General features: G+C 46.7%; 1 non-coding gene and 2 pseudogenes across 1 annotated transcript; all 3 read left to right on the forward strand.

The window, feature by feature from the left end:
- Positions 1 to 6132: 6132 nt before the first annotated feature.
- LOC138782702 (kinesin-like protein KIF3A) lies at positions 6133 to 44987 on the forward strand (annotated as a pseudogene).
- LOC138780607 (U2 spliceosomal RNA) lies at positions 19514 to 19707 on the forward strand. The gene has a single exon (XR_011361343.1). It is a non-coding gene; the product is annotated as a U2 spliceosomal RNA (small nuclear RNA).
- A 23699-nt stretch (positions 44988 to 68686) lies between the features above and the next one.
- The window catches only part of LOC138782718 (kinesin-like protein KIF3A), a 65803-nt pseudogene continuing 62400 nt past the window's right edge, over positions 68687 to 72089 (forward strand).

Below are 72089 nucleotides of genomic sequence, written 5' to 3' on the forward strand. Positions count from 1 at the left end.
CTAACTGTCCATGCTAAAGGCTCAATAAAGAACGCAAACAATAATAAGGAGAGGGGACACCCCTGTCTGGTCCCTATTCTCAAAGTAAAGGAGTTCGACAATAGGCCGTTTACACTAATTCTAGCTGTAGGATGGTTGTAAAGTGTTCTAATCCAGCCAATAAAGTAGTCCCCCAGGGCAAACCTTTCTAGTGTAGGGAAGAGGAAGGTCCACTCGACCCTGTCAAAGGCCTTATTTGCGTCCAATGACAGAATTGAGCGAAGCCCCTTCCCCCCATCTCTTATCTGGATATTATAGAAAGTCCGGTCAAAATTATTCGCTGTTGTTCTCCCCGGGATAAAACCATTCTGGTTATGGCTTACAATAGAAGTAATACATACAGCTAACCTCCTGGCCAAACATTTACAGGTTTTATTCAGGACAGTCAGCAAAAATGGGAGAAGGATCTGCCCATGCCTTCTATATACTTCATAGGATAAACCATCCGGGTCTGGAGACGAGTTACCAGTGATAGACTGCAACGTTTCTTGGAGTTCCCCTAAAGAGATCGGTCTATTCAAGTTTTCCCTTTGTTCTAACGTTAAGTAAGGGAGCTCCAAACCCTCCAAGAACTCCCGGGCCTCCCGATCTTCCACTACTCTCGGGGACTCATACATTTCTCTAAAGAATTCCAAAAATCCTTCCTGAATCTTTTTTGGCTCCGACGTATACCCCCCTTTAGACGTGGTACCCCTTGATTCTTTATGACTTGAGATAAGAATTTATTACACCTCCCCCCCTCCATATAGGATTGCCCACCTGCAAAGAAAATCTTATGCTGAGCCTTCTCTCTGACTAAGTTCTCCAAGTCTTTTTGTGCTTTATTTAACTCCGATAGATTATACGCAGAGTCGTTCTCAGAGTAAACACGTGTACATTCCTGAATTCTCTCAGTTAATTCTGTTTCCTGATTTCGAAAGTTTCTCTTCGCGTGGGCAATCCTACTGGACCTAATTCCCCTATAAAATGCTTTCAAGGTATCCCAGACAATATCCACTGAGGCAGTCCCTATATTGGACTGCAAAAAAAACTCCATTTTTTTTCGTCAATCTGACGGAGATCACCTAAAACAGAATACCAATACACATTTATTCTGGGGGACATTGGTCTGAGCACAAAGGGGCAAAGTTGAACTTCCAGTTTGTATAACAAAAAATGACAAATGCTGGACCATGATTCCAAATATACCAAAAGTAGCTCTTTATTAATTACATAGCAAAGATAAGAACAGTTCAAATTTTAAAAAAACAGTTCAAATTTAAAAAAACAGGAAGCAAGTACATACATTGGAGGGATGGTGGGCAAACAACAAATTAATAACATGTACAAAAATGCATTAGTAGCTATATGTATATATATGGTTATGTGGTGGGAAAAACAGATGGAAAACAGAAAAGGGAACTGAGAAGAGGAGACGGGGCCACAAAGAATAACACAATACTTGTAAATAGGTAAGAAAGTCCACATATGGGCCCCAATTGGTAACTTCACATGACCAGTTAGAACACCTCACCACATGGGCTCAAAATAGAGATATTGCCCAGTACCACCACTCACCCAAGGCTGCGTTTGGCCAACAAGCTTTGTCAAGGGTAGTATAATTTCCAGTAATATTGGTGCAGGATCAGAAACTGTACGCGGTAGATGTTTAATTCTCCTCACTAAGCTCAAACCCTCCTCATTAGTAAAAACCATATCGATACGGGATGCAGTATTGTGTGTACTGTTAAAACAGGAAAAAAAACTGCCGCTGTGGGTATTTGCACCTCTAGACATCCTGCCACCCGAGTTCAGTAACAAACCTTAAGAAGGGGGTATCTAATCTTGACTCAGTCACCCTCCCTCCTCTCCTATCTTTGTTATTCGCCATAACCATATTAAAGTCCCCACCTACATACAAGTACCGATACGTTTTATTCTTTAGAAACTCTAACAGTGTTAGTAGTATATCCAACTTAAAAGGTGGGGGGGAATATAAAGAAATGTCAACACAACACGTACTTTCTCCCAGTCTGCCTCAAGGAAGACATACCTCCCTCTGTCATCTATCTTCTTTTTAACCACCTTTAAATCCACGTCCTTGTGGACCAACACCGATACCCCACTAGAGAAGGCAGAGAACACCAAGTGATATTCCATAGCGACCCACCGTTTCGTAAGCAGTCTCACTGTATCATTTAGGAGGTGTGTCTCCTGAAGGCAGACTATGGCGGGGAGACAGGAAGTTATACGGTCAAAAATTGCTACCCTTTTTTCCTTTTCCTTAATCCCTCGTATATTTCAATAAAATATCCTACTCATGACCTAACAAAAAAAAAAAAAAAACTGCCTTCAGAGCGGCATGTCCATAGTTCCCATAGGTGATAATATAAACTCATAGCAGCATAGGGCGGCATGTCCATAGTTCCCATAAGTAATAAAATAAACTCATAGCAGCATAGAGCGGCATGTCCATAGTTCCCATAGGTGATAATATAAACTCGTAGCAGCATAGAGCGGCATGTTCATAGCTCCCATAGGTGATGATATAAACTCATAGCAGCATAGAGCAGCTTGTCCATAGCTCCCAAAGGCGATAATATAAACTCATAGCAGCATAGAGCGGCATGTCCATAGTTCCCATAGGTGATAATATAAACTCGTAGCAGCATAGAGCGGCATGTCCATAGCTCTCATAGGTGATAATATAAACTCATGGTAGCATAGAGCGGCATGTCCATAGCTCTCATAGGTGGTAATATAAGCTAATGTCTCTTGGGCCCTGGTGCAAGAGGTCAATTTGGGCCCCCCCTTACCACATACTGACTAATAACACCACATACTGACTAACACCACCGCTTCTATTGACTAATACCACCACATACTGACTAACACCACCGCTGCTACTGAATAAAATCCTCTGTACATAGACCAATATCACTTCATACAGTCATATAGAGATGGATGCACTGTACACAGGCTCTATACACCATATACATTACAGTACAGTTATATCAGGTGACTCACAGGAGACGTCTTCTCTGATCGGAGTTCTTCCCTTTTCATCTTCTCCATCTGCCCAAGACCATTATGAGAACTTCTCTGAGCCACGAATCCACAGAGTCTGCCAGACAAACATATTAGGCTCCTTACACTGACACCATCCTCATCTCTCTACAAACTGCACATCTGTATTGGCCCCTGTACACCCTCATTTAGTAGGTAGCCCTGACACTATGTGATCACCCTTATAGTACATATCCCTCTATTGTATACACCCCCCGTGTAGTCCACCTTATAGATGGCCCCCAATGTTTCCCCCTTATAGATGGCCCCCTGTGTTGTCCCTATTATAGATGCCCCCCATGTTATCCCCATATAGATGGCCCCCCATTTTATCCCCCTTACAGATGCCCCCCATGTTGTCCCCTCCTCCTGCCCCTCCATCATCATACTACTACCCCTTTCATCCTCCTGCCCCTCCATCATCATACTACAACCACCTCCATCATAATACTACTACCCCTTCATCCTGCTGCCCTTTCATCATCATACCACTACACCCCTCATCTTCCTCTTGTTCCTTCATCATCATAACACTACACCCCTCATCATCCTCTTGTTCCTTCATCATACCACTACACCCCTCATCATCCTCTTGTTCCTTCATCATCATAACACTACACCCCTCATCCTCCTCTTGTTCCTTCATCATCATACCACTACACCCTTCATCATCCTATTTTTCCTTCATAATCCTGTTGTTCCTTCATCATATCATTACACCCCTCATCATCCTCTTGTTCCATCATCATACCACTACACCCCCTATCATCCTCTTGTTCCATCATCATACCACTACACCACTCATCATCCTCTTGTTCTTTCATCATCATACCCCTACACCCCCATCATCCTCTTGTTCCATCATCATACCACTACACCCCTCATCCTCCTCTTGTTCCTTCATCATCATACCACTACATCCCCATCCTCCTCTTGTTCCTTCATCATACCACTACACCCCCATCATCCTCTTGTTCCTTCATCATCATACCACTACACCCCTCATCATCCTCTTGTTCCTTTATCATCATAACACTACACCCCTCATTCTCCTTGTTCCTTCATCATCATACCACTACACCCCCATCATCCTATTGTTCCATCATCATCATACCACTACACCCCTCATCATCCTCTTGTTCCATCATCATACCACTACACCCCCATCATCCTCTTGTTCCATCATCATACCACTACACCCCTCATCATCCTCTTGTTCCTTTATCATACCACTACACCCCCATCATCCTCTTGTTCCATCATCATACCACTATATCTTCATCCTCCTCTTGTTCCATCATCATCATACCACTACATCCCCATCATCCTCTTGTTCAATCATCATCATACTACTACACCCCCCATCATCTTCTTGTTCCATCATCATACCACTACATCCTCATCCGTCTCTTGTTTCTTCATCATAACACTACACCCCCCATCATCCTCTCGTTCCATCATCATACTACTACATCCTCTTCCGTCTCTTGTTTCTTCATCATAACACTACACCACCCATCATCCTCTTGTTCCATTATCATACCACTACACCCCCCATCATCCTCTTGTTTCTTCATCATACCACTACACCCCTCTTCATCCCCTTTAAAACAAAAAAATCTATACTTACCTGAATGATTTCTCCAGCCCCCCAGTCACACGGCTGGCGGGCTTCCTGCGTCGGGGCGGGGTTTCCCGCGGAGGGGGCGGAGCTTCGCGGGACATGGTTTTTTTTCACCACGATGCTCCCTGCGCCGACATTAGTTCCCCCCGGTGCACACAGAGCTCCTGGGGGGCCGCAAGACAGCCGGCCCGTCCCAGCCTGCCTCTTGTGATCACAAGCAAAACATTGCTTGCAGGAACAAGAGGGAGTGGGAGGCGGGCAGTGCAGTGGCAAGGGGGGGCCTCGCGGGCCCCCCCCCCCTTGGTAGCGGCCCGCGAGGCCCCCCCTTGCCACTGCACTGCCCGCCTCCCACTCCCTCTTGTTCCTGCAAGCAATGTTTTGCTTGTGATCACAAGAGGCAGGCTGGGACGGGCCGGCTGTCTTGCGGCCCCCCAGGAGCTCTGTGTGCACCGGGGGGAACTAATGTCGGCGGTCGCTACGCGGTCGCTACGCCACTGCTCATAGCAGCATAGAGCGTCATGTCCATAGCTCTCATAGGTGATAATATAAACTCATTGCAGCATAGAGCGGCATGTCCCCAGCACCCAGGGGTGATAATATAAGCTTATAGCAATATAGAGCGGCATGTCCCCAGCACCCAGGGGTGATAATATAAGCTTATAGCAATATAGAGAGGCATGTCCTTAGCTCCCATGTGTAATACTATAAACTCAGCAACATAGAGCGGCATGTCCTTAGCTCCCATGTGTAATACTATAAACTCAGCAACATAGAGCGGCATGTCCTTAGCTCCCATGTGTAATACTATAAACTCAGCAACATAGAGCGGGAAGTCCATCACTCCCAAAAATAATAACATATACAAGTAACAGCATAGAGCCCTGTCCATAGCTCCCGTGGGTGTTGGTATGTATATATATATATATATATATATATATATATATATATATCGGCCCAGAATAGCCTCTCTATAACTCCCATAGATAATCATGTGTATTGAGAGCAGCAGAGGAAGCATGTTTATAGTTCCCATACCTAATGGCATACACAGAGGGTAGCAAAAAAAAATGAATGTCCATAGTTGCTAGAGTATACTAAAAGGAGCACAGAACGACATGTCCATAACCCCCTACATGATGGTGAGCACGGGCTTTAGGAGAAAAATGCCAAGATATGTCCTCTCCCCCCATCTCTCACATGGGGGGTGGGAAACACAGAGTTAACTAAAATACCAGTCTCCCATGTCCTGCGCCCGTATCCCAGAGAGAAGACTGCGCCCGTACACCTCTTCGCCAGGCCGCTCCTGCAGCTTGGGAGACACTCTCCTCTCCGGCCATACTGCAGCTCTCCTCTCCCACCGCTCCATGCCTGCCCGATACCTCACCACAGCCGCATCTCACAGGAGGCGTCCGCTCCACGCCGCCATGACCAGAAGCTCTGTGGCAACCAAGGAAGCCACCTACAGCCGTCCCGCCGCCACCACAACGGGCATCCAGGGTGAGCGGAGCCCCCGACTCCTGGAGCTCAACATTCCCGGGCGCCGCGCTCCACCATGCCGACATCATCCATTCCACCACTGGGGAGGTTCTCCACATCACCAGATCCCGAGCTCCCACAGCCAGAAAGTAGAGCTGGAATTCTGGAAAGGCGAGACCTGCCTCTCCCCACAGTTGCGTCCATGTTATATATTTGATTGTAGCTTTTTTTCTGCCCCTGATCAAAAAATTCAGAAGGGAAGTTAGTTTTTAAAAAAGCTTTCAGGGATAAATATTGGAAGAAAAAAAAAAGAGGAGCGACTTGGGTCCCTTTAGTAGCGACCTGGGTCCCTTTAAGAGTGACCTGGGTCCCTTTAAGAGCAATCTGGGTCCCTTTAAGAGAGACTTGAGTCCTTTTAAAAGCGACTTGGGTCCTTTTAAGAGGGACTTGGGTACCTTTAAGAGCAACTTGGATCACTTTAAGAGCGGAATGGGTCCCTTGAAGAGCGACCTGGGTCTCTTTAAGAGCGACCTGGGTCCCTTTAAGAGCGACATGGGTCCCGTCCCTTTAAGAGCGACTTGGGTCCCGACCCTTTAAGAGCTACTTGGGTCCCGTTCCTTTAAGAGCGACCTGGGTCCCGTTCCTTTAAGAGCGACTTGGGTCCCTTTAAAATTGACTTGGGTCCTTTTAAGAGCGACTTGGGTCCCTTTCAGAGCTACTTGGGTCCCTTTAAGAGCGACATGGGTCCCGTCCCTTCACGAGCGACTTGGGTCCCTTTAAGAGCGACTTGGGTACTTATAATGGTAAAGATCATTGCTCGGTTACCATGACAATCTTACTCATGTCAGTGAGACAAAATCGTTAAGGACTTTCCATATATTACATCTTCTATTGGCCAATAGTGGACATGTGACTGTGTGGATGTTGTGAGACATTGCCTGAAGAGACCTTAGAGTTCCTATTGGCTGCTATATCTCAGCTATTTGCATATGTGCTGTGATTGGCTGTTAGCGTTTAGAGTGTGGCCATTATTTCCAATGGGCCATTATTTTCTATGGGTAATTAGGGGTCTTTAAACGTAAATTTCTTAAAAACAACAAATCCGATCGGCCACACCACCGAGGGCTTCGAAACGCAGTTTGAAAGGAGTCTGTGCGCAAAGCGGTTCAGGCTGTATTACACGCAGAAGAATGGCTGGTAGAATAAACGGAAGAAGAAGAATACGGATTACAATATAGTGCTTTTCAAGCACTATAATAATGAGTATAGGCAAATGCTACAACAATATATAGTCCTTCTATCATATTTCAAAGGTGATCTATTTAAACCATTTATACATAGAAAAGAAATCCAGATCGTAACCATTCTATACCATCAACAAATACCTTTATTAAACTTCATATAATAAAATATATAAAATCACTAGGAAACAATACTCCAGCAATGTATCGTGTAACTCGCGTTATGGACATACAAATTTAGCTTGTATATCAAAGATGTAAATATTGACAACTTCTGCATAGAGCATTTTATAGTCATGCATATCATAAATTTGAAGACATTATATATATAAATATATATATATATATATATATATATATATATACACATATACCACTGTAGAAAAAGCCATAGCATAAAGAAGTCTAAAGACCTGTGTCGCTGCTCTATATATACTAATACCTACTTATCCTCATATAATATGATGTATCAGATCATATACTGTAAGACATGCTCTTCTTGCACCTTACCCATAATGTAAATGCAAGTGAAATCACATGGAAATCACATGGATAACTTGCCGCGAATTCTGCTGCTCGTAACCGTGCGCTCCCACTCGCATCTCTGCCCGTGCCATAGACTCCACTCTATGACCATGGAGTCTATGGCACAGGCGGAGATGCGAGTGGGGGCGAGTGGCGAAATCTACGACAGGTGATCTGCCCAGATTCCAGAGTGTGCACATGCCCTTAGGGTTGGATTCTGAATGGTTCCAGAGAATGTACACCAACGATCGGCACTCCAGCAGGGTCGTGGTGCCAAGGGAACACTGAATCCACAAAGAAAATAACACAATCCCGGCACTCACTTGATTGCAATGAAGAAAGGGTGTTTATTCACACAAGTGGTTTGCTGCACGCATTCTGACCATAAGGTCTTTTTCTGGTTCCAGAGAATGGGGTCCCGCCTCTTCCCGCTGAAGCGATGGGTCGCCATGCACTCCCAGACACTTTATTAATTTTTTATAAAGCTGCAGAGATAACTGAACACTGTACTCAGCTGGCAGTTTCATAGAGAATGAATGGAGCACATGCTGATTCACAACCACTCCATTCAGCAGGAAGAGTTGGGTCCCCATTCTAGCACTCATGGTAGGCTCAGAGGTCTAAACCCTCCCAATCAGACACTAAGGGCCCTATTCCACCGGACGATTATCATTTGCATAATCGTTAACAATTAACGATCTCAAACGACCGCTATTGCGAAAGACCTGAAAACGTTCACTTATTTCCATGGAACGATAATCGTTAGTTATGATCGTATTTGCGATCGTTTTTTTCTTCGCTTTTTCTTTGCTATTGCGTTCGTATCTACTGCGAACGACCGAACGTCTTATTCAATGCAAACGATTTGCGGATGTCTTGCGAACGAGCAACAATAAAAATAAGCCCAGGTCTTATAAAGCGATCAACGATTTCTCGTTCGATCGTTAATCGTTAACTGCATTTCAACCAAACGATTATCGTTTAGATTTGAACGATTTAACGATAATTTGAACGATAATCGTCAGGTGGAATAGGGCCCTTATTCCATGGATAATAAGTTTTTGGGTTTTTTTTACTTTCAAATGGGAAATGAGATGATTCCCCTCAGTGGTACAGGGATACATGATTTGTTTTCACATTATCAGAGGGAAGTCGCAATCTGGCGTCTGCCTTTTCACTGGGAGATTCCTACTGTGAGGGGGGAGCTGATTTTGTCAGAATTTATTCTTCTAAACTAGGGTATAGCCGCTTGTAAGCCACCCAGCCATCCGCCGACTGTCACAGCACATCATGGAGACAGACCACACTGGGAAAGTATTTAATTATATTGTAGTCTTCTATGAAGTCATGTGGTTTCTCAGGACGTGCTCTTTAAATTTCTGTTTGCTTTGACAGCTGGAAATCTATTGTACATGTAAAAGAGACAGAAACCAAGTGGATCCCATTAACGTCAATCAGGTATGCATCCACTTTAATCTATTTAGAAACCTAAGCCTTGACACCAATGTGCACAGATCCTTAATTTCCGCTATGTAAATAGTAATCGGTAAGTTCATATAATGTACTAGTGTTGGAAATAACCAAAACCTTTGGTTGAACTTTCGATTAGTCATGTCTGCAGGAAATTAATAGCTGTCCTTTTACTTTTTCTGCCGTCGTTTTTTATCTGCATTTTGACAACTCATTTTTCTTAATATTTCTACGTATAACTGCAGAGCTCATCTGGGTGAGGAATTGTTCATGGGGAAATGTGAATATTCATCATCAAGCATGTGCAGCATGCTTATTCTGTTGTAGAAATGCCAAAGATTTTTACCATGTATTTTACTTCAATATATCTATCTGTCAGGTTGGGCAACGTCTGTTTCTGCCACGTGTTGCCTCATCAGAGTAGAAAAATGCAGTGTGGATAGGAAATCATTACTGATCTATGTACCGGCAATGGGAGCCTATCTGACTGCTTAAGATGATCCAGTTGTGTTTGTTCCTATCGCTGTATGTCTAAAGTGCTGCATTGTATCTCCCTTCCCCTCTCCCTTTAACTTGTGATCCATGTCATCACAAGCAGTTCACTGCTTAGTGTAACCTCTTCCTGTGAAGGTGGCCATTAAGGGGTTATTACTTTGGGTAAAAACATTGTAATCCTAAAAATGGCTTCGGCCTTGTAACTGCTTCTAGAAGAAGTAGAGGAATGCTGGCAGCACGCCCATGAGAAAAGCACCATGAACCTACATCATAGTCATAATAGAAAGCTAGGAAGAGACACTTATCTATAAACAATTTATGGTAAACATCAAGTTGTGCCAGCCTGACTGCGCAGTACAGGAAGCCACTGACCATCTATAGACTGACCTATGAGAGTGTGACATGTATGTGTCTTGTGACTTGAAACCCCACCTGCATTAAAAGCTTATATATATTTCTTGTGAAACCAAAAAAAGCGTGAGTGTGCAGGAGGTTATACCGTCTTTTTGCCTGGTGTCATGTTTTCGTCGCTAGCGCTCAGCTTACTTAATTTGGACAGGGGTAGTCACTTGGGAACAAGGGAGTTGAAAAGCAAATCTCACCTTGACATTCCTTGCTGTGCTGCTGCAGTTTCTTTCATTGCCGCTCACGTAATACCATTTAGAGCTTGTGCATCAGTAACCCCTTCTGCTTCTACTTGCCAACTAAATTGCTATGCTGTATAAATGATCAGCCCAGTTTAGTGCCAGCTTGTTCAGTGCACTTTCAAAAGCATTATGCCGTGGCAAAACAGAAGTATGGGCTGTGCTGTGACTAACCAGAGAAGTAAGGGAAAGGAAGCCCTGAGTGTGTACTACTGGCAGGCAAACAGCCCAGCTTTGGTCCTGCCCTGAAAATGGAGAGAAATGTAAATAGCTGTGCACCATGGAAGGGGCTCAGTAATCTCAAAAGTGGTGAGAAGGTAATTTTAGTGCTCTCACTGAAGGGTTAATCCTGCGCAAGCAGGTCGCTAGTTACACTTTAAAGGAGAAGTCCAGGGAGAGGGGAGGACATTTCAGGCAGGACGTGGGGTTAACATAGTAAAGAAGGTATATTTATTTACTTGTGCCCGTGCAGCACAGCATCGCGTTCCTGGCCCCCGCTGACATTCCTCATATCTTCCTTCCTGTTACATCCCGACCCGGCTGACTGATGCCCGACTCAGCCAGTCAGTGACTGAGGCAAGACGACACTGATGCAGTCACTGTTTGGCTAAATCCCACCCGGTTAGGATGTTTTAGCTAATTCGCATCATACCCCGAAGCAGAAAAATGACATCCAGCGGGGTTACGGGAGCCTGGTAATGCGCCACAACGCTGGCATGAGGTCTGGTAAGGATACGTTATTTATTATGCTCCCCACCACCCCCTGCCGGAAATATTTACCCCTAACCTCGAACTTCTTTTTTAAGGAATAAGGTTTGAAAGATGAAATAAGATTACTATATCGCCAAAAATGCTTTCCTACATAAAAGTCATTGTCACATTTGAACTTTTTAATCCTTGCTAAGGTAGAATATTATATACCTTTTTTTATTCAGTGGGTACATTTCAATACAAAATTGGGTTTCTAAGCATATTTTGATACACACAATGGTGTTTTGTCCTTTGATTAGTAGCAAAGTTTGCTCATAAATCTGTGTGTCATGTCAACAAAAAATGCAGTGTGGATAGGAAATCATACACATAGGCAATCAAACACATAGGCAAGAAGAAGGTATCGCCAGATAAGATGGCAGAGATGCAGGCACGGATTGATGAAGAAAAGGAAGGCGCTTGAGGCAAAACTTGACATGGAGGAAGAAGAACGGAATAAAGCTAGAGCAGAGTTGGAGAAAAGGTAGAAGGATCTGCTTAAGGCCAAATAAGTCCTCTAGATAATGTAGTGCTGTCCTGTCACCAGTCTGTTTGTCAACACAGATTTTCCAGAATTTTTTTATGTGTATTTGTTTTTTTCCCTTTAATATTTTATTTTGATATCACAAAATATAAAAACTACATATACACTCATATAGTTATTGTACCAACTAGGGATGGTCCGAACCGGCCAAGGTTCGGGTTCCTATAAACCTGAACTCTCGGCATTGATTTCCGCTGTCTGCTCGCTCCGTGGAGAGGGTGTATACAGTGGGAGGACCGCCTGGAAAACTGGGATACAGCCATAGCCATAGGCTGTATCCCGGTTTTCCAGGCGGTCCTCCCGCTGTATCCACCCGCTGCACGGAGCAGCCAGACAGCGGGAATCTGATGGCCGAGAATTCGGGTTCATACGAACCCGAACCTCGGCAGGTTCGGACCATCCTTAGTACCAACAAATACACATGGCATAATTTCTAATTTATCATATTACCATTCCCTACCCCCCAAAGAAAGAGAAGAGGGGGAAAAAACTTAAATTAAATTTGTTTTTATAGAAGTATTCCAAGTTAAGGAGGTACTCTTAGCAACCCATAACAATCCCAGTTCTTTTCATGTACAGTATAGGCCCTTTGAAAGGTATAATCAGGAACTCGATATTTTATTGTGAGCAGCTTTTTTTTCTGCATTTGCTTTAGTTTGAAGGAATCTCTCCAGCTACTTGGGATATTGGGAAAGTTATTTTAACAGGATCTCTCCTTTTAAAGGGATTTTCCAGACTAATATGATTAATGGCCTGTCCTTGGGCTATGCAGTAAATCAATGACCAGCGGGGTGCTGACACCCTGCACCCCTGCTTGTTAGCTGTTTGGCCCCTGCACTACGCAGTTAACAGGGCTACAAGCAGTTGGCTGTATGTACTGCATAGTGGCCTGGGCAGATTTACGCACCTCAGCGTCCCTTGACTTGAAGAGGAGCTGAGGTGCAGTAACTTGGCACCACCATTACAGTGAGCAGAGCGAACTACCTATGGCCCCATTCACTGTGTAAAGCAAGCACCGCACAGCTGAAGATAGGCCATCAATCATAGTAGCACAAGAAAATTTAGGCCTACACACACGAATCCCTCTCCCAGAATAGACTTTACCATCTTATCGCTTCTAGGAGGGCCGGAGCGGGGCCGCAGGCCTACGTGCAGGCCCGCATGACTGGGGTTTGGAGGAGGGAGCCTGCGCGTGGTCTGCGGAGGGGGGGAGGAGCTTAGGCTATATAGGGGGGAGGCAGCGAGCGGGAAGTCAGTCAGGCGGGAGACCGTGAAGCAGTCGGTCCTCCTGCACCGCACGTCCCCTCACCATGTCCGGCCTACCTGATTTGATGGAGCAGCTACGTGCGGCCGCGGGCTCATCCAACGCGGCATGGCTGGAAGGGAGACTCAGGGAGCTATTGGCGGATGCTCCCGCAGCGCCGGATAATCCTCCTTCCCCCACCCCCCGGGAATCCAGGCGCCCTGCTCGGAGGACTCGGCCGCCGGTAAGGTTGAGTCCGGGGCAGGAGAATGTAGGGGCAGGGCGACGCCCACGGAGCCCCTCCAGGGACCCTCCTGGCCGGGTTCCGCGGCCTGGGCCTTCAGGCAAGCGGGCCCGGTCCGGGAGGAATCCGTACAGGCGGCCCGGCCCTGCGGTGAGGCGCAGGTCCCCTCCCGTCCGGGGGGCGGGGCCTGCCCGTCCCTCCTCGTCACGTGACAGCTACCCAGCGGCGGCGGATCCCGGCGAGGCTCCGGCCGGGCCGTCGGCTCTCCCTCCGTCTGTTTCTGAGGCGGCCGGGCCCAGACCCCGGTCAGCAGTGTTGAGGCCGCCCAGCAGCGGGGTGTCTGGCCAGGCAGCCCCTTCTCTCCCATCCGTTGCAGCCGGAGGTCCTGCAGTGTCAGCAGCAGCCACAAGAGGGAGCCTGTCTTCCAGCTGGGCTTCCGGTGGCGTGTGGGACGACATTCCTGGGAGCAGTTCCGCGGGGGCGTTGGATCCAAGTCCGCAGCGTTTGGAGTCTCCTGTACCGGCTGGTGGGACCACAGCACCTGCGCAGCCTGGTGAGTTCTTGTCTTTGTCTTGTCCGTTTCCCCCTATTTTGATGTCTCAGAGTGATGTGGTTAGGCCCGTGGTAGATTCCCCAATTCCCCCGGCTAGGGGCGGAGGGTCAGGTTCAGTTGGGCAGAGTGATAGTATTGGGGAGTTGCTGGGGAGTGTGCGTGAGCTGCTGGCGAGGTGTGAATCGGGGGTGGGTTTGGGGGGGGTGTCCCCGCTTGCGGCCTGGGTGCAGCAGCAGTCAGGGTCTGTGGGGACGAGAATGGAGAGTTTGGTTTTGGGCGGGCAGAGTGTAGTCCCCTCTAGGGAGGTGGGAGTGGCGGTGTCAGTGCAGACAGAGAAGGAGAAGGAGGGGGATCAGATTCGGTTGGATGATAAGGCTAGGGGGGAGGTGTATGTATGTTTTGAGGGCCCCCTAGGTGCCCATTTAAAGAAGGAAGTTAGGGAGAAGATATGGAAGGATGAGTATATAGAAATATTCTCACTCCTTCCATTGGAGAAATTTAACCTTGATAAGGGGAAGAAGGAGGATAGTAAGAAGGAGGAGGAAGAGAAGAGGCGTTGGCGCTTGATCCCCCAGTCCTTCAATAACTGGTTGCAGGCTTTCGCTATCTTGGCGAGTGTTATAGGGGAAAAGGCGCCCGAGCACTGTTCGGCCCTTTTTTGCTATATGGACGCCATCAGCGAGGCTCATCGGGTCTACGGAGGCCAGGCTTGGCTCCGGTACGATGAGCAATTCCGGCAACGGAAGGCCGTCAGGCCTTCCATTCGCTGGGATCATAAGGACATAGGCCTGTGGTTGAGAGTTATGGCTCCCACGCGGTATGGGCACCCCTTTCAAGGAGGGGCCGGTACGTCCGGCCATGGAGCTCCCGGCGGAACGACTTCCGCCGGTGGTCAGCAGACGGGACAGAAGTCTGGTGTTTGCTGGCAGTTCAATGAGGGGCAATGTAGATGGGGGGCTGACTGTAAGTTTAAGCATGCCTGCTCCGTTTGTAATGGCGCCACGCACGGGGCGGCTAAGTGTTTTAGGAAAGGAAAGGGCCGGGGTTACGGACAGGGGAATAGCCAAGGGGGCAACCCCGGTGAAGCTGGCCGCGATGCTCCCGTATCTAAGTAGGTTTCCTGATAGGCGGAGAGCAGAACTGTTGGTGGGAGGATTCAAGGATGGGTTTGTTATCCCCCCTCCGCCTCGCCCTATCCCCTTATCTTTAAGGAACTTAAAGTCGGCCTATCAATACCCTCAGGTGATTCGAGAAAAATTAGCTAAGGAGGTGGCGCTAGGTAGAATGGCGGGCCCCTTTGATTACCCCCCCATACCGGATTTGGTGGTCTCTCCTCTGGGGGTGGTTCCCAAACGGGAGCCGAATAAATTTCGGCTCATCCATCATTTATCCCACCCCAGGGGTTCCTCAGTCAATGATGGTATAGACCCGGAGCTTTGCTCGGTGGTGTATACGTCATTTGACGCCGCGCTGCATTGGGTTAGGTTGTATGGGGAAGGGGCCTTGATGGCCAAGGCCGATGTGGAAGCTGCATTTCGACTTCTGCCGGTCCATGCCGATAGCGTCCGGCTACTGGGTTGCTTCTGGGATGGGGCCTATTATGTGGATCGTTGTCTGCCCATGGGGTGCTCCATCTCATGCGCATACTTCGAGGCCTTTAGTACGTTCATAGAGTGGGTGGTGCGGGATTTGACAGGTGTCCGATCCCTCATCCACTATCTGGATGACTTTTTATGTATCGGTCCCGGGGGTTCACCCGTGTGTGGGGCGCTACTTAGTGCTTTAGAAGGGGTGACATGCTCTTTCGGGGTCCCTCTGGCGGCAGAAAAAACGGAGGGGCCCGGTACGGAGCTAGTTTTTCTGGGGATTACCATTGACACTCGGGCTATGGAATGTCGGCTGCCGGAGGACAAGCTTTTGTCCTTGAGGCATGAGGTGGGGCGGGTGAAGCGGTGCAGGAAGGTTCAGTTGAAGGTACTTCAGGCTTTGTTGGGGAGGCTGAACTTTGCCTGTAGGATCATTCCTATGGGGCGGGTATTTTGTAGGAGGTTGGCGGCTGCGACCTCGGGGGTGCAGGCCCCTCACCACTATATACGATTGACCCGGGACCACAGGGATGATTTGGAAGTGTGGGACGGTTTCCTTACTCAGTTCAATGGTAGATCTCTGGTGATGGCTGAGGTGATGGATACTGCTGACTTTGAGCTGTACACGGATGCGGCAGGGAGCTGGGGTTTTGGAGCGTTCTGTCAGGGGCAGTGGTGCGCGGAGAGATGGCCGGTGGAGTGGGAGGGGGCGGGTTTACTCCGGAACCTGGCCTTTCTAGAGTTGTTCCCGATAGTGGTTGCGGTTTTTCTGTGGGGGGGGCGGTTCAGGGATCGTAAGGTCAGGTTTCATTGCGACAACATGGCGGTGGTGTTGGCCCTGAATCACCTGTCGGCCTCTTCTCCGCCGGTTGTGCGGCTGCTGCGTTGTCTGGTGTTGGAATGTTTGAAGTTGAATGCGTGGGTGGTGGCTGTCCATGTGCCGGGAAGTCTTAACTCAATTGCGGATTCTCTCTCTCGCTCGCAGTTCGATCGCTTCCGGGAGCTGGTGCCCGACGCGGAAACCCACGGCTTGAAGTGTCCGGAGCACCTCTGGGAGCTGGGCTGCGAGCGGCAGGGCAGTTGATTCGGGCTTCCCTGGCTACTGGTACGTGGGCCTCCTACGAGTCTGCGTGGCAACTGTGGGAGGAATGGTGTGTCGAGGGTGGTGGAGCTACGTCTGGGGAGGGTAGTGTGCTCCTTTTACTGTGTTGGTTGGGGGTTATGTCTGGAGAGGGTTGGTCGGTGGCAAAGGTGAATCGGGTTTTAGCGGGGCTGGCGTTTGGCTTTAAGTTGCGCCGCTTGCCTGATATTACTAAGGATTTTGTAGTGGCCCAGGCGGTGAAGGGGTTTAGAAAGGGGAGGTCCACCAGGGATACCCGTCGGCCGGTGGGATTCCAGCTGTTGGAACGGTTGGGGGAGGCGGTTGTTGCCGTTTGTAGTTCTCCATTTGAGGCGTCTTTGTTTAGGGTGGCGTTTGTGCTTGCTTTCTTCGGGGCGTTGAGGGTAGGGGAACTCGTTGCTCCTAGTGGCTCTAAGGTAGGGGGATTGTTGCGGGCAGATGTGGAGGTTTATCCCGGGCGGGTGGAGTTTTGGATCAGGAAGTCCAAGACGGATCAGGCGGGGGCCGGGCGGCGGGTAGTGTTGGGACAGCTGTCTGGTTCTGGGATTTGTCCGGTGCGGTGCTTGGAGGAGTACTTGGGGGTGCGCCCTAGGGGTGCCATCCCGCTGCTGTGCCATGCGGATGGGACATACTTGTCCCGATACCAGTTCACAGCGATTTTTCGGCGGTGCTTGTTGTTTTTGGGTTTGGACCCGTCTCGTTTCGCTCCACACTCGTTCCGGATAGGGGCCGCGACTGAGGCGGCGAGTTGGGGCTTGGGGGCGGAGGTGGTGAAGAAGATAGGTCGTTGGGAATCGAACCGTTATAAGAGTTATATTCGCCCCCATTGGGTTTGAGCAGGTGGAGCTGTTAGAGTAGTCGGGGGGGGGGGGGGGTGTCCTGATGTTGCAGGGATGTGGATTTTAGTTATGTGTTTGTGGTTTTGTGTTGCAGGTAGACCGCCGTGCCTTGTGTGGATATTTGGGCACTCTTACGTGGCTCGGGGAGCGCAGCGGGCAGATGTGCGTCCCGAGGGGAGGCAGCTTGGGTTCTCGCGAGAAATGGCGGTGGTCAGATGGCTGGGTATTGGTGGTCTGGTGTGGAGTAGAGTGCTGCCCGAAGTTCGACGTTTTGTGGGGTTGGACCGCCCCCCGGAGGTATTGGTCTTGCACATGGGCGGGAACGATTTGGGGGTGCGCCCCATGCGGGAGCTGATCCGGGATATCCGGAATGACCTATTCAGGCTGTGGACTGAGTACCCGGGAACAGTGGTGGTATGGTCAGAGATTGTACCTCGGGCGACTTGGCGCACAGCCAGATCAGTGGAGAAGCTAAATAAGGCGAGGATAAAGGTGAATAGGGCGATTTCTGGCTTTGTAACGCGCAACGGAGGCGTGGCTGTGCGGCATGTTGATCTGGAGGGCGGTCAGGAGGCTTACTGGTTGAGAGATGGAGTGCATCTGAATGCGGTTGGCATCGATCTGTGGGCTTTGGCTTTGCAGGACGGGGTGGAGAGGGCTTTGCGGGTGGGGGGTTACTCGCAGGCTTGAGGTATTCAAGGCCTACTCGCAGGTGGCGGGGGGGGGAGCTCCTTGTAGTTGGAGGCAAAATTGATGGGGGGATGGGGGGATCATAGTGGGGTATGACCCTCCTCCTCAATGATGTTTAAGAAATTTTTGGGGGGTCTGGCGCTTTAAGGGCTCTCACTGAAGGTGTATAACCAGAGAGCTGAGGTTGGCTTGGGAGCCCTACATGGTTGAACGGTGTCTCCGAGTCGGGCTGGGCGTCTGGAGGCAAAAATTAATGACAAGAATTAGTGCACAAAGTGGGCGTCAGATCTTTTGGGGAACTACAAGGACCTCCTCTACAGCTATTCTTAGGAAGTTTTTGATAGGATGTTTTGGTATAATAAAAATGTGTTGATAAATGTTTTTGTATGTTTATATTTAATAAAATTGGCTGCTGTGGCCATATTTAGCCAAAAGGACGAGATTCTGTGTCTTCTTGGGTGTGGGGGGGCGGGGGGGGGGGGGATATGTCTGATGAGGGGCAGGGGTTAAAAGGTTTGGTATGGTGGGGCGGGTTCTTGCGGACCGTACTCTACAATACCAAAGTCAAGGAGGGCCGGAGCGGGGCCGCAGGCCTACGTGCAGGCCCGCATGACTGGGGTTTGGAGGAGGGAGCCTGCGCGTGGTCTGCGGAGGGGGGAGGAGCTTAGGCTATATAGGGGGGAGGCAGCGAGCGGGAAGTCAGTCAGGCGGGAGACCGTGAAGCAGTCCCTCCCTCCCTCCCTTTGTTGCTGGTGGTTGTGGGTGGCGGGGGTCACAGCAGTGGGGCAGGAGTGGGGTATCATGGGTTGGGTTTGTCATTGCAGCCATGGCGGGGGGGGGAGCTCCTTGTAGTTGGAGGCAAAATTGATGGGGGGATGGGGGGATCATAGTGGGGTATGACCCTCCTCCTCAATGATGTTTAAGAAATTTTTGGGGGGTCTGGCGCTTTAAGGGCTCTCACTGAAGGTGTATAACCAGAGAGCTGAGGTTGGCTTGGGAGCCCTACATGGTTGAACGGTGTCTCCGAGTCGGGCTGGGCGTCTGGAGGCAAAAATTAATGACAAGAATTAGTGCACAAAGTGGGCGTCAGATCTTTTGGGGAACTACAAGGACCTCCTCTACAGCTATTCTTAGGAAGTTTTTGATAGGATGTTTTGGTATAATAAAAATGTGTTGATAAATGTTTTTGTATGTTTATATTTAATAAAATTGGCTGCTGTGGCCATATTTAGCCAAAAGGACGAGATTCTGTGTCTTCTTGGGTGTGGGGGGGCGGGGGGGGGGGGGTGTGGTTGGGGTGGTGGTGGGGGGATATGTCTGAGGAGGGGCAGGGGTTAAAAGGTTTGGTATGGTGGGGCGGGTTCTTGCGGACCGTACTCTACAATACCAAAGTCACGGCCTTTTGGCTAAGATCCAGTGTAGTATCTGTTCTTATCAGTTTAATATACTTTACCATCTGTGAATGGAAATCACTGTTACTAGTTTTCTCAGTGTGTAAATTAAAAGGCTACTCCTGAGAGTAATAATTTTTCAGTTTTATGCCATGTGCTCACACACTGTACGGATTGACACAACACAACTCCCACATTGTACACATTGAAACAACACTGCTCCTTTGCTACCCTCCTGACAGAAATTGTGAGAAGTTGGCAAAGGTAGACGGTGTCCAGAAAAGTAACAAGCACATGATTTTTTCCTATTTGTGGTTGGGTTGTAAAACAATAGCCACGTTGTACTTATTAAGGCTATGTTCACACTACGTAAGAGACCGGCCGCTCCGTGACCCCGGCCGGGTCACGGAACGGCCGGTCTCTGGCCGGATCATCTCGGCCGGTACTTAAGTACCGGCCGGATGATCCTTTCGGCCGCAGAGCTCTGATGTGGGCGGGTCAGCACACGCCCGCATCAGAGCTTCCCATAGCCCACAGTGAAGCAAGTGTCCGGAGCCGCTCGCTTCACTGTATGAACTGACCTGTCAGTTATTTGCGGCGCCACATAGATCCCGGCCGGAGCGTATACGACGTGTGTACGCTCCAACCGCGATCACATTGAAAGTTAGGTTATGTTCCACCCCGCAAAACTACGGGCGTAGTTCTACGGCAAGAACTACACCCGTAGTTTTACGTAGTGTGAACATAGCCTTAAGCAGAGCTATATTTTCAGGGTTGTATCAGCCCATTGCTGGGTACATAGGTTTTCAGGTGTTTCCATCCTCTTAACCCCTTAACCCATTTTGACGTCCAGGGATGTCATCATGATTTTAAGGGATTTACAGAGAGGACTCACAATGCAAGCCCTTTCTGTACAGCGCCTTCCCTGGCTGACATACAGTAACTGCAGCTATTAGCTTGCACATCTGATTGTCCGTGCAGGGTAATTAACCATTTAAATGCGGCTGTACAACTGACCATGGCATTCAAATGGCTTAAAAACCCCATCTGTGGTGGGATCTCTCCCCCATCATGCAATCGCAGAGGAGCAATCCCTGCTTCCAGCTGGGTAGGGGCTCTGCGCTGCAATGACACTGTTCCCGGCTCGGCACTTGATTAGTATGGGCTCCAACAGTCCATAGTAATCAAGCACTGACCTCATGGAAAAATGCAGGACATATGTAATGCTTCGATCTCTGAGAGATCAGTGCAGTTATAATAGCAGTCCCCAAGTGGGACTTCAAGTTAGTGTAAAAAAAAAAAAAAAATATATATATATATCCATATTCAGTGGTGCCTTGGATTACTAGTATAATTTGTTCAGAGTCGTGCTTGTAATCCAAATCACTCTTAAACCAAAGCAAATTTTCCCGTAAGAAATCATAGAAATGCAGACAATTGGTTCCACACCCCAAGAATATTTCTTATTCTGAATTACATGTAGAACAGATAAAACAAACATTCAGAAACAGCAGAATATGTGATATTATAAGTTACTGTACAGTAATGGAGAGGATAGGAAACACAAGGGCTGACAGAGACTGTAGGGAGAATGAAGGAATGAGCAGGACATACTGTATGTGGGCACAGTATAGCAGCACTCTCTGTCCGGGGAGAGAAGGGTTACAGCTAAAAAGAGATTACCTCCACAGTCCTGTCCCCTAATGCAAGCCCCAGCCTGAATTGGATCTGCTATGATTTGGAAGGTGAGGGAGCTCTTAAACCAAAGAAATGCTCTTAAACCAAGCCACAATTTTAAAAAAAACTGTGAGCTCTTAAACCAAAATGCTCTTAAACCAAGTTACTCTTAAAGCAAGGTACCACTGTATATATTTTTTTCTATTAATAAGAAACTCCCATCCTATAATAAAAGTTTAAATCACCCCCCTTTTCCCATTTTATTTAAAAAAAAAAAAAAAACATATTCGATATCGCCACGCGTGTAAACGCCCAAACTATTACATCTTCGCATTCCTGATCTCACACAGAAAACAGTGTAGGTGCAAAAACCTGCCAAGTGGCTTTCTCCAGTTGATATTTCCTCTAAGTTGAATCTTCCCCCAGCTCACTTTCTCTGTATAAATAAGTTACACGCGATTTGTTCCACGAGATTAAGGCACTTGGCGGTGAAATCACGAGACCACACATTGGATGGTGTCGTAGGGACTGGACCACGTAAGGCAACGATCTCTAACCCTCTATAATGCATTTCCTAATATCTTTCTTAACCCCTTAAGGACCGGGCTAACGTTCGTTTTTGCATTTTCGTTTTTTCCTCCTTGTGCTTAAAAGGCCCTAGCACTTGCATTTTTACACCTACAGACCCACATGAGCCCTTATTTTTTGCATCACTAATTGTAATTTGCAATGACGGGCTGAATTTTTCCATAAAATATGCTGCGAAACCAGAAAAAAATTATATGCACAGTGAAATTGAAAAAAACAAAGGCAATTCTTTTTCTTTGGGGGGGCTTCATTTTTACGCTGTGTGTCCTATGTAAAAACTGACTTCTTATATATGTTCCTCAAGTCATTACGATTAAAACGATATGTAACATGGATAACTTTTATATTATCTGATGGCCTGTAAAAAATTCAAAACCATTGTTAACAAATATATGTTCCTTAAAATCGCTCTATTCCCAGGCTTATAGCGCTTTTATCCTTTGAACTATAGGGCTGGGAGGCGTCATTTTTTGCGCCATGATGTGTTCTTTCTATTGGTACTGTCATAAATTTGCCTGTGCCGAACTCTGTGCGCCCCTTGGCTCGTGCTGCGCGCCTGAGATGGCGCTGATATTCAGTGTTTTTGTATGTTTGTGCAGTAACCTGAACCCTGTCTGAACACTGGCCTATTTCTAGTATTGTGTTCAGCCCCACCCGTTTGCTGTGTGCTCTGGCTATGAAGGAGTTACACTGCTGCCAGTTCTGATCCGCAGGTGATTCTGTTTGGAACCAGGAGCCTTGTCCATTAGGGGGCAGGAACTGTCTCCTGGTTCCCTATAAGTGTTTTGCTGAGGCTCATTCTAGTGCTGGATATTGAGCTTGTCTCTGCCTGCTTGTGGTTCTGCTATAGTCTGTCCTTACTCTGCCCCTTCTGCCTTGTGTTCTGACCATCCTTGCTAGCCGCCTGCCCCTGACCATATTGCTTGTTTTTTGACTTTGCTTACAGGATTGGGATTTTGTACTTTTGCTGCCCGATTGTTGTGACCCGGACTGTTGACTATTCTTTATTGTGTTTTGTCTGTCTTGTCCTTGTGTCCCACCTAGCCAGTACAGGGACCGCCTTCAAGTTGCCCGCCGCCATCTTAGGGCGGATTGCAGCAAGTAGGTAGGGACAGTGGGCGGGGCTTAGTTTAGGGTGCACTCTCTGTGACTACCATCTTGTCTGTCTTAGCGGCCAACTCCCCAAAAAGACAAAAGCATATGCACAAAAAGGTAGCACATCATAATGAAACTTTATTGAGACAATAACAGAAAATACAGAAAAATACCATAAACTATGCAGGGGTAAAGCAATAAGGGAGACAAACCCCAAACACTACCCTACATTAAAAACACTTAAAATGTCAACATAGGACCCGCCGGCGTACCAGCAAGGTCTAACAACCACTCTGACCCCGGACCATATGGGTTTAACAAAGCTGCCTAAGCAGTATCCCTATGACATATGACATCAAGAAAAATAATTAATATGAACAAAGGGTAGATTAATGAAACGATCACCATGTGTAGTCCAAAAAATAATAAGAAGCGGGTCAGATAGGCAACAGTCACCCCACGCGTTCCGCCGCCCAGCGGCTTCCTCAGGGATCCGCTGGGCGGCGGAACGCGTGGGCTGACTGTTGCCTATCTGACCCGCTTCTTATTATTTTTTGGACTACACATGGTGATCGTTTCATTAATCTACCCTTTGTTCATATTAATTATTTTTCTTGATGTCATATGTCATAGGGATACTGCTTAGGCAGCTTTGTTAAACCCATATGGTCCGGGGTCAGAGTGGTTGTTAGACCTTGCTGGTACGCCGGCGGGTCCTATGTTGACATTTTAAGTGTTTTTAATGTAGGGTAGTGTTTGGGGTTTGTCTCCCTTATTGCTTTACCCCTGCATAGTTTATGGTATTTTTCTGTATTTTCTGTTATTGTCTCAATAAAGTTTCATTATGATGTGCTACCTTTTTGTGCATATGCTTTTGTCTTTTTGGCGAATTGTCTGTTACTTATATGCATTGGTTTAGCACTCCTTACTTTTAGCGGTGCCCACTATTCCTATATATATTACTGTCTTAGCGGCCAGTCCTGACAGGTACCTTGATTGCGCAAATGCAACTTTTTGATCGCTTTTTATGACAATTTTTGGGGATTTGATTCGACCAAAAATGCGCAATTTTGCACTTTGGGATTTTTGGGCGCTTACGCTGTTTACCGTGCGAGATCAGGAATATGATAATTTATTAGTTCGGGCGATTACGCATGCGATAAAAGCAAACATGTTTGTTTATTTATTTATAAAATGGGAAAAGGGGGGTGATTCAAACTTTTATTAGGGGAGGTTTTTTTTATTAATAAACTCCTTTTTTTATTTTCACATACAGTAATTAGAAGCCCCCCTGGGGGACTTCTATATACACAGCACTGATCTCCCATTGAGATCAATGCTGTGTATTGTGACAATCTGGGGGTTACTCACTCGCTGGGATCGCCATCTCCTGGGCCTGAGACGGTTGGCACATCACAAATTGCAGTCCAGTCAGTGCTGTATGCTTTATACTGACCTCAGTCAGCTTTATTTATCCATTCAAAAAAACACAAGACATAGGCAACACTGCCAATAAAATAAAACCTAGGCCGTCTAGCCACTAACTAACACCACAGCTTCCCTAGCTGTCACTTATGAGCCTAATGCTCAATATCACCAGCTCCACTGGTCTCACCCAGACTTGTCTGCAGCTCCCACAGGCCTAGTGCTGCCTGTTCTCCCACACTGGGAGTCTTCACCTGGGAGCCATCACCTGGGCAGCTCTGGAGTCTCTAATAGAGCTCCACCAGGTGGTTTCAGAGCCTCGTTAGCTCTAGGGCTGGAGTGGAGTATCTGGAACAGGAGCTCCACCTGAACTCCAATTCCCACTCCAGAGGCATAGAACTGCCTCTTACAGCCCCACCATGCCACATATCCTCCCCCCCTGACAAAGGCCGTAGGACTTGTCACTTTATTAACACCCCCTCCTGGGTCAAAGGTCCTACATTGGGGTAAGACAGGCATGTCCAAACTTTTTTCGAAGAGTGCCAAATTTGATGAAGTGAACATGTGCGAGGGCCGACCATTTTACATGCTACATGCTTTATAACACAGGCAGATAATAGCAAGCTGGATACCTGGGGGGCCGTAAAAGTTTGAAACGCGGGCCGCAAATGGCCCTCCGGCCGGACTTTGGACATGCCTGGGGCAAGATGTGACACCATTCATGACTTATTTTCTTTTTCTGGGGACACACCACACACTTTTCATGAGGTTTTTGTTTTCCCCGCATTTTCCATAACACAGAACCACCGTACCCCACTTTCTCACTTTGCCGTTCATTTCTTTCATGACCACGTCCATAAGTGGAGACATACATAGGACGGCTGTACTGAGAACCACTCTCAGCAGGCACACAGTCCTTGTTCTCATATGTAATTTGGTTTCCCTTATTGGTAACATCCAGGCTGTTACCCTTGGCAACATGAAACCTCTTACTTCCAGCTACATTGGAGGGGACTGTATGAGTGACACTCGGCTCAGACATTGACTGACAGTTCTCACTACCTCTCACTTCAGACAGGGCAACATACAGACTGCAGACACTTTCAGTCTCCAAAGTGAAAGTCTTTACATCAACTTGTTCATGCACATCTGTGTACTGAGGCCACAATTCCCTTGAAGTTACCTGTTCATCAGCTGCACCAACTTCAAGACTCCCTGTAAGAGGTAATGTGTGACCCAACACAAGCTCTTCAGCTGGATCTTCCCTGGCCACCATCTCATCATCTGCTACTTGTGGCATGTTCATATTAGCCACAGGAACAGCTTCTGGGACCTGACAAAGCAGAGATTCTATAACAATAAGTGGTTCTACTACTGTGTGACCACCACTGACCTCACTGGATGCTGCTACTGTGTGACCCTCACTAACCCTACTGGATGCACCACTCAGGTCTATCTGGCTCTGCATTGTAACACGGTCACCCACACCAGGCTTACTGTCATAGACACAGGGGGCGCTCTCAGACAAACCACGTGCATACGGCTTCCTACCAGGCCAAGCACATCTGGCTATCTCCATGCAACATTTCAGTCTACAACCATATGCACACTGGTCACTTTTTCCCCTTTTATTTCGGAGATACCTATTGGGCACAGCACAGCTGTTGTAGGAACATAGTTTAGGTGTGAGAATACACAACACATTTTCACTATGTTTCCTCACCACATGCATTCTCACTGCATCACTTTGGGAAAAACGTGCCCCACAAACCCAGCATACATACCGCTTACTGCCACAGTCACTTCTCACATGCTGTTTGACTTTGTAGGTCACTCTCTTGGCATAATATAAACCCATGGGCTTGTGAGTCTGCTCACCCTCCTTGTTATCTTCAGCAGATATTTGGTTGCCACTAGCAACCACATTGGCCTCACTTGACTCAGTAAAGGCCACCAAACTCTCTGTATTGCTTTCAACCACAGCATATGCATCCCATGCAATACTCTGGTCCTTACACACCATGACCTCTAGGGGCAGCACTGCACCTTCATCACATGCAATCATCTGGTCATTATACACCATGACCTCTAGGGGCAGCACAGCACATTCATCACATGCAATCTTCTCGTCATTACACATCATGACCTTTAGGGGCACACTAGAGCGAATCCCCTCTGCTGCTTTTTCTGCTTTAGAGGTTAGTTCACACTCTGCATTCATTGGAACTAACGCTGTAGTACACCCATCATTTACCTGCTTAGGTTGTGGGACATAGTTATGGGTTAAATGCATGTTAGGCAGCAAATCTGACATGACCTTACTGCTATCACATAACTGCGGGGTGACCTTACTGCTATCACATAACTGCAGGGTGACATTTTCAATAAACATTGCATGCAATACATTATCATTAAGTTCATCTGACTTTTCAAGTCCATGTTCAGACTGTGCAATAATCTCATCAGACATCAGGATGGTCTTGTCAGCCACAAGATTCTTCTCCTCACTTGGTAGCATTGCTGAACATTTGGACTTATTTTGGTCACAGTTCACACAGTAAGACAGTGAGGCTCCACCCACTGGTAACTCTGGGACTTTTGTATATGGTTCTCCTGGTTCCTCCCCCTTAGGCAGTGGTACAGTACACTTTACTGGGGACTCTCCCTCCCACAACTGCCAGAAATAAGGAAAGTCTCTGCCAAGTATGAACTCCACCTGAAGCTCCGCACAGACCTCCAGCACATGATTTACTGTCCCATAACAAGTTTTAAAGTCAATTAGAATAGTCTTACCATACGCCTCTGGTCGACTCTTCACAAACAGTATAATATCCGGATGGACCCTGGACACCTCCTGGCGACAATCCAGGTCAACCAGCAGTGGGATTCCACCCACCAGCAATTCACAGGTTTTTGGTTTAAATCTCTCTGATCTCCTGACCAGAGGACAGTAAGATGCACAGACCCCCGCTCCCATGCACCTCCAACATGGCTCCCTCTGCTCAGTGACGGCCACTTGCTGGTGTGGTTGGTTGCTCTTAGCAACAACATCATGGCGCCTCTGCAAAAGTGACTTTTTAACACTTGGGCACTGGGCAAAAGCACATCCAATTACACAACAGTCCATTCTCATACATCTCAAGCCTGGCTCTGGCTGGTTGGCTTTAGGGACGGCACCCTCACGCTTTTTATCTGGAGAATCAGACCAGGATGCAACTGGGACCTTGGTACAGCAACCACTGGGCTTGGACCCCTGTGCTTTCTGGTTAGCAGCCCCCTGCAGTGCAGTGCGGGGTGTAGCAGTACATGCACTTTGTACAGGAGCTTGCTTATCCAATGTCCTTTGCAGTTGGGCCTCAACAGCCTCCCGCTCTGCTTCAAACTGCGCAAGGTTATAACCCATTTGTTTGGCCATGTCTTCACGGCGCTGTATGTCCCATATACGTCTGACATAGTCCTCTGCTAGACCCATGGCAACTATATTCTTTATGCAGCAGAAACACCAGCTTCAAACATAAGCAATACTGGCCTTATCCAGACAAGACAGTCTCTGTAGGTCTCTCTCCACAGCAACACAGTCTCTGTATGTCTCTCTCCACAGGGACACAATCTCTCATAAGGCTTCCGGCCCTTTAAAACCAGCAGAAACACAGTCTCTGTATGTCTCTCTTGCTCCACAGAGACACAACCTCTTATAAGGCTTCTGGCCCTTTAAATCCAGCCACAAACTTCATGTGCCATTTTCTTGCCCACAGCAATCCTCCACCATATGTGACAATCTGGGGGTTACTCACTCGCTGGGATCGCCATCTCCTGGGCCTGAGACGGTTGGCACATCACAATTTGCAGTCCAGTCAGTGCTGTATGCTTTATACTGACTTCAGTCAGCTTTATTTATCCATTCAAAAAAACACAAGACATAGGCAACACTGCCAATAAAATAAAACCTAGGCCGTCTAGCCACTAACTAACACCACAGCTTCCCTAGCTGTCACTTATGAGCCTAATGCTCAATATCACCAGCTCCACTGGTCTCACCCAGACTTGTCTGCAGCTCCCACAGGCCTAGTGCTGCCTGTTCTCCCACACTGGGAGTCTTCACCTGGGAGCCATCACCTGGGCAGCTCTGGAGTCTCTAATAGAGCTCCACCAGATGGTTTCAGAGCCTCGTTAGCTCTAGGGCTGGAGTGGAGTATCTGGAACAGGAGCTCCACCTGAACTCCAATTCCCACTCCAGAGGCATAGAACTGCCTCTTACAGCCCCACCATGCCACAGTATATAATAGAGCAATGATCCATCAGATCATGGCTCTATTATAATAGTCTGCTGCAGACCACATACATAGTTTGCCGAGCCGGGATTAGCGGCGAAGCGACGCTGAGCCCCGGCCGGCTCAATACAAGTGATCTCTCCTCCGCGATCGCATCAAGGGGGTGAGATTCCCCACTAGACACCAGGGACAGGGGCCACATACACTATTGAAATGCAGCTGTCATCTTTGACCCGCGGTCCCTGGCTGCACATAGCAACTGGGGACCGCGGGCTGCAGAGAAGACTCACACCGGGAGCCCTCTTTGTTTACTCGTAACTGCCGCATGACGGGTATACCCGTCATGCGTCATTAAGGGGTTGAAGTAGATCCTAAAGCCCTTTTCCCGATCTGGGCAGGGTGGACAAATAATGTCCTGATCCAGGAGCCTATACTTAAGGGGTGTAAGCTAATACGAATATACATGATAAATGAACGATGGAAGGAAACCCATACAACGCTTTATGGCTTTAACATTCCCCCTCTCCTGACTTCCCAATAGGAGGACTGAATGCCTGAAATGTAAACAAGCCCATACAAACCTATGGCATGGGGTGAGGGAGTGTGCTCACTCATATTATCAGGTGGTCTCGTATTATCATTGGAAGTTCAGGGTCCCAGAGTCGCTGCAGGTTTTCCTTTTTCATCAATTTAGGCCACCAGATGAGGAGGATACTGTAGTTTCAATCCTAGAAATCAGTGGCGTAGCTACAGTGAAGGCAGGGAAGGCGACTGCTATGGGGCCCCTGCATGAAGGGGGCCCGAGGAAGCCTGCCCTGCCTTCATGGTAGGTACCCCGCTCTCCCAGGGGTCCAGAGAGGAAGAGGGACCCCCACTGCACTGTTCAGCCCCCTCACTGTAGTGCCAGGTGAGTGGGCTGAACAGAGGAGCAGGACCTGGCAGACGGCACAGGAGAGGGATTAAGGACCTTCGGGTCACATGACCCAAAGGTCCTCAATACCTATGTGAAGATCAGCCCGGACTACAGGAGGAGGAAGGGGAAGCCTGGGAGCTGTAAGTGCTGTGTATGTGTGTTAGTGAGTGTATACAGTAGCGGTCTTTGGCACCAAGCATACCAAGCAATCGCTTGGGGCCCCCAACATCCAGGGGGCCCCCACGCCCCGCTCTTCTCTTGTGCTCAAGACCGCTAAGACAGGGCTGCTGCCCCGCTCGCTGCTGTGATCTGAACTGTAACTATAAGCACTCGTAATGAGCGCTCACAGTTACATGCAGCAGCAGCACTGACAGGGCGGGAGCCATTGGCTCCCTTCCTGTCAGTCACTCTTGTGGCCGTAACAAGTGTTTTCCCTGCGGTCACAAGTGGCCGCTCTGTCCTTGTGGTGTCGGTGCTGCAGTGACATCACTGGAGCATCGGCGCCAGGAGAGGGGAGCGCGGCCTCTTGTGACCGCAGGGAAAACCCTTGCGGCCACAAGAGTGAAGAGAAGAGAAGACGCCCGGACCCAGGTGAGTATAAGTGTTTGTTTTATTGTGTTATATACTATATGGTAGGGGGAGCACACAGGGGCCTGTGTAACTGGGGGAGCGCACAGCGGGGGTCTATATAAATGGGGGGAGCACACAGTGGGGCTATATAACGGGGAAGACACAGGGGGGCTATATATAACTGGGGGAGCACACAGGGGGGCTATAGACTACTGGGGCTTCACAGAGGGGTCTATATACTACTTGGGGCACCAGAATGGGGTCTATATACAACTGGGGGAGCACACAGGATGTCTATATCCAAGTGGGGGAGCACACAGGGGGGCTATATACTACTGGGGGAGCACACAGGGGGTCTATATACTACTGGGGTAGCACACAGGGGGTCCATATACTACTGGGGTAGCACACAGGGGTCTATATACTACTGGTGGGGCACACAGGGGGTCTATATACTGCTGGGGAAACACACAGGGGTCTATATACTACTGGTGGGGCACACAGGGGGTCTATATACTACTGGGGGAACACACAGGAGTCTATATACTACTGGTTGGGCACACAGGGGGTCTATATACCACTGAGGCAGCACACAGGGAGTCTGTGTATAACTGGGGGGGCACACAGGGGTCTATATACTACTGGGGCAGCACACAGGGGGTCTACATACTACTGGAGGAGCACACAGAGGTTTATATACTACTGGTGGGGCACACAGGGGGTCTATATACTACTGGGGGAACACACAGAGGGTCTATATACTACTGGTGGGGCACACAGGGGGTCTATATACTACTGGGGGCAGCACACAGGGGGTCTATATATAACGGGGAGCACACAGGGGGTCTATATATAACTGGGGGCAGCACACAAGGGGTCTATATACTGCTGGAGGAGCACATAGTGGTCGATATACTACTGGGGGAGCACACAGGGATCTATATAATACTGGTGGAGCACACAGGGGGTCTATATACTACTGGGGGATCCACACAGGTGGTTTATATACTACTGGAGGAGCACAAAGGGGTCTATATCCAAGTGGGGGAGCACACAGGAGGTCTAAATCCAAGTGGGGAAGCACACAAGGGGGCTATAGACCACTGAGGGAGCACACAGGGCAGCTATATACAAGTGGGGGAGCACACAGGGGGTATATGCAACTGGGGCAGCACACGGGGTATATACGACTGGGGGCAGCACACAGGGGGTTTATATACAACTGGGACAGCACACAGGGGGTCTATATACTTTTGGGGGAGCACACGGGGGGCTATATAACTAGGGGAACACACAGGCGTCTATACACTACTGGGGGAAGCACACAAGGGGTATATACTACTGAGGGGAAGCACACAAGGGGTATATACTACTGGCGGCTGCGCACAAGGGGTATATACTACTGGGGGCAGCACACAGCGGTCTATTGTTGTGGAGTGCGTGTCGAGGGGGGGCCCCCCAGACATAACTTCGCTTGGGGCCCCAGAAATGCCAAGACCGCCCCTGAGTGTATATATGTATCTGTGGGTATATGTATATGTCAGTTTGTGTATATATGTATCTGTGTATATATTTATATGTCAGTGTGTGTATATATGTATCTGTGTATATATTTATAGGTCAGTATGTGTATGTATCTGTGGCTATATGTGTGTGTGTGTGTATGTCAGCAATGTCTAGCACTGGTGTATATATGTGTGTGTTTGTGTATGTCAGCAATGTCTGTAGCACTGGTGTATATGTGTGTGTTTGCTCCCAAAGATGTTCTGCAGCAGCTTCTATTAATGCTGGGCTCTAATAAAAGAACCCACCATTAATATCTGCAGCATTTGCTTTTATTTCTGGTTGAGTATTTCTTATTACACTGAGATGATTTCCCAGTGTACAGTCTACTCATGGTGTATACATCTGCACTAGTGTAATCACATTACAGCGTATATATGTGTGTATGTCAGTGGCGTATCTGTATATATGTTAATGGTGCCTCTGTGTGTGTATATGTGCGTCAATGTCTGTGTTTGGCGGGGGGGGGGGGGGCGTACAGGATTTATGGGGCCCCATACAGTTTTTTGCTATGGGGCCCCATGAATCCTAGTTACGCCCCTGCTAGAAATGATACATACAGTACTGCATGTGGCCCTGAGATGTCTGTCCCAGGTCTGGCTGGAAGAGGCAGTCCCGGATATCCCCCATGGTAATTTCACAACTGAAACTCCTCTTTGGGATAGACTCATAAATCTCAGGGAGCGAAGCGGTTTTTCCTTCATTGGCAAACACTTATATAATCTCACTATCAGCCGCAAGAGATAAGAACGTGTAGTGGCAAACACACTGGGTTCTTTAAGACTTCTCCCTGTCAGCTGACCTGTAGACAGACATTCTGAAACTGATTGGTGTTGGATCCTGTGTTGCATTTATACAATTGTTCTTTCCCTCACGGGGAGAAGTTTGAGGGGCAGGAAGGGGTCCCATCATTCCCATGTTAATGTCTCACCAGGAAACACAACTAACTGGACATGTTCAATTGTATTTTTCTCTTTGTATTGGACGGTGTTATTGTCCATGTTTGTACAAACTTTATATTTGCAAAAAGGCAATAAGAATATATTTATAAATAAAAAAAGACTAAGTGCAAAATCGCAGATTTTTGGTCCCATAAAATGCGGAAAAAAACACTAAATATTAAAATTTAGACTGCTGCAAACTGCCCACAGCAGCCAATCATGGCTCAGCTTCCAGCTCTGGTGAAAGGAAACAGGAGCTGTGATTGGTTGCTGTGGGTAGTTTGCACCAGTCTTAATTTTACACCCTTTGATAAATCTCCCCCTTAGTGTCTCGAAAAGGACTTGTGTGGGTTTTGAGGTGAAAAAATGCAAGTGCTATGAACTTTTAAACATATGGAGATGTGCAAAAATGAAAAGATGCTGAGCAGTGAAGGGGTTAAACTCCATGCAGAATCAGTAGGCCTCAGCCTTGTCACCCATATGGGTAATAGAGCTCTGCAATAGCTTTTCTTTTCTTACTATTAAGCAATACTTGTTCCTCCCTAAATTAATGGGATTTTTTTTTATAATTCTTTGTATACTACGAAACAGTTTGTGGCAGAAGTAAATATAAAAACTATGTATAGGAACCACATTCTTCACACAGCGTATGCAGATCCCATTCACATACTTACTGGTATCACAGCCAAAAATCTGCACCAAATTTTCAGCATGTCAAAAAATAAAAATAAAAAAGCACAGACACTTTTCATTTCCCAAGAAACCTTCTCGTTCTGACACTTTAGTTATTTGTCATTGCTTATCACTTGCAGTCTATCAGTATTTTTTTTTATAGTTCCCTTGATATTTATTTATTTTTAAACCAAAGTTGTTTTTATCTTTGCCATCAGATTTCAGATTCTGGTGTCTCTGATTATAAGAATTGATTGAGGGGACTCGGTCTGTGTGAGTCCAGTACAGTAGTTTTCTCATTGATGTTTGCAAGCTCTGCAGTCATTGGCGTTTGTTGCTAACTTACCCAGAGGAAGGCTGGGAAGGGTTAGGTCATGAATGCAAGCTCGGCTTGCTCTGCAACCGATAAACCCAGGAATTAGAGTCTTTATGTTAAAAATTTTGCTTATGTAGGGTACGTGCACACTGAGGAAATTTGACAGAAAATCTGTTGCGGAATCTGCTGCTCGCTGACTGTGGTGGGAGCACATGTCTCCGCCCGTGTCATAGACTCCATTCTATGCGTGGGCAGATTCCGCCATCTTTCCAAAGATTGAACGCGATCGGCGGATTCCGTGACTGTTTTTCCGTAAATTTCCTCAGTTTGCACATACTCGTAGTTAGCATGGTTGAAAAAAGACACATGTCCATCAAGATCAACTGAGGAGGGGATGGAATCTATCAAATATGCATTCTGCTGTTCTGACTTTCCAAAATTCTTAATGTGGGAACAGGTGTACAGGTCATAAATGTAATGTTCTTATTGCCTTTTTCTTGTAGACAGGAACATCAGTCTCTCCTTGAGAAGCTATCCGCTCTGGAGAGAGAGGTTATCGTTGGAGGGGTAGATTTGTTGGCCAATGCAGAGGAACAGGAGAAACTATTGGATGAATCAAATCAGGAGCTTGGAGAGCGAAGAAGGAGAGCGGAGAAGCTGCGAAGAGAGCTGGAAGAAAAGGAGGTTTGTGGTTAGGAGTTATTGCCCAATAGAGGCCATGGGGAAATGAACAGTGTTACCATCTACAATAATAATACTAATCATCATCTTCATTATCATTATTCATCTTCATCATCTTCATCAAGTCACAGCAGTAGCCATCACATGAGTTTATGCATTTTAATTAATAACATAAAAGGAATTTGTCATCAGAAAATAGAAAATGATCGTTAAATCATGCAACTTTCATTCTGACCACTAAGCCTAAATCGTTGAGACTTTGTGTTCTGTCTGTGATGATAAAGAGGTGACTGCTAGGACGTGATGTGTGCAGAATTAGGGCCCTAGTACACCAACAGAAGTCTGACAGATTTTTATTAACCAAAGCCAGGAATGGATTTGAAAAGAGGAGCAAAGGAGTCTTTGCTTTAACACCTGTTCCCTGGTTATAGTCCATTCCTGGCTTTGGCTGAAAAAATCTGTCAGATAATCTGTTAGACATCTGTTGGTGTAATAGGGCCCTTACAGTAAAAGGTGACACCAGTATATAGATAAGAGTTGAACCTACTCTCTCCCTTTGTACAGGTCACAAAGCATACTCGCAAACCTGACCTATAGACATGTAGAAATCATAGAGCAGAAGGTGACCTGATTAAGCGCACATGCAGACAAAACGCGTTGTCCTACTCTTTTTTTGCTTCCGTCATAGAGTTTTAACCTTTCATATGCAGTAAAGCTACAAGTTTTAATTGACTACTGTAGTGCTGGATTGACACTTTCTTCACTACGATTTCTACATGGGTTTATAGTTTCACTATAACTTAAAGTGTTACTGTTATTTGCAGTAAATTGTGACCTTTTTGTAAAGTTACTGTTTGGTCCCCTGAGGGGAGCGCGCTTCTCTCCCTAGTTTTCCAGATTCAGTTCATTTGCTTCATTAGAGTCTATGGAGTAAACAAGTCGGATGTCCCTGCTGGTCAGTGTATCTCTGGGTTACAGTGGTTCTCAGGAGTGATACCTGGTGTAATCGGGAATCTTCGACATGTTAGATGTTACTGTGAATACTGCAGTTATAATAATGAGAGTGACTATTAGGTGATGGGCATAATTATACAGTCTGGGGGTATGGGTGCTTTACATTGAGGGGTGTGTATGCCTAATACACATCCCCTGCGTTTATCATGCCGATCACCTGATATGCACTCCTGTTATTAGAATATCATTTTTTGGGTTAGCTATGGGTCCTCTTTAAAGCTCTTTATATTTATTTGGAATTTTGCAATTTATTCTTGGTATATTTGTGTTTGCACAGCAAGAGCGGCTGGATATTGAGGAGAAATACACAAGCTTAAAGGAGGAGGCACTGGGTAAAACCAAGAAACTGAAGAAAGTGTGGACCATGTAAATGGCAGCAAAATCTGAGGCAAGTTGTTCAGATAATTTATTGCAGTGTTGCTTGATGCTTTAAGACCATATTACAGTAGCTGTAGATTGTGGCTGGACCACAGATATACATTGATCATTGTAATTGAGTTTGGTGTTAAATGTTAAACCAGTGTTTAACCCCTTAGCGTCCCATGACGTATCTGGTACGTCATGGTGACGCGTGGGGAGTTCAGAAAGGGGGCCCGCCGGGACCCCGCTCTAAACAGCGCTGCTCCCGCCTGTGATTGGCAGCCGGAGAGCGTCTCTATTAGCCGGCACGGGTCCCGTTGCCGCGCCACCTAACTAAGCACTTCAATGCAGAGGTCAAACATGACAGCTGCATTGAAGTGCTTTATACATAATCTCCCTGGTGTCTATTGGGTCGGATCTCTCCACCCCCCCCCCCCCCCCCGCGCGCGCGATCGCATCCGTTCTTCTAGATTGCTATGGCCTGCAGCAGGCCAGTGCAATTTATCAATGATGTGACTGATCTTTGCTGTGTATATACACAGCATTGATCTCTATGAGAGAACAGTGCTGTGTATATAGAAGTCCCCCAGGGGGACTTCTAGATAATGTAAAAAAAAAAAAAGTGAAAGTGTTTTTATTAATAAAAAAGCCCCCTCCCCTAATAAAAGTCCAAATCACCCCCCTTTTCCCATTTTATAAATAAATAAACATATTTGGTATCGTCGCGTGCGTAATTGCCAGAACTATTAATTTATCACATTCCTGATCTCGCACGGTAAACGGCGTTAGCGCAAAAAAATTCCAAAGTGCAAAATTGTGCATTTTTAGTCGCATCAAATCCAGAAAAAATGTAATAAAAAGCTATCAAAAAGTCACCTATGTGCAATCTAGGTATCGACAGCGACTTGAGGAACATGCATAACAAGTCAGTTTTACCCCTGGGTGAACGGCGTAAACACAAAACTCCCTGAAATTAAAACAAATTCCTTTTTTTTTCAATTTGACAGCACAAATGATTTTTTTCCGGTTTCGCAGCATATTTTATGGAAAAATAAAGTTAGTCATTGCAAAGTTCAATTGGTGTCGCAAAAAATAAGGGCTCATGTGGGTCTCTAAGTGAAAAAATACAAGTGCTATGGCCTTTTAAACATAAAGTGGAAAAAGCAAAAGCGCAAAAACAAAAATTGGCTTTGACCTTAATGGGTTAATTACTATAAAAGTGTATAACTTGTGTTTTTAGACAACTACTACACCAGCATTGTACAAAGTTTGATCGAAATTCTTTTTTCTATGTATATTACACCATGGGTCTGGGGTGCATCAGGAGCTGACACTTAACATTCTAGCTGCCACAATCAATAGCAATAAAGGGATCTACACAGGCAGTGGCGCCGCAATGATGAGGCGACCTGAGTCGTCTGCCACCAGCTGTTATCATGAGGGTGGCATTCAGTGGTGTAGCTACCACGGTCACAGCGGTCGCCGCCGCGACCGGGCCGCTACTGTACTGCCACTGTACTGCCCGCCTCCCACTCCCTCTTGTGACCGCAAGCAATGTTTTGCCTGCGATCACAAGAGGAGGCTGGGACGGCCCCTGGCTGACTTGCGGGGCTGGGAGCATCTTGAGGGCAAAAAAAACAGGTCCCGCGAAGCTCCGCCCCCTCCGCTGGAAGCCCCGCCCCCAGCGGCGGTAAGCCCGCCAGCGCGCGTGACTAGAGGAACCATTCAGGTGAGTAAAGATTTTTTTGTTTTAAAGGGCATGATGGGGGTGTAGTGGTATGGTGGTGGAACAAGAGGATGATGGGGGGTATAGTGGTATGATGGTGGAACAAGAGGATGATGGGGGGTGTAGTGGTATGATGATGATGGAACAAGAGGATGATGGGGGGTGTGGTGGTATGGTGGTGGAACAAGAGGATGATGGGGGGTGTAATGGTATGGTGATGATGATGGAACAAGAGGATGATGGGGGGTGTAGTGGTATGATGATGATGGAACAAGAGGATGATGTGGGGTGTAGTGGTATGATGGTGGAACAAGAGGATGATGGGGGGTGTAGTGGTATGATGGTGGAACAAGAGGATGATGGGGTGTAGTGGTATGATGATGGAACATGAGGATGATGGGGGGTATAGTGGTATGATGGTGGAACAAGAGGATGATGGGGGGTGTAGTGGTATGATGGTGGAACAAGAGGATGATGGGGTGTAGTGGTATGATGATGGAACATGAGGATGATGGGGGGTGTAGTGGTATGATGATGAAGGAACAAGAGGATGATGGGGGTGTAGTGGTATGGTGGTGGAACAAGAGGATGATGGGGGGTGTAGTGGTATGGTGGTGGAACAAGAGGATGATGGGGGGTGTAGTGGTATGATGATGAGGGGTGTAGTGGTATGGTGGTGGAACAAGAGGATGATGGGGGTGTAGTGGTATGATGATGGAACAAGAGGATGATGGGGGGTATAGTGGTATGATGATGGAACAAGAGGATGATGGGGGTGTAGTGGTATGATGGTGGAACATGAGGATGATGGGGGGTGTAGTGGTATGATGATGATGATGGAACAAGAGAATGATGTGGGGTGTAGTGGTATGATGATGATGATGGAACAAGAGAATGATGGGGGTGTAGTGGTATGATGATGATGATGGAACAAGAGAATGATGGGGGGTGTAGTGGTATGATGATGATGATGGAACAAGAGGATGATGGGGGGTGTAGTGGTATGATGATGATGGAACATGAGGATGATGGGGGGTGTAGTGGTATGATGATGATGGAACAAGAGGAAGATGGGGGGTGTAGTGGTATGATGATGATGATGATGGAACAAGAGGATGATGGGGGGTGTAGTGGTATGATGATGATGGAACAAGAGGATGATGGGGGGTGTAGTGGTATGATGATGATGGAACAAGAGGATGATGGGGGGTGTAGTGGTATGATGGAACAAGAGGATGATGGGGGGTGTAGTGGTATGATGATGATGATGGAACAAGAGGATGATGGGGGTGTAGTGGTATGATGGAACAAGAGGATGATGGGGGGTGTAGTGGTATGATGATGGAACAAGAGGATGATGGGGGTGTAGTGGTATGATGGAACAAGAGGCTGATGGGGGGGTGTAGTGGTATGATGGTGGAACAAGAGGATGATGGGGGGTGTAGTGGTATGATGATGGAACAAGAGGATGATGGGGGGTGTAGTGGTATGATGATGGAACAAGAGGATGATGGGGGTGTAGTGGTATGATGATGAGGGTGTAGTGGTATGATGATTAAGGAACAAGAGGATGATGAAGGGTGTAGTGGTATGATGATGAAAGGGCAGGAGGATGAAGGGGGTGGTAGTATTATGATGGAGGTGTTTGTAGTATGATTATGAAAGGGCAGGAGGATGAAAGGGGTAGTAGTATGGTGATAAAGGGGCAGGAGGAGGGGACAACATGGGGGGCATCTGTAAGGGGGATAAAATGGGGGGCCATCTATATGGGGGATAACATGGGGGGCATCTATAAGAGGGACAACACAGGGGGCCATCTATAAGGGGAAACATTGGGGGCCATCTATAAGGTGGACTACATGGGGGGTGTATACAATAGGGCATGCACAGAGGGGGGCATGTACTTTAAGGGGGGTCACATAGTGTCAGGGCTACCTACTAAATGAGGGTGTAAAGGGGACAGTACAGATGTGCAGTTTTTAGAGAGATGATGGTGTCAGTGTGAGGAGCCTAATATGTCTGTCTGGCAGATTCTGTGGATTCGTGGCCCAGAGAAGTTCTCAAAATCGCCCACAACAGATGGAGAAGATGAAAAGGGAAGAACTCCGATCAGAGAAGACGTCCCCTGTGAGTCACTTGATATAACTGCACTGTAATGTATATGGTGTATAGATCCTGTGTACAGTGCGTCCACCTCTATATGACTGTATGAAGTGATATTGGTCTATGTACAGAGGATTATATTCAGTAGCAGCGGTGGTGTTAGTCACTATGAGGTGGTATTATTTGTTACTTGTTATCTGGTACTGTGTTTTATTGGATTTAGTATACTGGATTTGGTCAGTAACAATATGGTGGTGATGGTTGTGGTGTGGCGGTAATATTTCCCCTTGTGTACTGGTAATATTGGCAATATTGGTCTCAGTAAACAGGATTTGTTTAGTAACAGTATGGCGGTGATAATATTTCCTGTATACTGGTATTATTGGTAATATCAGTCTTGAGATATATATATATACCAATAGCATCGAAAAAGGGGGGGGGGGCAAGTTGACCTCTTGCACCAGGGCCCAAGAGACATTAGCTACGCCCCTAGGGGCGGCATTCAGTGGCAGATTATAATATGGGCGGTTCGGGCGGCCGCCCACATTATAATCCGCCACTGATTGTACCATGTACCAGAGACCCCCTGCGCCCGGACAGCATCTGTAATTAGATGCTGGGAGCGGGGGAGACTGTATTCATAAGCGCCGTGGTGTAATGAATCAGCCACGCGGTGAATATAGTCTCCGGGTCCGGGTACCGGGTCTCCGATACCGGCATTCCACGTCCGTGATCCGTCAGGATCACGGAACGTGGGAATGCAGCCTTTAGTCCCCCGGCTGATGTGCGGCTGCCCGGGGTGTCCCATCCTGTCTCCGGCAGCGCGCGCATCAGAGAGCTCCCTGTGCACTGGAAGTCACAGCCACAGGCGCACGGGGAGCTCTCTGATGCGCGCGCTGCCGGGGACAGGACAGGACACCCCGGGCAGCCGCACATCAGCCGGGACCAGACCAGAGAGGCTCGACGGGGGAACGGATGGCAGGTGAGTTGTGTGCTGTTTTTTGTTTTTGTTTTATCTGCTGTGCAGGGGGGGGGGGGACCATATATAAGGGAGAGGGAAGAGGGGGACCATCTATAAGGGGGGGGAGAGGGGGACCATCTATAAGGGAGGGGGGGAAGAGGGGGACCATCTATAAGGGAGGGGGAGAGGGGGACCATCTATAAGGGAGGGGGAGAGGGGGACCATCTATAAGGGGGGGGGACCATCTATAAGGGGGGGAAGAGGGGGTCCATCTATAAGGGGGGAAGAGGGGGACCATCTCCTAAAAGATCAGCACCCTCCTCTCCTGACATCCTCTGTGCTGCTGGGACTTCTCCTATAGGATTAGCACCCTCCTCTCCTGACCTCCTCTGTGCTGCTGTGACCTCCCCTATAAGATCAGCCCCCTCCTCTCCTGACATCCTCTGTGCAGCAAGGGACCAAACATTATGTTTATTGGGGACAGCAGTTGGGGGGGGGGGCAGTAGTGGATTATAATGTGGGCGGATTGACCGGGGGGGGGGCGTCATCCTATAGTTCGCCTCGGGCAGCAGAGAGGCTAGAATCACCCCTGTACACAGGGGTTCAATCCGTACCACCCAGAATCCTGAAGGCCTTCAGAGCTGCCATGACAGATCCGGTAGTACAGCCTGCTGATTTGACAGTCCAGTGCAGTGCACCAGCGTTAGTACCAGTAGATGAGTGTCAGGCTCCATGACAGGACACTAGGGGACCTGCACACAGACTGGCAGTGTCAGTCAGAGGAGTTTATAATTGTACAAATAATCAGTGTATGGATTTGCATCAGTACAATAGAAATAGCAGGAGTATTCTACAAATAGGACATACAGATAGAGCCGGGTGGGGGAGGCAGAGGGTTCTGTTTGGTGTTGTAATTATGTAATTCACAGGAAGTCAGACGATACAGGACAGGCCACTTCCTGTTACACATAAGAACAAGCAGTTTTCTGGTGGAACATCATAGAATGTGGTCCCTTGCTAGAGGGTCAAGGAGAAGAGGTGTTGCAAACAATGGCATTGTAAAACATGGGTGGCCATTTTGTGGAGACCTGCTGGCAGTTTTGATAGCACCTATACAGAGGTCTGGGAGGGAAGTCCAACCATTCCTAATGTTGTGCCACCTCTGCCGCTAGTGCCCAGGTGGTGTTGCTCCTGACCTGCCCTCTCAGTGATGACTGATAGCTGTAGCATCCAGTCAGGAAACTGCTAACGCTTATTCATAGCTGAGAGAATTCTCTCAATACAAAGCACTCTGGGCACCTAACAAGAAGATTCCATCTCCTGGACACTTGCAACGGTGGTTTGTAACTTGTGCTGCCAGGGAAATACATGTCTTTTTGGACCTTCCCCTAGCTTATCACTGGGGATTATATAAAGCGAAACCAGTGGCAATAAGGTGATCAATATAGAAAGTTGTTTTATCGAGATCCCTATTATGCTTTGTACAATTAAAGGCATTAAAAGTCACTATGCCTTTCAAGCGTTCCAGGTCGGGGGGGGGGGGGGGGGGAGTACGCATTTTGTTGCTTTGATTAAGATCAGACATTAAATCATTTATCAAAATGTCAATAGGAAATTGGTTTATTGTAGACTCAGACCATTCCTCCAGACCTTTTCCGCCCCCTTAACACGTCCGGAAAAACCACCCAGATTTTCTATCAGGAAATCCGGACAGATTTCCGGATGCGTAGACTTTCATTAGACACGGACACCCTTCTGTATTTTTCCGGAAGGGTGTTCCTTCCGGAAAATAGAACCTGATTTTTTAGAACCGGTCTATGGGAGCGCCCGAGCCCCGGGCGCTTTCCTCATGCACATCAGGAAAGCGTCCGGAGTTCCACTCACCGGACCTCAGGAGTCTGCTCCCCCAGGCCTCCTTCTGCCGCTGCTCCTGGTGTGTCCCATCCTCCTGCTGTCTCCTCCTCCCCTCCCTGTACCTCAGCAGCACGGACACCCACCCACCTCCCAGACCTGAGCAGTGCCCCGGCAACCCCCGCGGCACCAATACCACCCCGCAGCAACCACCCGCTACTGCCACTCGCGACACACACCCATCAAGGTTGCAGAAGTACAACTCCCATCATGCCCTGCAATCGGGCATGATGGAAGTTGTAGTTCTGCAAGCTGTGACCATCCAGTTTGCAGAACTACATCTCCCATCACGTCCTATTTTTTTCTTCTGATCAGGAAATCCTGAAGGCTTTTCCTGAAGGTAAAAACGGATTACTGTCAGGAAATCCTGGTACTTTCCTGAAAACATTTGAGGCCTCCTGATCAGGATTTTCTGACAGTAAAAACTGACACGGACGTGTGAAGGGGCCCTTAGGAGTTATTTTTTCGTCTCTTCCGATAAACCTTGCAGATCTGAGGTCCATGAGAGGTTCATCTGAAGCGTGACACCTGTAATACACTCCACTACAAATAATAGTTCTCATATTACATTTCCTCTTCTAACTACGGTATTACATTTTATGTTTATACTAGTTTTTTTGGTTGTTTGTTGTAGCAGTAACAAAATCAGCCAATTTTTGTAAAAAGCTATTATGAAAAAATTGGTTGAAAACTTGGACATTTGGGGGGGGGGGGGCAAGATTGTTGTACAGTATGTTTTGCAAGATAATTTGCAACATTGTTAAAGGTCGACAACCTTTTACTAGTTTTAGGCTACATTCACGTGCCCGTAGTGGAGAAATGTGCGTCTGTAGTGCTCCATGCTACACCAAGCACTACATTGGCACATCATTAGCATGGCGATCTGTGCCGCAAGTTACATTCCACATTACAGCAGGTCCTATTTTTGCAATGTCTCACTGACGTTGAGAAACGTGATGGTGTCTCTGCTGCGTTTTGGTTGATCTTCCTGAGGTCAAACATCATTCTCTTGAAGATCCCATTTTTGCGGCACAGATCGCGGCCCTGTACTCACGTATGGATGTGTAAACGGAGCCATTGAATAACATTGGTCCTATGTACGTGTGACTGTAGCCTTAGGCTTAGTTGTCCTTGCACGGTTTTAACCCCTTCCCATACGATGACGTAACTGTACGTCCTCACGCGGGTGGGGGAGTTTAGAGCGGGACCATACGGCGACCCCACTCTTAACCCCCACGGTCCCGTGTGCGGCATGTAGCCCGGGACCACGGCTATTAGCAGGCACAGTCCGATCGCCGTGCCCTCTAATTAAGTATTCAGATGCAGCTGTCAAAGTTGACAGCTGCATCTGAATACTTTATTTTAGCCTTCCCTGGTGTCTAGTGGTGTGGATCCTTGCATGCGGCACCGGCCGGGGTCTGCGCCGTAATGGCACTGATCCCAGCTCGACATTCTATTGCATTCTTAAGCAATAGAAAACTGATCTCATCGATCTATGCTGTATAATTATACTGCATAGATCTCAATGAAAGATCAGTAAGCTTATACTAGAAGTCCCCCAGGGAGCTTCTAGTATATGTGTAAAAAAAAAAGTGTTATTAATAAAATGCCTCCTCCCCTAATAAAAGTTTGGATCACCCCCCTTTTTTCCAGGTTATAAATAAAAATAAATAAATAAATAAACATGTTTGCTGTCGCCGCGTGCGTAATCGCTTAAAATATTAATTTATCACATTCCTGATCACGTACTGTAAACCACGTAAGCGTGAAAAGATCCCATAGTGCAAAATTGGGCATTTTTGGTTGCATCAAATCCAGAAAAATTGTAATAAAAAGCGATCAAAAAGTTTCATATGCGCAATCAAGGTACCGATAGAAAGTACACATCATGGTGCAAAAAATGACATCTCACACAGCCCCATAGACCAAAGGATAAAAGCGCTATTAGCATGGAAATAGAGTGATTTTAAGGAACATATATTTGTTAACAATTATTTGAATTTTTTACAAGCCATCAGATAATATAAAAGTTATACATGTTAAATATCATTTTAAACGCACTGACTTGAGGAACATATATAACATGTCAGTTTTTCCATAGGATACATGTCGTAAAAAGGAAGCCCCCCCCCCCCCAAGAAAAAGAATTGAGGTTTTTTTTCTATTTCACCGTGCATATAATTTTTTTTCTGGTTTCGCTGCATATTTTTTGCAAAAATTAAGTCTGCCATTTCAAAGTACAATTAGTGACGCAAAAAATAAGGGCTCATGTGGGTCTGTAGGTGTAAAAATGCAAGCACTATGGCCTTTTAAGCACAAGGAGGAAAAAACGGAAGTGCAAAACCGAAAATTAGCCTGGTCCAGAAAGGGTTAAAGGTTTCCTACAAATAATGAACTGTGCTACCCTTCACTTTTTATAGATGGCCGACCTACAACAAGAACACCAAAGATAAATCCAGGGGTTATTGGAGAATATCAGGCAGTTGAGTCGTGAGCTCCGGCTTCAGATGATCATCATTGATAATTTTATTCCACAGGAATATCAGGTAACGTTAGAACTGCTCAGTTATCATCCTGCTCTGCACTTCAGTGCCCTGTGCCATCAGCTTGTAAACCATATACCTCTGGTCAAACGTCTTCATGTTATAGGGAATCATACTGTACCAGGCTTGTTTCCTTGAGAAACACATAGGGAGAGATTTATCAAACATGGTGGAAAGTGAAACTGGCTCAGTTGCCCCTAGCAACCTATCAGATTCCACCTTTCATTCCTCACAGACTCTTTGGAAAATGAAAGGTGAAATCTGATTGGTTGCTAGGGGCAACTGAGACAATTCTACTTTACACCCCTTTGATAAATCTCCCCCATGGAGTTCAATAAATGGATGACTGTCTCCAAGGAATAAAAAACATTGCCACCAGTTTCCGTTTTTGTTTGTTCACCCATATTCACCCCAGATGGCAGCGTTTCATCTCACTCAACTCAAGCAGGTTATATGTATAATAGGTTATAAATATAATGTGATGCCGGAATCCCCAGGGGATTTGTTATACTGGTTGCAGTGCTTCTGTTTAGACTTTGTTTGGTAAAACCACGTGGAGAAAACATTTATCTTAAAAGCACAGAAATTTTATATTAAAGTAAAGTGATTCACACCCAGGCCAGTCTGTGATTTCCATTGCTAGAAATCTCTGATGTAGTCTCACAGTTCCTGCACTACAGCACGTTTAACTTTAGTGTTTCTATATGTATACATGTATCTGTGAAAGGTTTTAGTGGCCAAGACAACTGGTGTTATGGGTCATTGTTGTTAAATTGGAAAGGCTAAGACACTACAGTAATTAAAGGGATACTCCAGAGAAAAAAATGTTTACAAATCTGTATATCTTTTTACCACCAGTGGAATTGAAAATGACTTCTATTTAAAAATGTCAAGTCTTCCAGTACTTGGTAGCTGCTGTATGTCCTGCAGGAAGTGGTGTATTCTTTCCAGTCTGACACATTTCTCTCTGCTGCCAACTCTGTCCGTGACAGGAACTTTCCAGACTAGTAAATCACCATAGAAAACCTTTCCTGCATTTGACAGTTCTTTTCAGGGACAGAGGTGGCAGCAGAGAGCACGGTGTCAGACTGAAAAGAATACACCACTTCCTGCAGGACATACAGCAGCTGATAAAGATTATAAGTACTAGAAGACTTGAGGCAGCACGGTGGCTCAGTGGTTAGCACAGCAGCCTTGCAGCTCTGGGGTCCTGGGTTCAAATCCCACTAAGGGCAACATCTGCAAAGAGTTTCTATGTTCTCTCCGTGTTTGCGTGGGTTTCCTCCGGGTACTCCGGTTTCCTCCCACACCCAAAAACAAACATTAAATATAAAAAAAAAAAAAATTAAAAAAAAAAAATAATAATTTTGCGTTTAAATAGAAGTAAATTACAAATCTCTGGCCTTTCCTGGTACTGTAATTGGGCCCTAAAAAATTGCCCAAAAAACAATTGTATTCTATTACATTTAGTGGGAAAAACACATTAACCTGTCAGTGTCTGCCAACACCTGGCAGCCCATAAAATAAACAGCTGTAGGCAGTTGGCACCGTCCATTGTGTAGTCTGGTTACTGCAGCCCAACTGCCATTGAAGTTAACCCAGCGCCAACTTTACACAGCCAACTGCTTCTGAACGTTCAATCTGTATGTGGTGTAAGAGGTGCTGTGTTTTTTTTTTTTTTTTCACATTATATTTAAAAAAAAAAAATGTAAAAACCTAGTAGCCTTATATAAATTCCTTCCCGCAGGTCTCCTATTATTTACACTAACGTTCTGAAAATTTATACAACATGTAGGTGTTACATTCAGAATTACAATGTAAAGAAGTGATATCCATCTATTTTATACTGATATTATCAGATTTTATCAAAAATAATCAAAGTATATCCTCTTTTCTTCTTTGCAGGAAGCGTTCATCAAAACCAGAAGCCGTAATTGACTCATTGCTACAGTAGTGGTTTTCTGGCCTGAACCGTGAAGAACGCTATTGGCTGCTGGCAGAATAACGGCCCGAAATGGAGTTGTCGCCCTATGTAAACTGCAAGAAGGAGGAGGAGGAGGAGTATCTATCTAGGGTGAAGCCACACAAGTGGCCATACCATGATAGGCCATGGCAGCACAAGGTTTCTCATACAAAATCGTGCAACTATTGGCTGCCACCCACTTGTGTTTAGGACACTCATGGACACAGTGCTACTGGCCAAGGCATGGTCACGGCTAGCATTTGCAATTCACTGAAAATTGTTGGCTGCACCTGGATATGCCACTGTTTAAATCTGGTGAAAGAATAGGTCCTTCTCGCAAGCTGTAGCCATGGTGGATAGCACTGCGTGTAAGGCCCCTATTACACGGGGCCATGTTGAGGAGCAAATGAGCAATGTCAGCGCTTGTTTGCTCCCCATTCTCCTCTTGCTTCCGCCGCTATTACCTGTGTCAGCAGCAAGCCGGAAGGCCGCAAGGAGCTGCTGGGGGGGGGGGTTGCCTGGGTGATCGCTAGATTGTCCGGGCAGCCCATAGAGGATAGCGTGGTCTGCTGTCTCTGCTCCTATTCCATAGAGTGTAGGCAGCAGATCGTTTCTGTCCTGGTCTTTGTCTTTCAACATGTTGAAAGACCAACAACGCCAACGATCAACCGACATCATTTATGTCGGCTGATCGTTGTCTTCCATTACATAAGACGATTATCGGCTGAATACGGCCAATAATCATTTCGTGTAATAGGGCCCTAAGAGTGCTGTTATACTTTCTCTCTCAACATCATCCACACCTTGTGCGAGCTTCACAGTAAATCTATACCATGGGTCTCCAAACTGCGGCCCTCCAGCTGTTGCAAAAAGACATTTCCCATCATGCCTGGCCAGCCAAATCCAAAGCTTTAACTGTCCAGGCATGATGGGAGTTGTGGTTTCGCAACAGCTGGAGGGCCGCAGTTTGGAGACCCATGATCTTTACTGTGATGCTGGGAACCATATAGGCACAATCATGCTGATTGTTTCCCTTTAAGGAAAAACACCACCCCTGCCCCCAGGCTTTGTGTGGTAGAGTAATCACTTCAATGGAACTGAGCTGCGAAACCAAACCCAAACTGGGGACAAGAGTGTTGCTATTTCTGGAAGATAGTGGCCGTGTTTTTCTAACATGCAGTTTTTGTGAGCAATGTTGCACCCTGGGGTAACAGGACTCTAAAAGCAGGTAGATTGTTTCATCATTTAAAGAGCTGTGCCACCATGTTTATATATAACTCTGCCTACAGCCACAATGTGTCCTAGTCGCAGTCTGGATGTTATTTCACAGCAAAACAGCTCCATTGTCTTTACAACTTCTTCTACTTTATATTTATTTGATGTATATTTGTGTGTATACCTGGTGCCCTAATGTACAGTTTTTTAGTTGTATTATTTTTGTGAAATAGCTTAAAATAACTTGTATCCGTTTTTATACCATACATTTAACTTTGTTGTCATTGCGTACTGATGTGACAGCTAGAGATGAGCGAATTTTTTAAAAGTTTGTTCCAACTGGACTTCCGGATTTTTTCGGAAAGTTCGGTTCGACCGACTTTCGGATTTCTTCGGATTTCATAGTTTAAAGCATCTATATGATACGGGGGTAGGGTATTTGGTTGAATTTAGGGCTCTACATGTCAGTAACATCATTATCTTTTCGATATCTCAAAGTCAATTTATTTTTTTAGACTTCAATATTCACCATTACAGGGTCTATGCAGGAAATTCACCATTCCTGGGTCTATGCAGAAAAAAGGTCACAAATGCAGCGAAGGAGCAGCAGTAGTCAACATGGAGGCCAGGCACCAGCAACAGTAGTCAACATGGAGGCCAGGCAGGATTAGCAGTAGCCAACATGGAGGCACGGGCAGGCACACCAGTAGTCAACATGGAGGCCAGGCAGGAGCAGCAGTAGGCAACATGGAGGCAAGGGCAGGCACACCAGTAATCAACATGAATGACAGTGAAGGCCCAGCAGTAGCCAACAACAAGGCAAGGGCAGGCACACCAGTAGTCAACATGGAGGCCAGGCAGGAGCAGCAGTAGCCAACTTGGAGGCAAGGGCAGGCACAGCAGTAGTCAACATGGATGCCAGTTAAGGCCCAGCAGTAGCCAACAAGGAGGCAAGGGCAGGCACAGCAGTAGTCAACATGGAGCCAAGGGCAGGAGCAACAGTAGTTAACATGGAGGCCAGGCACGAGCAACAGTAGCCAACATGGAGGCCAGGCAGGAGCAACAGTAGCCAACATGGAGGCCAGGGCAGGAGCGGCAGTAGCCAACATAGAGGCCAGGGCAGGAGCGGCAGTAGTCGACATGGAAGCCAATGAAGGCCCAGCAGTAGCCTATATGAAGGGCAGGGCGGGAGCGGCACTAGCCGACATGGAGGCCAGGGCAGGAGCGGCAGTAGCCAACATGAAGGCCAGGGCAGGAGCGGCAGTAGCCGACATGGAGGCCAGGGCAGGAGCGGCAGTAGCCAACATGAAGGCCAGGGCAGGAGCAGCAGTAGTCAACATGGAGGCAAGTGAAGGCCCAGCAGTAGCCTATATGGGCAGGAGTAACAGTTGTAATGGGGTGACATGAGCAGCGGAAGCAGAATAATAAGGTCCATGGACAGGCGAGAGGTAGCAGGGAAGCAGCAGCCACAGTAGTAATGGTGGAATGACCAGTAAGGTCTTGTTCACATATAGGCCATAATAGAAGCAGAAAAGGTTCTACATCTTGTTGACAACAGGACCAAATTCTACTCTGTGGTATCAGGAGCAGGTGTCACAAAGTCCTTATCTATCCATGTGACGTTCATTTTGATGAAAGTCAGACGTTACACAGTATCACAGGACAATCTGGTTCTCCTGGGACTGACAATATGACCCGCTGCGCTGAAAACTCGCTCGGATGACACACTGCTGGCCGGACAGGAGAGTATGTCCAAAGCAAATTCAGCGAGTTGTGGCCAGACATCTAATTTTCCCACTCAGTAGTCCAGGGGATCAGGGACGTTAAGTGGCAACGTAGAGTCCAAAAACACCTGGACTTGCTGTTTGAGGCGTGCCGCCATGTCATGCTGCTGTGCAGGTTCTCCTGTTACCCCGGCCTGTGGCTGCATGAAAGTGTGCATCATGGATATCAGGCTCAGACTGGTGCCGCTGCTCATGCCACCCAAGCTGCTAGAGGAGGATGTGGAGGAGGCAGCGCTGCTGGTGTGGCCCTGGTGGGAATGGCGTGAATGAGAGCGTCGTGTTCCAAAGGCTGCCACTAACTGTGCACCCAGCTCCTCTCTATAATAATTTTTTTTTTTCCTCCCGTAGGGAAGGGTGAATGAATTCACACAGCTTGTTGCCATAACGTGGGTCCAGTAGTGTGGCAAGCCAGAACAAGTCCCATTGACGAATCCGTTGCAAGCGTGGGTCGTCCCGAAAGCATATCAACAGCGCTTAGCCATTTCCACCAGGGAGTGGTAGGAGATCCCGCCTCCGTCTCCACAGCATACTGCCAATGGGTACTGCCTCCATCCTCCTCATCCTCCTCATAGCCCTGCATATCCTCCTCTGGCCCCCATCTGGTCTGGCAGGAAGGCTCATCTCCTTCTCCTCCACCTGTCTCCTCTAAGAGTTCCTGTGCGTTCAGGTCCTCCTCCTCCTCCTTCTCCTCAAATTCCTCTCCCTCCTCTTCGGCCAAGCTTTCCTCCAACGACCCTGGCTGCGTCAGTGGCAAGACCTCTTCCCCCTCACCACTGAGTTGCATCAGCATCAGCTCCAGTACATGAAGCATGGGTATGATGGCGCTCAGTCCTGTGTCTTGCCCACTGACCAGAAAGGTGGCCTCCTCAAAGGGTCGTAGCAAGCGGCAGGTGTCACGCATGAGCTGCCACTGCCCAAGTTCCAGGTTACACAGGGGGGTCGCCGTGTCCGCTTGCATTAAGAGGAAATCAGTCAAGGCCTTCCTCTGCTCATAGAGCTGGTCCAGCATGTGGAGGGTGGAGAACCACCGTGTGGCTACATCGCAAATGAGACAATGGTTGGGAAGACCATTCCTCCACTGCAGTTCGAGGAGGATGTGGTGAGAGCGACTTGAATGGCTGAAATGATTACACAGCTTTCGAGCCATTGACAGCACAGTCTGTAAATGGGATGAAGACTTTTTTAAATTTATTTATAAATCTTTTATTTTCATATCCCGAATTAATTACATTTTCAATCATAATACATTACAGACTATATAAACTTTTAAACCCCTTACCCTCCCTCCCCCCCACCCCTGAGGTGACAGTGGAAAGAAAGAAGAGAAGGGGGAAAAAAAAACACCCAAACCATAAAATCTGAGCGAACGTGCTCATCTCGCGATACTCGAGGAAATCTCATCATCCGTTTCCTGTAAGTTTGCGCGCTTTTTCTCAGCCAATAAACATGCAGGAGACTCTTTGGTGCATCCTGCGATGACGTGGGACCCATACATGTCGATAGCAGCGATTGGTTGGTCTGATCAGATGACCCTGCCATATAAAATTCGGCGCCGGCAGTGCTTGCTTCAGACGCATGCTGTGAGAGATCAGGGACAGAGCTGCTGCTGGTCAAGGAGAGTGTCAGTGAAGGATTTAGCGTTCCAGTAGGCAGGGTATATACTAGCAATATAAACAAACAGCCCTTTTCAGGGCTTAAAAGCTTTTATTAATACTATTACTACAGACTGCTGGCTGGGAGTTGCAGTGCTGCTACCGCGATTTAACCAGCACACTGTGGTGACCGGCTGCTGACAGAAAGGGGACATTAGGTGTTGCATACACACCCCTAAGAAGTGCTCAGTGTACTCCTTTTTGATTTTGGGGCTAGTGGTCCTGGTGTACTGCACTGTTTAGCTGGGAGTTGTAGTGCATCTCACATAGAACTTACTTCACTGCTCGTATTGTATTGGGGTGATAAAGCATGTGTACAGTTGTTGCCCATACCAGATAGCACCACCTAAACTAGTGTGTATTGCACTGTATAGCTGGTAGTTGTAGTGCATAGAACTTACTTGACTGCTCATTGTATTGGGGAGACAGAAAGTGTGTACAGTTGGTGCCCATACCAGATAGCACCGTCAAGCCCCCCCTAAACTAATGTGTACTGCACTGTATAGCTGGGTTATGTAGTGCATCATGCATAGAACTTACTTCACTGCTCATTTTATTGGGGTGACAAAGTGTGTACAGTTGTTGCCCATACCAGATAGCACCGTCAAGCCCCCCCTAAACTAGTGTGTACTGCACTGTATAGCTGGGTTATGTAGTGCATCCTGCATAGAACTTACTTCACTGCTCATTGTATTGGGGTGACAAAGTGTTTACAGTTGTTGCCCATACCAGATAGCACCGTCAAGCCCCCCCTAAACTAGTGTGTACTGCACTGTATAGCTGGGATACGTAGTGCATCCTGCATAGAACTTACTTCACTGCTTATTGCATTGGGGTGACAAAATGTGTACAGTTGTTGCCGATACCAGATAGCACCGTCAAGCCCCCCCTAAACTAGTGTGTACTGCACTTTATTGCTGGGATTTGTAGTGCATCCTGCATAGAACTTTACTGCTCATTGTATAGGGGTGACAGAAGATGTGTGTACAGTTGGTGCCCGTACCAGATAGCACCCCCTATACTAGTGTGTACTACACTGTGTTGCTGGGATTTGTAGTGCTTCCTGCATAGAACTTCACTGCTCATTGTGTTGGGGTGACAGAAAGTGTATACAGTTGGTGCCCATACCAGATAGCACCGTCAAGCACCCCCTAAACTAGTGTGTACTACACTGTATTGCTGGAATTTGTAGTACATCCTGCATAGAACTTCACTACTCATTGTAAAGGGGTGACAGAGAGTGTGTATCGTTCCGGCCAATACCAGATTGTACCATACAGCCCCCCTAAACTAGTAGGTACTACACTGTATTGCTGGGATTAGTAGTACAGCTGCATAAAACTTCACTGCTCATTGTAAGGGGGTATCCCAGCGTGTGTCTAGGTCCAGCCACTACCAGATTGTACCGTACAGCCCCCCTAAACTAGTGGGTACTACACTGTATTGCTGGCATTTGTAGTACACTACCCCTCAAGTGATTATCCCTTTGCATGAGACAATTGCCAGATCCTCAAGGATCAAAGTCAAATTCAAAATCAAAACAGCGGTGGGGGGGAGAGGTGGTGAGTCACATTATGCAGGGAATTCAGTCAAATTGAAAATCGAAAGGGTGGTGGCGGGGGTAGACGTGAGTAGTTACATTATGCAGGGAATGTTTCCCAACTGCTGCAGTCAAATTGAAAATCGAAAGGGTGCTGGGGGTAGAAGGCTACTTGTTGGCTACTGCTGGGCCTTAACTGGCATCCATGTAGACTATTGGTGTGCCTGCCCTTGCCTCGTTGTTGCTGGGCCTTAACTGGCATCCATGTACTGGTGTGCCTGCCCTTGCCTCGTTGTTGCTGGGCCTTAACTGGCATCCATGTAGACTACTGGTGTGTCTGCCCTTGCCTCGTTGTTGCTGGGCCTTAACTGACATCCATGTAGACTACTGGTGTGCGTGTCCTTGCCTCGTTGTTGCTGGGCCTTAACTGGCATCCATGTAGACTACTGGTGTGCCTGCCCTTGCCTCGTTGTTGCTGGGCCTTTTACTGGCATCCATGTAGACTACTGGTGTGCCTGCCCTTGCCTCGTTGTTGCTAGGCCTTAACTGGCATCCATGTAGACTACTGGTGTGTCTGCCTTTGCCTCGTTGTTGCTGGGCCTTAACTGACATCCATGTAGACTACTGGTGTGCGTGTCCTTGCCTCGTTGTTGCTGGGCCTTAACTGGCATCCATGTAGACTACTGGTGTGCCTGCCCTTGCCTCGTTGTTGCTGGGCCTTTTACTGGCATCCATGTAGACTACTGGTGTGCCTGCCCTTGCCTCGTTGTTGCTAGGCCTTAACTGGCATCCATGTAGACTACTGGTGTGCCTGCCCTTGCCTCGTTGTTGCTAGGCCTTAACTGGCATTCATGTAGACTACTGGTGTGCCTGCACTTGCCTCGTTGTTCTCTGTGTCCTCACTGCCATGCTCTAACGTCACACCTACATCTGCGGAGGAGCGGCACTGGTTGCCTGCCGATCGCGCCCCCGCCAACCAATCAGCTATTTTATTTTATTTTTTTTACTTTTACTCTACTGTGTCAGGCCTAATTTTTGTGAGGTTCCACGCCTGCCTCATCTAAAGGCTGGTAATAGCCACTTTATGTTTTTTTTTTTTTTTTTCTAACATTCAATTTAAAATTTAAAATCAAATCGACTTCAATTCAAGTGCAATTTTGCAGGGCTGTCTGGTCATCTATTGTATCTCCAAGATACATGCCACTGTTCAAAGGAACAGACAGTGATAATGGTGGATCCTAATTTAGCATCCTTGTGTTATGCATTTTAAACCATATAATCTGTGGATGTCAACTTGCGGGGGTTTTCTGCCGTCATTTCATTTTTTAGCTCGGGGCCTCTTAAGAAGACTGTATTGTTATTCTTAGTCCCTACCTCCAAAGAGATGCCTCTCATGCACAACTGCATGAGGGTGTGAGGCTAAATCTATCCATAATCCGGCTATTTTAGTTTTAGGTGCAGCAGCACTGCCGTGGGTAAGCGCCAACAGGCGGCGCTCAAACTGCTGAACAGCACCTTCTACCTTCCTTGGATGTTTTAGCCGTTTCGAAGGCAGGATGGACCAGGCCTTTTACCAGTAGCTTCTTTCCTTTCTTGGATGTTGTAGTAGCATTTTTGAAGGCAGGATTGACCAGGTCTTTTAATACACAGGCTACCGCACTTGCCGTCTCTTAGGGACTCTTTAAAGGATTGAAAGTGTATTCGATCAAATTCTGTGGCCTCTTAAGCAGACTGTATTGTTCTCTGTGTACTCACTGCCATGCTCCGACGTCACACTACGTCTGCGAAGGAGCGGGACTGGTTGACGGGGGCCACCGATCGCGCCCCCGCCAACTAGCCACCTTTTTCATTTTAGTTTTTTTGGTCTAGCTGTGGTCGGGTCCTCACCACCCCCGGTCGAGAGGCATCAGGTGTACCCTTGATGGTTACTGACAGCTGGCCTAGCCAGTTAGCTGTCAGCACCCGGGTTCGTGTGTAATTAGCAGTAAGCTTGGTTGCGTGTGACAAGGGGCGAAACCTGGTGGCGGCTCTGCAACTCGGCAGCCTCACACATGTACCATGTCTGGCCCACGTCTTCAACCTAATTTTGCTGCGGTTCCTTAAAGCTTACCCCAATGTGGCTGACTTCCTCAACAAGGTGCACCGCATCTGTGCTCATTTCCGCAAGTCAACTGGCATCCATTTTGACTACTGCTGACTACTGGTGTGCCTGCCCTTGCCTCCATGTTGGCTACTGCTGGGCCTTTACTGGCATCCATGTTGATTACTGTTGTGCCTGCCCTTGCCTCCATGCTGGCTACTGCTGGGCCTTAACTGGCATCCATGTTGACTACTGCTGATTACTGGTGTGCCTGCCCTTGCCTCCATGTTGGGCTACTGTTGGGCTACTGTTGGCTACTGCTGGGCCTTTAGTGGCATCCATGTTGACTACTGTTGTGCCTGCCCTTGCCTCCATGTAGACTACTGCTGACTACTGTGGTGCCTGCCCTTGCCTCCATGTTGGCTACTGCTGGGCGTTTACTGGCATCCATGTTGACTACTGCTGACTACTGGTGTGCCTGCCCTTGCCTCCATGTTGGCTACTGCTGGGCCTTAACTGGCATCCATGTAGACTACTGCTGGGCCTTTATTGGCATCCATGTTGACTACTGTTGTGCCTGCCCTTGCCTCCATGTTGGCTACTGCTGGGCCTTAACTGGCATCCATGTAGACTACTGCTGGGCCTTAACTGGCATTCATTTTGACTTCTGCTGGGCCTTAACTGGCACCCATGTTGACTACTGTTGGGCCTTAACTGGCATCCATGTTGACTTATGCTGGGCCTTTACTGGCATCCATGTTGACTACTGCTGACTACTGTTGTGCCTGCCCTTGCCTCCATGTTGGCTACTGCTGGGCCTTAACTGTCATCCATGTACACTACTGCTGCGCCTTAACTGGCATTCATTTTGACTACTGCTGGGCCTTAACTGGCATCCATGTTGACTACTGCTGGGCCTTAACTGGCATCCATGTTGACTACTGTTGGGCCTTAACTGGCATCCATGTTGACTACTGCTGGGCCTTTACTGGCATCCATGTTGACTACTGCTGACTACTGTGGTGCCTGCCCTTGCCTCCATGTTGGGTACTGCTGGGCCTTAACTGGCATCCATGTTGACTACAGCTGACTACTGGTGTGCCTGCCCTTGCCTCCATGTTGGGCTACTGTTGGGCTACTGTTGGCTACTGCTGGGCCTTTACTGGCATCCATGTTGACTACTGTTGTGCCTGCCCTTGCCTCCATGTAGACTACTGCTGGGCCTTTACTGGCATCCATGTTGACTACTGCTGACTACTGTGGTGCCTGCCCTTGCCTCCATGTTGGCTACTGCTGGACCTTTACTGGCATCCATGTTGACTACTGCTGGCTACTGGTGTGCCTGCCCTTGCCTCCATGTTGGCTACTGCTGGGCCTTAACTGGCATCCATGTAGACTACTGCTGGGCCTTTACTGGCATCCATATTGATTACTGTTGTGCTTGCCCTTGCCTCCATGTTGGCTACTGCTGGGCCTTAACTGGCATCCATGTAGACTACTGCTGGGCCTTAACTGGCATTCATTTTGACTACTGCTGGGCCTTAACTGGCATCCATGTTGACTACTGCTGGGCCTTAACTGGCATCCATGTTGACTACTGCTGGGCCTTTACTGGCATCCATGTTGACTACTGCTGACTACTGTGGTGCCTGCCCTTGCCTCCATGTTGGGTACTGCTGGGCCTTAACTGGCATCCATGTTGACTACTGGTGTGCCTGCCATTGCTTCTATGTTGGCTACTGCTGGGCCTTAACTGGCATCCATGTTGACTACTGCTGGGCCTTAACTGGCATCCATGTTGACTACTGCTCTGTCTGCCCTTGTTTTTGTTTTGTTTTTTATTATTTGTATAGCGCACACAGATTCCGCACCTATCTGTATGTTTTTGGGTGTGGGAGTAAAGTGGAGTACCTGGAGGAAACCCACGCAAACATGGAGAAAACATACAAATTTTTGCATATGTTGTCCTTGGTCATCTTTGAACCCAGGACTCCAGTGCTGCAAATCTACAGTGCTAACCACTGAGCCACCGTGCTGCCCTTGCCTCCATGTTGGCTACTGCTGGGCCTTTACTGGCATCCATGTTGACTACTGTTGTGCCTGCCCTTGCCTCCATGCTGGCTACTGCTGGGCCTTAACTGGCATCCATGTTGACTACTGCTGATTACTGGTGTGCCTGCCCTTGCCTCCATGTTGGGCTACTGTTGGCTACTGCTGGGCCTTTACTGGCATCCATGTTGACTACTGTTGTGCCTGCCCTTGCCTCCATGTAGACTACTGCTGGGCCTTTACTTGCATCCATGTTGACTACTGCTGACTACTGTGGTGCCTGCCCTTGCCTCCATGTTGGCTACTGCTGGGCCTTAACTGGCATCCATGTTGACTACTGCTGACTACTGTTGTGCCTGCCCTTGCCTCCATGTTGGCTACTGCTGGGCCTTAACTGGCATCCATGTAGACTACTGCTGGGCCTTTACTGGCATCCATGTTGACTACTGTTGTGCCTGCCCTTGCCTCCATGTTGGCTACTGCTGGGCCTTAACTGGCATCCATGTAGACTACTGCTGGGCCTTAACTGGCATTCATTTTGACTTCTGCTGGGCCTTAACTGGCATCCATGTTGACTACTGTTGGGCCTTAACTGGCATCCATGTTGACTAATGCTGGGCCTTTACTGGCATCCATGTTGACTACTGCTGACTACTGTTGTGCCTGCCCTTGCCTCCATGTTGGCTACTGCTGGGCCTTAACTGTCATCCATGTAGACTACTGCTGCGCCTTAACTGGCATTCATTTTGACTACTGCTGGGCCTTAACTGGCATCCATGTTGACTACTGCTGGGCCTTAACTGGCATCCATGTTGACTACTGCTGGGCCTTAACTGGCATCCATGTTGACTACTGCTGGGCCTTTACTGGCATCCATGTTGACTACTGTTGTGCCTGCCCTTGCCTCCATCTAGACTACTGCTGGGCCTTTACTGGCATCCATGTTGACTACTGCTGACTACTGTGGTGCCTGCCCTTGCCTCCATGTTGGCTACTGCTGGGCCTTAACTGGCATCCATGTAGACTACTGCTGGGCCTTTACTGGCATCCATGTTGACTACTGTTGTGCCTGCCCTTGCCTCCATGTTGGCTACTGCTGGGCCTTAACTGGCATCCATGTAGACTACTGCTGGGCCTTAACTGGCATTCATTTTGACTACTGCTGGGCCTTAACTGGCATCCATGTTGACTACTGCTGGGCCTTAACTGGCATCCATGTTGACTACTGCTGGGCCTTTACTGGCATCCATGTTGACTACTGCTGACTACTGTGGTGCCTGCCCTTGCCTCCATGTTGGGTACTGCTGGGCCTTAACTGGCATCCATGTTGACTACTGCTGACTACTGGTGTGCCTGCCCTTGCCTCCATGATGGCTACTGCTGATCCTGCCTGGCCTCCATGTTAACTACTGTTGCTCCTGCCTGGCCTCCATGTTGGTTACTGTTGCTCCTGCCTTGCCTCCATGTTGGTTACTGTTGCTCCTGCCTGGCCTCCATGTTGGCTACTGCTGATCCCGGCAGTTCTGTGTGTGCTCAACGCCATGCAGTGTTTGGCCTAATTTTGGGGAGGCTCACTTACTTTCTTCCTCACTCACTTTTAATGGTTCTCTGTGAGCTCACTGCCATGCTAGGTCTGGTATAATTTTTGGAAGGCTGACTGGCTACCGCTTCTACCTTGTTCACTCTGTCCTCACCGCTATGCTGTGTCAGGCTGAATTTTTGGGTGGCTCATGATAAGCTACCTCTGTTTTAATGGTTCCCTGTGTTCTCAATGCCATGCTGTGTCAGGCTGAGTTTTTGGGTGATCCCTACACCTACCTTTGTTTTAACCAGGCTGTTGCACAGAATTAGGCATAATGTTGGCATTAGGCAGCCTCAGAGGCATGCATACATTCTGCCCCTGCTGTTTCCTGTCCATTTCTGTTGTGTTTCCATCAATTTCTGAGGTTGACAGGTTTTCACACGACCTTCCCTCTACCGAACTTGGGTCCCCTCAAAAAATGCTTGAGTCTCCCATTGACTTCAATGGGGTTCGTTACTCGAAACGAGCACTCGAGTATCAGGAAATACTCGGCTCGAGTAACGAGCACCCGAGCATTTTAGTACTCGCTCATCACTAAAATCCTAAAATCAAACACATCCCCTTCTATATCTAATTATTCTCTTTCCAATAGGCCCAAAGCTTATTATGTTTTAATAGTGCTTTAGCAGACTGCTTCTTTGCTATGCATTCCTCATAATACTTAATCTTCCCCACCAATCCCTTCCATTCCCTCAGATCTGGTGCCTCCTTAGCGAACCATTTCCTTGCGATCAGCACTTTGCCTATTGCATACAGCTTATTAGCCAGATTCAGATATTCCATCCTCCTCATATCCCCCCCCCCCCCAGTACCATCTCTACTTCATTCCCTTCCAAATTCATTTCCAGCGTCTCTTGTATAAATAATCTCAATAATTCCCAAAAATAAAACACCCCTGGGCATGACCAACTCATATGGAGAAAATCCGCTTCTTCTCTTCCACATCTGGGACAGTTAGTATTTTCCCTGCAATTGTTTTGGTGCAACCTTAATGGGGACATGTACAAGTGGTAAAGAAACTTTAACTGTATGACCTTATGCATTACATTCTGAGATATTCGGCGTACATTCCCCACAATCTTATTCCATCTCTCTTCCAAAATAACCCCAAAATATCCCTCCCATTTTTCCTTTATCCTATTCAGGTGTATACTACCTCTTTCCCTAAGTAATTTTTTTATAAATCCCAGTCATGAGTTTCTTGCTGTGCATATCTAACAAAAGGAAATTTTAAAAATTTGGCGAATTAATATCCCACACCTCCTTATTTTGTGTATTATTATATGCATCCTTTGAAACTGCAAAAAACATATCATTTGTGCATCATCCACACCATATTCCTCAAATGGCCTCAAACTATTTGCGCAATCGTGGTAACCCCCTTTTTTTTCCCTTTAAATGATTTTTATTAGTTTTAAATAGTAAAATCAGAAGCAGTCAACACAATTGTATACAAAATCCAACAAATCCAAGTGGTTACAAACCAACACACAGATTATTGCACATTACACACACTGTAAACATTGTACCGCTATGTCAACTCATACATAAACCATGTAAACCTGACCCTCCCCCGACCCAGACAGTAGACCCCCCCCCCCTCCAAAAAAAAAAGTCATGATCTAATCAATCTCCAGAGTTTCACACCTTCCATTGGGTTTTAACTTTTTCATCCTTAGGGGTATTCCTAAAATAAAGGATCTCATATCTCTTAATCCTAGAGACCATACTTTCCCACTTTTTTATAGGGGGGCTGTCCCTCATAAGCCAGCTTTGCGTGATTACTATTCGTCCTAATAACAGAACTTTACTTATAGTAATCCTACTCTTGGTACCAGCCGGTATATTACCCAAAATAAGTAGATCAGGGGTGAGTTGAAGGGAAATGCCCGTTCTATTATGTATTCTATCCACCAGTTCAGACCAATACTTACTAACCATTGGGCAGCTCCATAACATATGACATACGTCTGCCTCCTCACTATCACATTTCAGACACTTTTTCTTAGTCATTCCCAACAAATTTATTTAATTTCTTTGGCGTATAATAAAGATCATACAAAATTTTCAGTTGTATCAATCTGTGATTTCTATTATTGGAGGCTGAAACTATATTCCCATAGATCCGTCCCCAATCCTCGTCAAAATGAAAATCCAGAGTTTCCCTCCAATACTTGTTGGCCCTCTGTCTAGATTTTATTGCTGTTAAGTGCATTAGGTGCTTATATACAATCGTAAGTGTTCTACTTCTAGGCTGGGTTCACACTACGTATATTTCAGTCAGTATTGTGGTCCTCATATTGCAACCAAAACCAGGAGTGGATTAAAAACATAGAAAGGATCTGTTCACACAATGTTGAAATTGAGTGGATGGCCGTCATTTAATGGCAAATATTTGCTGTTATTTTAAAACAACGGCTGTTATATTGAAATAATGGCAGTCATTTACTGTTATATGGCGGCCATCCACTCAATTTCAACATTGTGTGGACAGATCCTTTCTGTGTTTTTAATCCACTCCTGGTTTTGGTTGCAATATGAGGACCACAATACTGACTGAAATATACGTAGTGTGAATCCAGCCTTAACTTGTATCTTCAATAAGTGGTAAAACAAATCATGTGACTCTACATGAAATCTTTCCTTTTCAGTGGTTTTATCAACTGCATGTCTAACCTGTAAATATCTAAATCTAAATCCCTCGTGAAGAGAAAACCTCCTTTGAAGTGCCTCAAAAAGAACCAGTTCCCCATCTACAAACATATGTGATATATTACACACCCCTTTCTTTTCCCAACACTTATAATCACGGATTTTATATACTTCTTTAAAATGTGGGCTATTCCATATCGGTGTACCTTCCAAACTACTTGTGATCCCAATTTTCTTTCTAAATTGTGACCAAATTTTATGAAATAACCTGTGTAATGGGCACTCTCCCAAACTAAATAATCCACCATCCAATACCGTGGAAAGATTATTTCCCATACCCCCTACATCCTTAATTATTTGGCTTCCCAATTCTGTATTAGTTAGGCCTTTCAGTTTAGCAAGTTGCAATACAACAAAATAAATTCTAAAATTTAGGAAGGCAACCCCCCCCTTTACCTTCCGGGAGACAGAAAAAGTGCTGCTTCAATCTTACCCTTTTCCTCCCCCATATAAGCTGATTAAGGATCCTTTCCAGATCCTTAGGAAGTATTTGTCCATTATATGAATCGGTGAGGCCCTAAGGAAATATAGAATTTGCGCTAATATCACAATCTTAATAAGGGCGAACCTATCTGCCATAGACAGGGGAAGAGACCTGCAAATAACCACTTTCCTCTTAACCCTGTCGACGGCAGAGTCCATATTCAATCTGGCATAATCTTTAATATCCCCCAAAATGCGTATCCCCAGGTATTCTATGTTCTCCTTACATTCTTTAACCTGCAGTCTATCTCCCAGTGATACCTGGCCCTTATCCAGGAGTAATAGAGTGTATTTCTGCCAGTTAATCTGGAGGCCTGATAATTCCCCAAACTTCTCTATGGTCTGAATAATTACTGGAACTGCTTTTTGCGGATCCCTAACAAATAAGATAATACTATCGTCATAAAGTAAAACTTTCTAGTTCTCGCCATTTATCCCAAATCCTTTAAATTCACACTTCCTACTAACTGTCCATCCTAAAGGCTCAATAAAGAACGCAAACAATAATAAGGAGAGGGGACACCCCTGTCTGGTCCCTCTTCTCAAAGTAAAGGAGTTCGACAATAGGCCGTTTACACTAATTCTAGCTGTAGGATGGTTGTAAAGTGTTCTAATCCAGCCAATAAAGTAGTCCCCCAGGGCAAACCTTTCTAGTGTAGGGAAGAGGAAGGTCCACTCGACCCTGTCAAAGGCCTTATTTGCGTCCAATGACAGAATTGAGCGAAGCCCCTTCCCCCCATCTCTTATCTGGATATTATAGAAAGTCCGGTCAATATTATTCGCTGTTGTTCTCCCCGGGATAAAACCATTCTGGTTATGGCTTACAATAGAAGTAATACATACAGCTAACCTCCTGGCCAAACATTTGGTAATTAATTTAAAGTCTGTATTTAATAGAGAAATCGGGCGATACGATTCAACCTCATTCTCAGGTTTACCCTTCTTCAAGATAAGAATTATCGTTGCCTGAGACAGGCTGGGAGCACCCCCCCCCCCCCTTTACAGGTTTTATTCAGGACAGTCAGCAAAAATGCGAGAAGGATCTGCCCATGCCTTCTATATACTTCATAGGATAAACCATCCGGGCCTGGAGACGAGTTACCAGTGATAGACTGCAACGTTTCTTGGAGTTCCCCTAAAGAGATCGGTCTATTCAAGTGTTCCCTTTGTTCTAACGTTAAGTAAGGGAGCTCCAAACCCTCCAAGAACTCCCGGGCCTCCCGATCTTCCACTACTCTCGGGGACATTTCTCTAAAGAATTCCAAAAATCCTTCCTGAATCTTTTTTGGCTCCGACGTATACCCCCCTTTAGACGTGGTACCCCTTGATTCTTTATGACTTGAGATAAGAATTTATTACACCTCCCCCCCTCCATATAGGATTGCCCACCTGCAAAGAAAATCTTATGCTGAGCCTTCTCTCTGACTAAGTTCTCCAAGTCTTTTTGTGCTTTATTTAACTCCGATAGATTATACGCAGAGTCGTTCTCAGAGTAAACACGTGTACATTCCTGAATTCTCTCAGTTAATTCTGTTTCCTGATTTCGAAAGTTTCTCTTCGCGTGGGCAATCCTACTGGACCTAATTCCCCTATAAAATGCTTTCAAGGTATCCCAGACAATATCCACTGAGGCCGTCCCTATATTGGACTGCAAAAAAAACTCCATTTTTTTTCGTCAATCTGACGGAGATCACCTAAAACAGAATACCAATACACATTTATTCTGGGGGACATTGGTCTGAGCACAAAGGGGCAAAGTTGAACTTCCAGTTTGTATAACAAAAAATGACAAATGCTGGACAATGATTCCAAATATACCAAAAGTAGCTCTTTATTGATTACATAGCAAAGATAAGAACAGTTCAAATTTAAAAAAAAACAGTTCAAATTTAAAAAAACAGGAAGCAAGTACATACATTGGAGGGATGGTGGGCAAACAACAAATTAATAACATGTACAAAAATGCATTAGTAGCTATATGTATATATATGGTTATGTGGTGGGAAAAACAGATGGAAAACAGAAATACTTGTAAATAGGTAAGAAAGTCCACATATGGGCCCCAATTGGTAACTTCACATGACCAGTTAGAACACCTCACCACATGGGCTCAAAATAGAGATATTGCCCAGTACCACCACTCACCCAAGGCTGCGTTTCGCCAACAAGCTTTGTCAAGGGTAGTATAATTTCCAGTAATATTGGTGCAGGATCAGAAACTGTACGCGGTAGATGTTTAATTCTCCTCACTAAGCTCAAACCCTCCTCATTAGTAAAAACCATATCGATACGGGATGCAGTATTGTGTGTACTGTTAAAACAGGAAAAAACCTGCCGCTGTGGGTATTTGCACCTCCAGACATCCTGCCACCCGAGTTCAGTAACAAACCTAAAGAAGGGGGTATCTAATCTTGACTCAGTCACCCTCCCTCCTCTCCTATCTTTGTTATTCGCCATAACCATATTAAAGTCCCCACCTACATACAAGTACCGATACGTTTTATTCTTTAGAAACTCTAACAGTGTTAGTAGTATATCCAACTTAAAAGGGGGGGGGGAATATAAAGAAATGTCAACACAACACGTACTTTCTCCCAGTCTGCCTCAAGGAAGACATACCTCCCTCTGTCATCTATCTTCTTTTTAACCACCTTTAAATCCACGTCCTTGTGGACCAACACCGATACCCCACTAGAGAAGGCAGAGAACACCAAGTGATATTCCATAGCGACCCACCGTTTCGTAAGCAGTCTCACTGTATCATTTAGGAGGTGTGTCTCCTGAAGGCAGACTATGGCGGGGAGACAGGAAGTTATACGGTCAAAAATTGCTACCCTTTTTTCCTTTTCCTTAATCCCTCGTATATTTCAATAAAATATCCTACTCATGACCTAACAAAAAAAAAAAACTGCCTTCAGAGCGGCATGTCCATAGTTCCCATAGGTGATAATATAAACTCATAGCAGCATAGAGCGGCATGTCCATAGTTCCCATAGGTGATAATATAAACTCATAGCAGCATAGGGCGGCATGTCCATAGTTCCCATAAGTAATAAAATAAACTCATAGCAGCATAGAGCGGCATGTCCATAGTTCCCATAGGTGATAATATAAACTCGTAGCAGCATAGAGCGGCATGTTCATAGCTCCCATAGGTGATGATATAAACTCATAGCAGCATAGAGCAGCTTGTCCATAGCTCCCAAAGGCGATAATATAAACTCATAGCAGCATAGAGCGGCATGTCCATAGTTCCCATAGGTGATAATATAAACTCGTAGCAGCATAGAGCGGCATGTCCATAGCTCTCATAGGTGATAATATAAACTCATGGTAGCATAGAGCTGCTTGTCCATAGCTCCCATAGGTGATAATATAAACTCATGGCAGCATAGAGCGGCATGTCCATAGCTCCCATAGGTGATAATATAAACTCATAGCAGCATAGAGCGGCATGTCCATAGCTCTCATAGGTGGTAATATAAGCTAATGTCTCTTGGGCCCTGGTGCAAGAGGTCAATTTGGGCCCCCCCTTACCACATACTGACTAATAACACCACATACTGACTAACACCACCGCTTCTATTGACTAATACCACCACATACTGACTAACACCACCGCTGCTACTGAATAAAATCCTCTGTACATAGACCAATATCACTTCATACAGTCATATAGAGATGGATGCACTGTACACAGGCTCTATACACCATATACATTACAGTACAGTTATATCAGGTGACTCACAGGAGACGTCTTCTCTGATCGGAGTTCTTCCCTTTTCATCTTCTCCATCTGCCCAAGACCATTATGAGAACTTCTCTGAGCCACGAATCCACAGAGTCTGCCAGACAAACATATTAGGCTCCTTACACTGACACCATCCTCATCTCTCTACAAACTGCACATCTGTATTGGCCCCTGTACACCCTCATTTAGTAGGTAGCCCTGACACTATGTGATCACCCTTATAGTACATATCCCTCTATTGTATACACCCCCCGTGTAGTCCACCTTATAGATGGCCCCCAATGTTTCCCCCTTATAGATGGCCCCCTGTGTTGTCCCTATTATAGATGCCCCCCATGTTATCCCCATATAGATGGCCCCCCATTTTATCCCCCTTACAGATGCCCCCCATGTTGTCCCCTCCTCCTGCCCCTCCATCATCATACTACTACCCCTTTCATCCTCCTGCCCCTCCATCATCATACTACAACCACCTCCATCATAATACTACTACCCCTTCATCCTGCTGCCCTTTCATCATCATACCACTACACCCCTCATCTTCCTCTTGTTCCTTCATCATCATAACACTACACCCCTCATCATCCTCTTGTTCCTTCATCATACCACTACACCCCTCATCATCCTCTTGTTCCTTCATCATCATAACACTACACCCCTCATCCTCCTCTTGTTCCTTCATCATCATACCACTACACCCTTCATCATCCTATTTTTCCTTCATAATCCTGTTGTTCCTTCATCATATCATTACACCCCTCATCATCCTCTTGTTCCATCATCATACCACTACACCCCCTATCATCCTCTTGTTCCATCATCATACCACTACACCCCTCATCATCCTCTTGTTCTTTCATCATCATACCCCTACACCCCCATCATCCTCTTGTTCCATCATCATACCACTACACCCCTCATCCTCCTCTTGTTCCTTCATCATCATACCACTACATCCCCATCCTCCTCTTGTTCCTTCATCATCATACCACTACATCCTTATCCTCCTCTTGTTCCTTCATCATACCACTACACCCCCATCATCCTCTTGTTCCTTCATCATCATACCACTACACCCCTCATCATCCTCTTGTTCCTTTATCATCATAACACTACACCCCTCATTCTCCTTGTTCCTTCATCATCATACCACTACACCCCCATCATCCTATTGTTCCATCATCATCATACCACTACACCCCTCATCATCCTCTTGTTCCATCATCATACCACTACACCCCCATCATCCTCTTGTTCCATCATCATACCACTACACCCCTCATCATCCTCTTGTTTCTTCATCATCATACCACTACACCCCCCATCATCCTCTTGTTCCTTTATCATACCACTACACCCCCATCATCCTCTTGTTCCATCATCATACCACTACATCTTCATCCTCCTCTTGTTCCATCATCATCATACCACTACATCCCCATCATCCTCTTGTTCAATCATCATCATACTACTACACCCCCATCATCCTCTTGTTCCATCATCATACCACTACATCCCCATCATCCTCTTATTCCATCATCATCATACCACTACACCCCCCATCATCTTCTTGTTCCATCATCATACCACTACATCCTCATCCGTCTCTTGTTTCTTCATCATAACACTACACCCCCCATCATCCTCTTGTTCCATCATCATACTACTACATCCTCTTCCGTCTCTTGTTTCTTCATCATAACACTACACCACCCATCATCCTCTTGTTCCATTATCATACCACTACACCCCCCATCATCCTCTTGTTCCTTCATCATACCACTACACCCCTCTTCATTCCCTTTAAAACAAAAAAATCTATACTTACCTGAATGATTTCTCCAGCCCCCCAGTCACACGGCTGGCGGGCTTCCTGCGTCGGGGGCGGGGTTTCCCACAGAGGGGGCGGAGCTTCGCGGGACATGGTTTTTTTCACCACGATGCTCCCTGCGCCGACATTAGTTCCCCCCGGTGCACAGAGAGCTCCTGGGGGGCCGCAAGACAGCCGTCCCGTCCCAGCCTGCCTCTTGTGATCACAAGCAAAACATTGCTTGCAGGAACAAGAGGGAGTGGGAGGCGGGCAGTGCAGTGGCAAGGGGGGGCCTCGCGGGCCCCCCCCTTGGTAGCGGCCCGGTCACGCCTGCGACCGCGGTCGCTACGCCACTGCTCATAGCGGCATAGAGCGTCATGTCCATAGCTCTCATAGGTAATAATATAAACTCATTGCAGCATAGAGCGGCATGTCCCCAGCACCCAGGGGTGATAATATAAGCTTATAGCAATATAGAGCGGCATGTCCCCAGCACCCAGGGGTGATAATATAAGCTTATAGCAATATAGAGAGGCATGTCCTTAGCTCCCATGTGTAATACTATAAACTCAGCAACATAGAGCGGCATGTCCTTAGCTCCCATGTGTAATACTATAAACTCAGCAACATAGAGCGGGAAGTCCATCACTCCCAAAAATAATAACATATACAAGTAACAGCATAGAGCCCTGTCTATAGCTCCCGTGGGTGTTGGTATGTATATATATATATATATATATATCGGCCCAGAATAGCCTCTCTATAACTCCCATAGATAATCATGTGTATTGAGAGCAGCAGAGGAAGCATGTTTATAGTTCCCATACCTAATGGCATACACAGAGGGTAGCAAAAAAAAATGAATGTCCATAGTTGCTAGAGTATACTAAAAGGAGCACAGAACGACATGTCCATAACCCCCTACATGATGGTGAGCACGGGCTTTAGGAGAAAAATGCCAAGATATGTCCTCTCCCCCCATCTCTCACATGGGGGGTGGGAAACACAGAGTTAACTAAAATACCAGTCTCCCATGTCCTGCGCCCGTATCCCAGAGAGAAGGCTGCGCCCGTACACCTCTTCGCCAGGCCGCTCCTGCAGCTAGGGAGACACTCTCCTCTCCGGCCATACTGCAGCTCTCCTCTCCCACCGCTCCATGCCTGCCCGATACCTCACCACAGCCGCATCTCACAGGAGGCGTCCGCTCCACGCCGCCATGACCAGAAGCTCTGTGGCAACCAAGGAAGCCACCTACAGCCGTCCCGCCGCCACCACAACGGGCATCCAGGGTGAGCGGAGCCCCCGACTCCTGGAGCTCAACATTCCCGGACGCCGCGCTCCACCATGCCGACATCATCCATTCCACCACTGGGGAGGTTCTCCACATCACCAGATCCCGAGCTCCCACAGCCAGAAAGTAGAGCTGGAATTCTGGAAAGGCGAGACCTGCCTCTCCCCACAGTTGCGTCCATGTTATATATTTGATTGTAGCTTTTTTTCTGCCCCTGATCAAAAAATTCAGAAGGGAAGTTAGTTTTTAAAAAAAGCTCTCAGGGATACATATTGGAAAAAAAAAAAAAGAGGAGCGACTTGGGTCCCTTTAGTAGCGACCTGGGTCCCTTTAAGAGTGACCTGGGTCCCTTTAAGAGCAATCTGGGTGCCTTTAAGAGAGACTTGAGTCCTTTTAAAAGCGACTTGGGTCCTTTTAAGAGGGACTTGGGTACCTTTAAGAGCAACTTGGATCACTTTAAGAGCGGAATGGGTCCCTTGAAGAGCGACCTGGGTCTCTTTAAGAGCGACCTGGGTCCCTTTAAGAGCGACATGGGTCCCGTCCCTTTAAGAGCGACTTGGGTCCCGACCCTTTAAGAGCTACTTGGGTCCCGTTCCTTTAAGAGCGACCTGGGTCCCTTTAAGAGCGACTTGGGTCCCTTTAAAATTGACTTGGGTCCTTTTAAGAGCGACTTGGGTCCCTTTCAGAGCTACTTGGGTCCCTTTAAGAGCGACATGGGTCCCGTCCCTTCACGAGCGACTTGGGTCCCTTTAAGAGCGACTTGGGTACTTATAATGGTAAAGATCATTGCTCGGTTACCATGACAATCTTACTCATGTCAGTGAGACAAAATCGTTAAGGACTTTCCATATATTACATCTTCTATTGGCCAATAGTGGACATGTGACTGTGTGGATGTTGTGAGACATTGCCTGACGAGACCTTAGAGTTCCTATTGGCTGCTATATCTCAGCTATTTGCATATGTGCTGTGATTGGCTGTTAGCGTTTAGAGTGTGGCCATTATTTCCAATGGGCCATTATTTTCTATGGGTAATTAGGGGTCTTTAAACGTAAATTTCTTAAAAACAACAAATCCGATCGGCCACACCACCGAGGGCTTCGAAACGCAGTTTGCAAGGAGTCTGTGCGCAAAGCGGTTCAGGCTGTATTACACGCAGAAGAATGGCTGGTAGAATAAACGGAAGAAGAATACGGATTACAATATAGTGCTTTTCAAGCACTATAATAATGAGTATAGGCAAATGCTACAACAATATATAGTCCTTCTATCATATTTCAAAGGTGATCTATTTAAACCATTTATACATAGAAAAGAAATCCAGATCGTAACCATTCTATACCATCAACAAATACCTTTATTAAACTTCATATAATAAAATATATAAAATCACTAGGAAACAATACTCCAGCAATGTATCGTGTGACTCGCGTTATGGACATACAAATTTAGCTTGTATATCAAAGATGTAACTATTGACAACTTCTGCATAGAGCATTTTATAGTCATGCATATCATAAATTTGAAGATGTGTGTATATATATATATATATATATATATATATATATATATATATATACATATACCACTGTAGAAAAAGCCATAGCATAAAGAAGTCTAAAGACCTGTGTCGCTGCTCTATATATACTAATACCTACTTATCCTCATATAATATGATGTATCAGATCATATACTGTAAGACTTGCTCTTCTTGCACCTTACCCATAATGTAAACGCAAGTGAAATCACATGGAAATCACATGGATAACTTGCCGCGAATTCTGCTGCTCGTAACCGTGCGCTCCCACTCGCATCTCTGCCCGTGCCATAGACTCCACTCTATGACCATGGAGTCTATGGCACAGGCGTAGATGCGAGTGGGGGCGAGTGGCGAAATCTACGACAGGTGATCTGCCCAGATTCCGGAGTGTGCACATGCCCTTAGGGTTGGATTCTGAATGGTTCCAGAGAATGTACACCAACGATCGGCACTCCAGCAGGGTCGTGGTGCCAAGGGAACACTGAATCCACAAAGAAAATAACACAATCCCGGCACTCACTTGATTGCAATGAAGAAAGGGTGTTTATTCACACAAGTGGTTTGCTGCACGCATTCTGACCATAAGGTCTTTTTCTGGTTCCAGAGAATGGGGTCCCGCCTCTCCCCGCTGAAGCGGTGGGTCGCCATGCACTCCCAGACACTTTATTAATTTTTTATAAAGCTGCAGAGATAACTGAACACTGTACTCAGCTGGCAGTTTCATAGAGAATGAATGGAGCACATGCTGATTCACAACCACCCCATTCAGCAGGAAGAGTTGGGTCCCCATTCTAGCACTCATGGGAGGCTCAGAGGTCAAAACCCTCCCAATCAGACACTAAGGGCCCTATTCCACCGGACGATTATCATTTGCATAATCGTTAACAATTAACGATCTCAAACGACCGCTATTGCGAAAGACCTGAAAACGTTCACTTATTTCCATGGAACGATAATCGTTAGTTATGATCGTATTTGCGATAGTTTTTTTCTTCGCTTTTTCTTTGCTATTGCGTTCGTATCTACTGCGAACGACCGAACGTCTTATTCAATGCAAACGATTTGCGGATGTCTTGCGAACGAGCAACAATAAAAATAAGCCCAGGTCTTATAAAGCGATCAACGATTTCTCGTTCGATCGTTAATCGTTAACTGCATTTCAACCAAACGATTATCGTTTAGATTTGAACGATTTAACGATAATTTGAACGATAATCGTCAGGTGGAATAGGGCCCTTATTCCATGGATAATAAGTTTTTGGTTTTTTTTTACTTTCAAATGGGAAATGAGATGATTCCCCTCAGTGGTACAGGGATACATGATTTGTTTTCACATTATCAGAGGGAAGTCGCAATCTGGCGTCTGCCTTTTCACTGGGAGATTCCTACTGTGAGGGGGGAGCTGATTTTGTCAGAATTTATTCTTCTAAACTAGGGTATAGCCGCTTGTAAGCCACCCAGCCATCCGCCGACTGTCACAGCACATCATGGAGACAGACCACACTGGGAAAGTATTTAATTATATTGTAGTCTTCTATGAAGTCATGTGGTTTCTCAGGACGTGCTCTTTAAATTTCTGTTTGCTTTGACAGCTGGAAATCTATTGTACATGTAAAAGAGACAGAAACCAAGTGGATCCCATTAACGTCAATCAGGTATGCATCCACTTTAATCTATTTAGAAACCTAAGCCTTGACACCAATGTGCACAGATCCTTAATTTCCGCTATGTAAATAGTAATCGGTAAGTTCATATAATGTACTAGTGTTGGAAATAACCAAAACCTTT

This window comes from Dendropsophus ebraccatus, chromosome 1, assembly GCF_027789765.1.
Source record: "Dendropsophus ebraccatus isolate aDenEbr1 chromosome 1, aDenEbr1.pat, whole genome shotgun sequence".
Taxonomy (NCBI): Eukaryota; Metazoa; Chordata; class Amphibia; order Anura; family Hylidae; genus Dendropsophus; species Dendropsophus ebraccatus.